General features: G+C 37.5%; 2 protein-coding genes across 2 annotated transcripts; both read right to left on the bottom strand.

Moving 5' to 3' along the window:
• Window positions 1-2,532: 2,532 nt before the first annotated feature.
• LOC115418926 (monocarboxylate transporter 2-like) lies at window positions 2,533-37,446 on the bottom strand. The gene is made up of 5 exons (XM_030133480.1): window positions 37,382-37,446; window positions 35,511-35,731; window positions 25,275-25,418; window positions 17,524-18,336; window positions 2,533-3,846 (listed from the first exon to the last, which is right to left on the bottom strand). The coding sequence occupies exons 2-5, from the start codon at window positions 35,725-35,727 to the stop codon at window positions 3,596-3,598; spliced, it is 1,425 nt and encodes a 474-aa protein (XP_029989340.1). The 5' UTR covers window positions 35,728-35,731; window positions 37,382-37,446; the 3' UTR covers window positions 2,533-3,595.
• A 1,553-nt stretch (window positions 37,447-38,999) lies between these two features.
• On the bottom strand, window positions 39,000-48,000 carry kbtbd8 (kelch repeat and BTB (POZ) domain containing 8). Its single transcript, XM_030134736.1, has 5 exons — window positions 47,985-48,000; window positions 45,867-46,074; window positions 45,098-45,404; window positions 42,923-43,742; window positions 39,000-42,116 (listed from the first exon to the last, which is right to left on the bottom strand). The coding sequence occupies exons 1-5, from the start codon at window positions 47,998-48,000 to the stop codon at window positions 41,653-41,655; spliced, it is 1,815 nt and encodes a 604-aa protein (XP_029990596.1). The 3' UTR covers window positions 39,000-41,652.
• Window positions 48,001-60,429: the final 12,429 nt, after the last annotated feature.

Here is a 60,429-nt window from a genome sequence, read left to right as displayed (position 1 = left end):
TTACTGGCCCAATGATTTGCTGATGTGTGTGAGGCTGCATGCAGCTCGGAGCACTAGCCTGGAACATCCGGGCTTTGCTTCATTAGGTGCTCACGCCCTCAGCTGCTGACATTTCCAAACTTGCTCCCCAGTCTTCTAATTGTCGTGAAAAATTGGACACCGCCACCAACACCGAAAAGCTGCACGGTAAATCTTAAGTCGACCGTGTTTTTCTTGAGCCATTTACCTCACTGCATGAACGTGGAATGCTAAAAACATGTTTTTATTCACCTGTCTAAAATGAGCGATGAAGGAAACGGCATCAATCTATCCGTTCACCTCGTTCACGCAACAAAATAATCACCCCTAACAAATTGTCTGTCTGTAATTGAGCGAGAGAAATTCAGAGATATGAAGCAATATATCAGCACTGAAAAAAAAACAGAATGATGGAGTTTATTAAGTTTCTGAAGTTAACAGTTCAATGTTAGTGCGAATGAAACCTTGTATTACAATCAAATACAGCTAAAACAATTATACTGTCATTTAAAACAAATAAAAAGGCTTTCATCTAAGTCTGTGAACACTTATTTCAAAGAGCTGCCATCACTTGCAAATAAAAACCTTAAAGATTTGTGACAACTATTCTTCTAAACTCACAAAATGAATGCATCAAAGCAATTAGAAGTGATGAAACCCATTCTCGTACAAACAAACCCCCACATTTCACGACTTAATATAATCAGAGAATCGTACGTACATCACAGTTAAAGTTCAATGTAAATGTCACAATAAGCAAATACTGCTAATAACTCGTTATTTACCGGGATTGGAGAATGTGCGTTAATATCACACAGTGAATCGCAGGTCGTTACTGTGTGTTCATTAAAGACTTCAGCACCAAATTTCCAATAAATTAACAGTAACCTTTAAAGCTACATCAGTAATATTCAGATATTTTTACTAGTGTGCGGAACCAGTTGACAGTGATATAATGTAAACACTTATTTCAAATCCCCTGAGGTTAACCGTGTTGTCACAAGAGCAATTAACATTTTCAGTAGCACATCAAATTAAAGGTAAACAAACAAAGAGTAAAAGGAGAGTTAAAAAGAAAAGATGCAGGTTAGGGAGTGGAATTGATTACACAGTGAATGAATGCTATGAGATTCAGCCATAGAGAGATGAGGTCCTGCCCAATAGGACCTAAATATGAACAGGGGTCAATGACGAGAGACACATAATGTTTAGATAACATTGAGATGGTGCCATTATTTATACATATATTTGTTGATTTTAAAAGAGAATTTGACAAGCCAAGAAAGTCGCAGTTTGTGGCAACGACTTTAAAGAAATATCTAGTATTGTGTTAAAGGAGTGATATTTAGCTTTTTTAGATAGAATTATGCATTTTAAATCATTTCCCTGTGGTCTACATAAACTGTAAATGCTATGCTTGGATCTGAATTCTTCTTTAATTCAACTCCACAGGTCCATCTTCAACCCTATTTCTGAGTAATGACACCAGAAAGGTTATTTTGAGCGCTGGCACTTTAAATGCAAATGACCCCATCCCCTCCAGATTGTTTACTGTGCTGCTCTGTCCCGTTCAGCCACTTGTGTTCGCTAATACAACCAACAACTGAACATTTTTGGTAATCGGCTCCAAGTTTGGACATATTTTCAGTATGAACTACAACCTCTGCTGCTGACAAACAATTATGGGGTGAAAAGTATTTTAAAAAATCATTACATTCTGTTCATGTTGAAGCTGTGGAGACATCCTCAGAGATAGTTATGGTGAGTGTGTAGTCTTTACATGTACATATTTTCAGTTTGATAATTCAACAGGGCAGTGCGGTGGTGCAGTGGTTAGCGATTTGTCAAAAAACCAGAGGGGGGGGTGTTTTTTTTTTTTTTGTTTGGTTTTTTTGTCGGAGTGGGGGTGCGGTCCATAACTAATGTAACTAACGCAACAAAACAAAAGTGAAACTTGACATATTTAGAGTAAAAAAAAATTTTGCACAAACATGCTAGATTTCAAAAAATATTTCAAGGCACACTGTAGGATTTGTGTAAAAATAAAATGCCTTTATTACTTCAATGGCAATCTTTAAAATACAGCCAATAGTGAAAAAAGCCCTGATGAAGACCAGAGGTCACAATGCGTTGGCTGTATTTTAAAGATTGCCATTGAAGTAATAAAGGCATTTTATTTTTACACAAATCCTACAGTGTACCTTGGAATATTTTTTGAAATCTAGCATGTTTATGCAGATTTTTTTTTTTTTTACTCTAAATAGCCGGACACACCAAAAGTTTCCAAAGAGCACCTGTGGATAATCACCAAGAAGAAGACCCAGCAGCACTTCCACTCTGTTGGATTAGAGTTCAGTAGGACTGTGTTTGGGTGAAACTTTACATACTTTCAACGTTCAACTCCTGGGTTCTACTCCTCTGTTATACAGCAGATCTTACACAACATTTTCACAACTTCTAGCCTGTATCCACCAGACACACAAATGCTGGGCCCACGAATTTGATCACATCTGGGATAACACCCCCACAACCCTCATGGGGATTGTCAGTTCAGAAAATGAATTGATGGACGATAATTCAACAGTTTGACCAGGAAGTGTGGCTTTGGCTTATAAAATTATCTTTTAAATTAACAAATATCATATCTGTTAAAAAAAAAATGACATACTTAAAACAGGATCAAAAATCTGTTCTCTCTCACCTTTGACTGCAATATAACTTTTTTTCCCAAAATAAGATTTCATGGGATATAACCAAAAGGGGTGGGACTTCTCTGTGTACCAAACAGTGTCATCTTGACATCAATGTAATATCCGTATAGTTAGCCTCATAGTATAAATGTCTAAAAAAAATGTCTTTTTTTTTTTTTTTGGGCCAAATTGTGATATGTGCATAACTTTACTCTCCTAACACTGCTGCTTCATTTTTCATCACTGGCTGGAAAAAATATGACTTGGGCAATCATACTATGAGGCTAATGATATACTGGACAAGCCTCCAATCTGCCTTTAGGGGGCAGCCAAACAAACTTCATGGCTAAATCATTGAATAAATATGAATAATTTTAATGCAATGTTCACATTTTTCTAGCCTTTCTTGAAACCTTACCCATGCCACTACGTGCATAGAAAGAGTTATTTGTTCACTTATTCCATTACTCTTCTAATCGACACTGACTGTAAAAAATCCATTTATAATGTAAATAAGGATTAACCAAAGCTAAGATGACTCAAATTAGCTTTTTAATTTCGAGTCTTTTAATAAAAAATGACATTTTTATTAATGTGCCACTAATAAGAGGTATGAAGAATGAAATAAAATGGAAGTAATTTGGGCAAAAAAAACATACTCAAATGAGATGTTATAGTGTGTATATCATTAGGAAAGACTTGCAAAAATGTGAGCCAATGCTGTAAATGGCTAATTAATGTTTTATTGTCCTAATAGAATATTAATGGATTAAATGAGCTATGCTTTAAGTCGCGCATATAATGCGCTCTTAATATGCATGTGAAAGAGAGGAGTCAGGTAGTGTTCACATGACTTTAAATGGTTCTTAGGTCTCTCTGGACTCACTTTAAGCCTCAGGGTTAGTTCTTTCCATTGCTGCCTCGGGGATCTGTTGCATCTCTTCCTCAGAGATGCTCACCTGCTCCTGGTTATCTATGTTGTTTTGCTTCTGCTCCGTGTCCATCGCGGCCTTCTCTTTTCCCAGCATGTGATAGTTGTAGATGTTCATAACAAAGAGAAACAGGCCACCAGTCACAATAACTGCACCACACATGAAGAACAGATACTTGTAGTCACCGTAGACATCCACCAGTAAACCTGTGGGGAGAAAGATGGGTGAACGGTTAAAGAGAGCCATAAACAGAAGCATCTCCTCACTGTTTATGGTTTTTCCCAACAGGAGAGTAAAATATTGGCTCCATTTGTGCCAGTACAAACACACATGTACACTACGATGAGCAAAACACCATATGTCACTGAATAGTATCTTCATCGAACCACTTTACAAGTTTGAAGGTGAAGGGTAACACCGCTCAGATTTGGCCGGTGTGTGTGACAGAGAGAGTCCGAGAGAGCGCCGGCCAATTTGAGAAGAGCCATGTCGGAAATGACAGAGGGCCATTACACCCTTCCTGGCTCTGTCTGCATCTCTGGGAAGGCAATTTGGATGGCTGCTACCAAAACGAATCAGAGGAGAGGCCTATTCTCAGAGCCATAAATATCAAGGCCAAGTCTGCAGAAAAGTGACAAATGTGGTTTAGATCAGATTTAAGCCCTGCGATTTTCAGAGTCTTAACCACCACCCCGCCCCCACCCCATCCCCCAGATACAGATCGATAGGCAGGTCGCTGTCTCTCGCAGTCTCAGCATGTATGACAGTGCTGCCTATCTCCCTGTATTACATTCACTCTGTTAAACCACTGAGCTTTAGTGAATCAGTGGGTGTCTGCTTCAACATTCTGAGCAGGAATATGTACCTAAGCATCTAAACATCATTAAACTCTTGTGTCCATGTGCTTATATAAAGACTGCAATGTGGTGAAACCTGGCAGTTTGTTAACATGAGCTGTCTCACTTCTAAGCTAACGGTAGCTATTTCTAGCTACTCTGTTTAGGTTGTTGAGGAACAGGCTGTTATAATCGATGTAGGCAACAAACTGTTAGCTTATAAAGGGAGAGAGCCAACACATCAACAAAAGCAGCAGAGGCAGCAGACTTTATTTCTTAACAGACAGTGCATATTAATTAACATTACTGTGAATGTGCCAAATGACTAATTTTTAACTGTTGTCCCTTGGCAAGATGTTGAATTGGCTAATAAAAACCAATAAAACATTTCTTGAGTTGACTTCACATTAGGTTAAATTAAATGAAAAAGTGTACACCAAACGCAAACAGGATATTTTTTTCACTCATGTCCATCTCTAGTGACCACTATTACTCACAACGTCCGACTCCCGACTTCTATACCTCTCTTAAACAATGGATCTTACAAGAAATTTTCACAAATTCTAGCCTGTATCCACTGGACCCCCTCCACTACTCTATGGGCCCCCCACAAATGTTGGGACTCTCTAAACGAGCTGTAAGACAGATGCAGTCCATCCAGAATGCTGCTGCTCAGGTTCCAACTAGAACCAGGAAGTATGACCATATTAGTCCTGTGCTCAGGTCTGTACTGGCTTCCTGTCGCTCAGAGAATAGACTTTAAAATAGCTCTGCTGGTCTACAAGTCTGTCCATGGCCTAGCACCAAAGTGCATCTGTGATATGTTGGTCCCATATGAACCATCTCAGACCCTGCGAACCTTGGGGACTGGTCTTTTGCTGAGGCCCAGAGTCAAGACTAAACACGGTGAAGCTACGTTTCAGTTCCATGCAGCTAAACCCTGGAACAGTTTTGCCTTTTTTCTTTTTTTTTTTTTTGGATACATTTTTAAAATTTATTTTCATTGTGCATTTCCAAAAGTACAATACAGAAAAAAAGAATAAATTCACATTTTATGTTATAAGATTTTGTGACACACAAAGTATAACCCCCCCCAGAACCAATGGCGATCACCATACCAACCCAACCTGGATCTCAAAATGCGAAAACCACTAATAAAAACAAATACACATATATAGATGTAAATGAATATAATTTACAGATATAAACAGATAGGTGATCAGGATAGTTGGACCAGTCTTCCTGATGACATGAGACACGCCTCTACTCTGATAATGTTTAAGTCCAGGCTGAAAACGGCTCTGTTCAACTGTGCATGGAACAACTGAAAGGGTTCTATCTGCAATCTTCTCTTTTACTTTAACTGATTATTATTTATGTTTTATTGATTATGTTTTGATTGTATGTTTTTCACTTGTCTCTTTTCCATTTTTGTAAAGCACTGTGAATTACCCTGTGCATGAATATTGCTATACAAATAAATCTGCCTTGCCTTGCAGTCTGTTTATGAGAGTTCTGTAATCAGACAGGCAGACAGAATCCTGCAGGACCCGTTTCATGTGTTGTTCTCCGAATATGAATTGCTACCTTCGGGTAAACGCTATAGAGCCATCCGTTGCAAAAGTAACCACTTTAAATTATCATTCCTCCCCTTCATCTCTCCTCTTAATAAATCTCGACCGCTTACTTTGTAACTGTGAAAATGGCTGGTTACTATTTATTTATTTTTATCACATTTATCTCTATTTTGATGGTGGTGTCTCATCTTTTATTGATTATATTTTTAATCACTTTGGCTTTCAGTTCTTGCGATGTTACATATTTTGGTATGGATTTATGGTTGTGCAACAGTTTTTATTTATCTATTGGTGCTGTATACTGTCCCATGCTTCAGTATACCATGTCATAGTATGGCTGGTGTTATTTACTGCTGTCATGCATCTGCAGTGTTATTTCTATTGTTATGTGTCTGCACTGAGACGTCTTCTTATTTGTACTGTGTTTTTTGTATGGCATTGCTACCCCTTGCGCTATTGCCCTCAACGAATATCCACCCGGGGACAATAAAGTACATCTTATCTTAGACCTACAATTTAAGCTTTTATGGTTGCTGCTAAATTAATTTTTAAAAACAGATATGGAATGATTAGTTTTGCTGCACAGTGCTTTTCACTCCGTAACTAGCTTGCACTGCAAATCAAAATCTAACCAAGTGTATTTTTCTCATTTCTAGTCAAAATATCTCATCACACTTAAAATCAGACATAATCACCTAAAGAGTAACTTTTCAGTGAGATATAAGAACTTATTTTTAGACAATAGATCTTGAAAGTATTATTTCAAGAAATCTTACCAAGATAATTTTCACTTGTTCCATAGGCAGTTTTTTTTTTTTTTGCTTGAATTAAGCAAAAAAAAAATAAAATCTCAAATTAAGCAAAAAATAAATAAATAAATAAACTAGAAGCACTCGGAGAGCGCAGACCTCCGCCAAGGCTGATCAGTGGCCCCCCCCGTGGGCCCCCCCACGCCAAGGAGGTTATGTTTTTGCCAGGGTTTGTTTGTCTGTCTGTCTGTCTGTCTGTCTGTCTGTCTGTTAGTGTGCAACATAACTCAAAAAGTTATGGACAGATTTTGATGAAATTTTCTGGTCTGCGCCCCCCCCGTGGGCCCCCCCACCCCCGATCACCACCAAAATTTAATCATTTCTTCCTTATCCCATTTCCAACAAACCCTGAAAATTTCATCAAAATCTGTCCGTAACTTTTTGAGTTATGTTGCACACTAACGGACAGACAAACAGACAGACAGACAAACAAACCCTGGCAAAAACATAACCTCCTTGGCGGAGGTAATAAATTAAGCAAAAAAAAAAAAATAAATATTGAATTAAGCAAAAAAATCTGCCAATGGAACAAGTGAAAATGATCTTGGTAAGATTTCTTGAAATAATATTTTCAAGATCTATTGTCTAAAAATAAGTACTTATATCTCACTGAAAAGTTACTCTTTAGCTGATTATGTCTTATTTTAAGTGTGATGAGATATTTTGACTACAAATGAGAAAAATACACTTGGTAAGATTTAGATTTTTGCAGTGTGGCCAGGCCCATATGTAATGTTATCATACTGCACACAACTATCCCCATTCAATGGAGGGAGACGGTGCGATTTTGGGTCAAGGTTAACTCGCTTTATTATCGCCATAGGAATAATCTCTGCATTTGACCCTTCCTAATTTGCACAGCATGCAGCAGTAGTATTAGCAATTAGCATTAGTACAAAGCATATTAGGAGCAGTGAGCTGCCATTGAAGGCACTTGGGGACCAACTCCAGATCTTCATCAGCACCGTGCTCAGGGGCATCAACAGATGAATGAATCTACTGGAAGCTGGAGTACCCAGAGGAAACCCCTACGGCACTGAGAAAACAGCTAAAGTGTTCTCTAAACACTCTGCCACCATACTACCTAGGGTTAGTTCCGTAACTGCACCCAGTTTTATGACTATTCTTGTCATTTCCACCACCCATCATCTTGAACTCATTTACGTTTGAGTCCCACAGTCGCTAATGCCATTGAAAATTGTGTTTATGTGGGTGTGACAAATGTAACTCATTGATTATATTGATGCCAAAATTTGCTAGATTACTGACTGAACAAATATTTGGAAGTAATTAACACTTCCTGCATCTTCTTTTATTACATGTGATGCATCATTTCATTATCAGGTTCCAAATCTATTCAAAACTGAGGTGTTCTTTCAAAAGTGTATTTTTGCAAACACGTACTGATTACAATCAGAGGAAAACATGTTGGTAATGTAGATGTATTATTATTAAATAAATTATGGATAATACTTTACTTATTTTGTAAATGTAACTCCTAAATATATCCTTCTGAAACCTAGCAATGCATCCTCTACAGGGGGACAAAAGTTTCACAGCTTTAATTAAAAAAAAACATCCACTGCAAAGGATATTAGAAAAAAGATATTAATAAAAAAAAAAACATGTATGTAACAATTGTTGCATCTTGCTGTTTTTTTCACCTAGGATAGGTATAACAAGAAATATCTGGTTTTACTGCTATTGTGTAACAGAGTGGGTGGCACTGTCATTACATAGCGTGCTGTTTTCTTTTCATAATCAGCTGAATTAAGTATCCCATTGAGGTCTCCCTAAGTACAACAATTAGCTTCTTTATGGCGAATAATAATGATAATGACATTTGTGTTCATGTAGGAGGGGTCACTTTGCATTTGGATCACTCTTAGCTGTCTGAACGCACGCCGCATCTTCTGATTGATTGCTCTCGTCTGATGCGTGTTCGTCAATGACCATCACCCTCATTAAGACAGCCCTTGATTGGCTGAGCAGTAATTAAGTCCATCTGGCATAGTCGCCTCTTTTTTAATGTATTCACAGCTTAATTATGGCCCAGGTACAGGACTTTAATGATGCAGGTTTCAACTGAGCGTCATTCAACACCCAAAGCAAAAGGCTAATTACACCCACTTACCTCACTTCCTCCTAATTGGATTGACCTGAAGGTTTGGGGGAGCAGTAACAAGCCGACTAGTTAGGGGGGACATAACGATTGTGCCCTCTGGAGGAGAATGTTAGACGTGCAGGGAGGCACTTATTTACCTTATTAAATGAGCGCCTCAGAACAGGGTCGTACCAGACAAACTGGGGGGCCTATAAATTTTCCCCTCATTAAAACTCAGGTTGGGGGCAAAGGAAAAGTTTGTCACTGTGTGCAGATAAGTCCAGATACTAAAGTCATGTGCAGCTACAGTACCTTGCTCTGTGTATTGGTCTAGGACACACCAAACAGGACTCTCTTAATGAACTTTACAGCTGACACATTGATTGGTGCACAGGCTGAGCACATGAATTACTGTAATAGCATTATGCCACAAAGTTACTGTGTCCTATTCATGACATTTTGACTGCATCACAGTGCTGGGAAGGTTACCTTTGAGATAGAATAGGTTGCACACTACCAGTGCCCTGTTAAAAAGGAATAAAGAAAGTAGCCATTTCATCTATTTGATCAAAATAAGCTGTTTTTAACTACGCAATACATCTGAAACAGCCAAAAAAAAAAAAAAAGTCAATTAAATTTTTTTCAAAGTAAAGCTGCTAAAGTTTTATTCATTAAATTAGAGTAATGCTTTGGACTTTTTCTAATTTCACAAGGAAAATAAAGTTGGCCAGCCACCTTCGAATGGTTGGCAATTCACAGCCCAGAATGTTAAATTCAGATCGCTTAGGACTAGATTGGTGCCTTGGTTTAAATGACAGATAAGAAGCAGTGCACATTTATACAAAACAACAAGAAATAAATAAAATCACCAAAAATTAGAGCGTGTACTGCAAAAGGAATGGAGCCTCTCTGTTGTAGAGGCATTAATGGTGTTTCAGTCTTTTTTTTTCTCCCGAAAAGCTGATCTCTGGAAATGTTTAAAAAACAAAAACAACAAACTAGAAAAGCACTCGGAGAGTGCAGACCTCCGCCAAGGCAGATCAGCCCCGCCCCCCCGATCACCACCAAAATTTAATCATTTGTGCCTTGTGCCAGTATCAACATTTCCTGAAAATTTCATCCAAATCCTTCCATAACTATTTGAGTTATTTTGCTAACAGACAGACAAACATAAAAAATCTGTCCCACTCAATCACCACCAAAATTACAGGTATAACGATAAACTGCGGTAAAATTCCCTGAGGTTAATATTACCATTTAAATTCTAATTATCATGAAAACCGTGTTCGATTACCGCAGTTTGAAAACTCATGGTAATATTGCTCATTTCCTGAAAAAGCAGAGATGCTCCAGGTGCACATGCACAGTTTTCAATGTTTAGCCTCTGGAAACATGGCTGAAGGCAGCCACACGGACAGTGCTCCGGAGTTCTGGGCATAGTGGACCCCTGCATGGACCTGGGCCGAGCACACAGACCCAGGCCGTGCGCACCTCCGTCCCATACATCTCTCTCTCTCTCATTGTGACATTGTGAATGATTTGATATGGAAAATGGTCAAACAAGCTCCACTATGACCTGTCCAACTACTTTTTTTCCCACTCAAAAAAAAAACACTCAGAAATCAATCGGAGAATTGATAAGGAATTGTATTGGTATAGCATTGATATTGATAAAATCCTATCAATTCCCACCCCTAGTGCATTTATCTCTTATGGCCATAAGGTGCCATCTTTAATGGACATTTGTATGTTTGATGTTTACATGTTGATATTTTAATGTTTCTGCCAACAGAAAGTGTATTGTGTTATTTTATTTTATTTTTTTCAAAATACAACTTTGTTAAATTATTTCAGTGTGTGTAATAGTACTTTTTGAACATTTTGAGCACATTTCAACAACACTGCGATGAAAATTATAAACATGATAATTTTGGTCAGAATAACCGTGACCTGAAATTTTCATATCATTACATCTCTAATTACACCAATATTTAACCACATCTAGAACAGGTGGTTCCCCACAGGTCAACACGCTAGTTTAAATGATTACTTGTTTCAGTGTGTATAACAATTTACAGTTTGTTCAGAAAATGGAAGGATATGATGCTAAGTTCCAGGCCGTTTTTTGAGCCCGTAAGTCACAACTTCAAAACACGATTCACGACTTTGTAGCATTCCAGGCAAGTCACACCAAACTGCCTGAGCGCAAGGAATTGTGGTAGCCAGATGTAAACAAACCAGCATGTCGGACCGTATGATATGTTCATTTACAATCATTTCTATTGCCAAAGGTGCTTGCTCCTTGGTTATTTGAGGGAAGCAGAGGAGGAAAAACGGCGCGTAAGGCAAGAGAAGCTGTTATACTGTTTATGCTATGTCATTTGTATATTTGGATATGTATTTGGTATTAATTTATTCTTGCAGTCAATGGACTGAAAACTAGCTAATGCTAGAGTAGATGCTGTTTATGCAGAACATTTGCTGATAAATGTCAGAGCAGTACCTTGTTTTAATAAACAATCTGCATAAACACAGCATCCATGGGGACTGTTATTGCTACATGACATCAGAACTTGGAGTACATCGATCTAGTACGAGTTCACGGGTGGGAAGTCACAGGTTTGACTGCCATTCCAGTGCCTTTTCACCGGTAGAAGGTTGGAAAAACACAAGTTAGGGGTTGCCTGGAATGCAGCATGAAATGATCATTTTTACCAGTTGCTCCTTTCTTCAGTAACATAGTTAATACTATTGAAACTAATCATGTTCATCACCAGAGAAGTAAGGATTCTGGGTGTGGTACTGCTTCTTTTGGTGAAGTTTGGTCTGATTTGCAAAAAAAACAACACTTGAACTCTCTACACACTGCTATTACAGTTCTGATGCTGCCGCAGTTTGATGGTGGTTTTGTTGTACTGATGGAAAATTATAATTCAAAACAATTTGTCCCAATGGCCCATTTTTCACACAACTATTGTCAATAGATTTCACTACTGTGGGTGTATTTTTTTCCTCCAAATCACTAAAATCTTTTTTTAGGGGATCTTGCACCAAACCTGAAAATATCAAGGAGGCGGTGAGGATAGACAATATCCCCTCGATTACACAGTTATTTAGACCATGAAGGTACTGTAGCTGTCCAACATTTTGATATAAGAGCACTATCAGAGAAAGAGGTTTGTTGGAGATTTAGGTCATCAGAAGAAAAGGCACATTTTGCTTTTTTTTTTTTGCTGTGCTGCCAGTGAAAGAGTATTTCACCTTGTGGTTGGGATGCGGAACATAAAAAATGAAACATAAAAAAATACTTGACCTATTAATTATTCCCACTGATTATGCTCAGTTGAGATTTATGTAAAGAAAAAACAAATTACACCCTAAAGTGTTGTGAAATAATTGCAAAATATGAGAGGCTGTATGTGTTTCTTTTCTTAGCCTAGTTGCAGCTGTTAAGGTGAAAGAGTGCATTAAAACCCACTGACCCGAATAACTACGAATAACAACAACTGAATGCTAAATGCTCTGCCACGCTCTGAGTATTTTCGAAGTTTTTCTTCAGGCGCTTTGGTGTTTGACAGGTAGCACAGAGGTGGCTTCATTTGCTGTGACGACTTCCTGCTACTTGTAGAAACAAAGACGACAAAAGAAATCGGACTAAATTTATGTACAGAGGGAGAAAACGGTGTCAAAATAAAAACAATGAGCGGAGAATTGTCCAGCAGTACCACCCATAAACATATGAAAACTAATGAATAAAGTTTGGAATAATTTAGTCTTTGATTACAGGGCTGCATTTTACACACACCAAGACTTAGGATGCATCCAGAAAGTCCAAAAAAACACCTCATATATACTTTTCCAAAGCACTTTGCCTTGACTATCATGGATTTAATGAAATACAGAAAGGAGAACTGATGAGAGAATTTGGCAGTACTTATTCCAGATGGATATTATGGTGAAACTACAATATTATCAAGATGGACTACAAAACACGCATCTTGGATACTTCCCCTGATGCAGTCTTACAGTGTTGTTTAATGCAGTATATAAACATGAGCAGATCTGTAAAAATGTGTCTTCATTACTGAGGTTGGGACAGAAATAAGCCTAAATGTGCACTAGTATTCAGTCACATGCATCATCCTGTTCGTCCAGATTTGTCAGAATGGACTCTGAATTAGCATTGTTTCAAAATACTAAAACTATGTAACATGAGCATAAAGGTATACATTATGTCCATAAGAGGGTTCCCACTCTTTCTCTGAAATTATTTTCCAGGACTTTTCAGGGACATTTTCAGCCGCTACAGAGACGTCGTACACTAATATACTTAGCACCATTAAAAATGCATGGGTCAGAATAATATGTACAGGGGTTGGACAAAATAATGGAAACACCTTAAAAAATCAACAAGATATAATTTAATATGGTGTAGGTCCACCTTTTGCGGCAATTACAGCCTCAATTCTCCGAGGTATTGATTCATACAACTTGTGAATTGTTTCTAAAGGAATTTTAAGCCATTCTTCAGTTAGAATACCCTCCAACTCTTTTAGAGACGATGGCGGTGGAAATCGACGTCTTACTTGAATCTCTAAAACTGACCATAAATGCTCAATAATGTTGAGGTCTGGGGACTGTGCCAGCCATACGAGATGCTCAACTTCATTAGAATGTTCCTCATGCCATTCTTTAACAATTCTAGCTGTATGGATTGGGGCATTATCATCTTGAGGTGAAGGTGTTTCCATTATTTTGTCCAACCCCTGTATATTTGGAGATATATTAAATTAATTGGTTTGGGGTTTCCTTCATATTAAAGAGGGAAGCACTGGTCATTAGAGAATGAATTGTGGACGAATTGTGATCAACTTAACACATTTATTCAGGGCACTGAATAGAGGTACTCAGAAATTGAAAGGGCAACGACAATGCATGGAACTGACAAGTCTCATGATCCTGTCCTGAAGGATCCGATCCGATCTGATACTCAGATGACTGATTGTACTGCGATGACAGCGCAGACGGCGAGCGACTTCACCACGGCTCAGACCTGCTCGTAATATGCCAGTGGCACGTTCTGTCTGTTGTTTCGTAAGTTGGGGCATTGTGAGCTGGCAGAAACATTTCAGCGTTTTCTTTGCTGCCTTTATATCGGCTATTGACCACACCTAAAGCTACCAGTCCAGTGTGACTCTGTACAAGAGATTTAACTCAATGTCCGACATTAAAGGATTAGTCCAAATGTTGACGTTGCACATGTCGGGAATGAAAAAAATACACCTGTTAACTGTGTTAGTCATCTCATGAGCAACATATACAAAATAGGCCCCTGAGCAAATCATATTCTGGAAATTACACCACGTTTGGACTGTGTGTTTTTAATGGTGTTAAGTATACGTACCCCTGTTCCCCTCATTCTTTAGAAGTGTTTTTATCTACAGTTGCAACTTGCATTTATCCAGATTGTTTCTGTTTATTATTCAGACTTTGAGTGACAATGTTCAGTTGGGCAGTTCCCAACTCAACTTTCTCTCCTCTTCTACTTTCTCTCCTGCATTTCCTCTAAAAATATTTGTATATTTCCAATACATTTTCACTGAAAAACTATTTCCTTTGTTTCATCTCAGTTTAGGCACACAAGGTCACAAGGCAGGGGGAGGATAAATAATTTTTCAGGATAATTTAACCATTTCCAGGACATCTGACCTTTTTTCTCATTTTCCATATGTTTTCCATGACTGGAAAATTGGTCAATCATTTTCCAGGTTTTCCAGGACACGTGGGAACCCTGCATAAATCTACTAGTCTACATATGGACAAGTTTAATTGTTGAATTAAACATCATCTACCTGCCTGTCTGGTAAAGGTTTATACTGTCTTACAAATACAACTATTTCATTCATTCATTTATCAGATAGGGGTAGTTGTTCGTTTACCTGTTTTATTCGTTTCAGCTACTTCCTGCAGCCTTCATCAGAAGCGTCACATAATGTTGTTGTGACATGTCTTATAGGCTGCTCAGGAGGATTGGTCAAACAGCAGGGAGGGTTTACGCCCCCTGCTGTCTGACCTCTTCTCCAGGACCGCATGTGACGCTTCTGATGAAGGCTACAGGAAGTAGCTGAAACTAGTAAAGCAGGTAAACAAACAACTATCTCTGTCTGATAAATGAATTTCCTACAAAAATGATCATCTACCTGCATGTATGGTAGCATCTTAACCCACAGATGTACCTCCCCCAACCTGATTTGGCTGCATTTCTCCTCCTGTTGAACACCCATTTCAGTTTGCAGTTTAGTTTTATTTGGTTTTACATGATTAAAGGAGACAAACCTTAATGGATAATAAAACCACTGTATTAACTACACAATTCACACTAACAAAAGTTTAAGGTATAAAACATATTATCATGTTGTACAGCTGTGGCAGAAGATGAAAATGTGCATCCTGTTACGTTGATTGTTTGTTTCCATGAATAGCCCATGTTGCCGCTGCAATGAATTGTGGGACGACACTCTGCCTTTAACTTATGGTAAAGGATGGTCTTTAGCAGAGGAGTGTAGGCTTTGCTAAAGGAGACACTATAGGAAGCATTAAAGCTCCTTTTCTTTGGATTTAGAGAATTCAGACAGCCCTTATCATGGCTGACCGATACTTCTGGGTCATTTCACTCTGTTAAGAACCTTCCTAAGCAAAAAAGTACTGCTCAGATGCAATACACCCTTAGTGACTTACTAAAATCCCTTTGCTGATATTCAACTTTATATGAACTTGCAGTCAGAGGAAATGTGATTGTGCAGCTCTTTTGGAATAAAGGTATATGGCTGTTGTAAATGTAAAGGATGTGCACAATCCTCAGCTTCTAAGTTGTGCATATTTGTATGAAGGCATAAATACTGCAGCAGCCATGCAAGCATCGAGTGCCCCCAGCTTCTTTGTAACACTAAACAACCGTGACCAATTATTCCCTTTTGTGGGGCCAGATATGCCCTCGACAAGACCCCTACTCACCAGTGATAATCTAGTTCTGAAGGAATAACTTAAAGCAGCCAAGCTTTCCCATAACATAATGTAGAGTGGAAGCAGGCAGGAGATAAAGAAAGAAAAAAAAAATCTGAGATAAATAGATTTTCTCTTTGTATAATTCAGTTTGCTGCATTGTTTGCAGAATGACCTGCTCTAAACTGGCTATTTATTTCTGCTGTTTGTTTATTATTCACTTCTCTAGTACTGCAGAAGGAGCAAGAAAAGGCAAACTAGACTGAGCTCAAAGTAAATACTTGTGCAAGAGACAAAGAAATCAGTTCATATGATGTGATTTCTTTCAGATAAGATTAGATAAACTAGAACAGTGTTTAGTGAGTCAGGTCTTTGTCAAAAACTCAAAAATTAAAGTGTCACAAAACTGCGAACAAACTTTGTAGACATTGTCCCAAAGAAGCTAAAATTTCGAAAGAATCTGACCAGTCCTTTCATGAGGCAAGATATTTGAAGAAAGTACTAACGAAAATGACAAAAAGGGGACAGCAACAAAGATGACAACAGACACAGCGAACTCACAACAGCTCATGGCCAATTGGCTGGTGAGCAAGCTAGTAGTGAAAAAAATAAAAACAAATAAAACTAGCATAGCATGTGCAAGAGTAAAATGGCTTTATACAATATGAGATGTTTAGTAAATAATCATTTTGATGTCATGCATTCTTCCATCTTCCCTTTTTCAGCTTCAGTAAATCAAGGCTTTCCATATAAATAAATTAATAAATGAATAATAATAATTAAAATAATAATAATAAATAAAAAACTAAAAGAAAACGCTAAAACTAAATGAAACCTGAGCTAAAATGAGTCACTTCTTCAAAGTAAGACTAAGAGTATAAAGATTAATTCAAGTGGTAGTTCTTGAATGTTCCTTGGGCTTGGACAGACCTTGACAAAATAGCTTTTTCCCACCATGTACCAAAGTCTTGCAGTAATCTCCAAAGAAGTTCTTACACTTGACTCTTATACACTCATATCATTAATGATTTTAAGAGAATCATAAAAAATGCAGTGAGAGAAGAACGTCTAGGTTTTTTTTCATGAATAGTTGTTATTACTTTGTTTTGCATGTTTGTTTGCTTGTTTGTTTGTTAGCAAGATAACTAAAAAAATTATGGACAGATTTACATGAAATTTTCAGGAAAAGTTGATACTGGCACAAGGAAGAAATATATATATATTTTTTTTTGGGGGGGGGGGGGCAGAGACAGATCTATCTTGGCGGAGGTCTGCAAGCTCTCCTCAGCTGTGTATCTTGTGTTGATTTTGTATGGCTGCTACCTTGGCTAGGTCGTCCTTGCAAAAGAGAATTCTGATCTCAATGGGACTTCCAGGTTAAATAAAGGTTACTACTACTACTACTACTACTACTACTACTACTAATAATAATACTAATACTACTAATAATAATAATAATAATAGTGTAAAACTAACTAAAACAAAATTCAACATTAAAACAGAAAAAGATAAAGACAAATAGAAACTCTTGAAAATGTCAACTCATGTCATTTACCTGCAGCGGGCGGTCCCAGCAGCATGGGGAAGCACTCTATGATGGTGACCAGTCCGACCGCACTGGGGAAGCGTTGATTTCCCATCAGGTCCATCAGGCACTCGAAGATCAGGGCGAACACCATACCGAAGCCCACGCCAAAAAATATGGCATAAACCACCAGCAAGGCGTAGCTTGTGGTGAGTGGACACAGTAAGTGACATGTGCCGTTGAAAACCATGGCAAAGCTGAAGAAGTACTGGACTCTGGGCCTGATCCACTTACTGTTGGCTATGAGGCCGGTACCGGGCCGAACAAACATGTCCACAAAGCCCATAATGGAGAGCAGGTAGGCCGCGGAGTACTCCTCTACACCTCGACTCACAGCGTAGGCTGACAGGAACACGATAGGAGCATAGGCGCCAAAGATGAACATTATGTTCCCTATGAGGTAGATGACGAACCCTCGATCCTTAAAGAAGGTCAAATCCAAGAACTTCTTAGCATTCTCCATACACGTTCCTTTAATCCTGGTGATGTGTTTATCAGGCTGCTCCTCTAATTTCTTCTGTGGTGGATAAGACTGTTTTAAAGTCATCCTAACAGGTCTCATCAGGGCCCCAGCTACACAACAGTTAAGCATCAAAGCCCCAAGGATGAGCAGACTTCCCCTCCAGCCGTACTTATCCTGTAGATACTGGTTCAGAGGCGCGAGGAAGCACAGGAACACTGGGCTCCCAGCCATGGCCAGCCCATTGGCCAGAGGACGCCTGGCCAGAAAATATTTACTGATGATAGTCAGAGATGCGTTGAGGTTAAAGGAGAGGCCGAACCCTGCATGTAAGACACATCGAGAGAAATCAGTCACATTCCAGAAACAGCAGATTAAAAAGTCGAAGCATACTTACTAAATTAAATTAAGAACTGGTTCTGCTTGGTGCCCATTAAGATATCACCCCATTTCACTTTTGCCAGTTAAAATCTCATTACAGAAAGCTGAAACCATTTCAAAAATAATTTGTCCGTTTAAGTAGAAACAGATTAGAGAGCCTGAGACATTCACATTCCTGCCTTTCACCCCAAAATTCAATTTCATAGCTTTTTTGTCAGAAAATGAGCACTTTATTTTTCATGAAGCTGAATAGCTACATATAGATGCATACTCTGCTGTAGTAGCACTTTCCATTGTCAGCTTCATTGCATTTTCTCCTCTTATCAGTTTATAGAACCAAAGCCAAAGGGGAATTACCATATGCAATTCATGAAAACAGAACTGCTTGCTAGGAGGATTAATTTAACAGTTATAATTTAATATAAATATACATTTTAAATTTACATGTGGAAATGCGTCAGTCACCCAAAAAAATAACAAAAATAAAATCTGTATTTAGACAAAGACAATAGGTGATTCTAAAATACAGTAGGTGCACTTTTGTAACTTTAAGTACATTTTGTTTTCAGGGATTATTCAAGCCTGATCTCATCGTTTTCCCTGTTTTGGGATAACAGTCAATACACGGTGTACTGACATCCATAAAATATCTTCAAATATAAATCATTTAAAGCCCTTTTATTCAAGAAATGATGGAGAGACAGGAGATGACCTGGGTTGAGAATTGAACCCATGGTGCTACACAACTGATTTATACCCTCAGTCATTCGATGAATATTTAACATCCCTCTATTTACACATAATCGTTGGTCAGAGGAGCATTTCTGTTTTAGGCAAATCAGTGCTGGCATAACATTAAATGCTTCAATTATGTATTCAGCTGTTTGGTAACATTTGTCACCCTTTTATTCCCATTTTCCCACAAATTGAAATGCTCGTGACTGATAGACACCATTAGTAAGCAATACAAGCAGCTCGTCAGAGGATTCTGGACATTAATCCGCGTGGATGTAAGATACAGATGAAGACAAAGGTCAGCAAAGGGTCAGTGATCTCCACATTGCCAGCAAGGGTTAAGAACACCAATAAAACTTGTACAAGGTATGTGTATGTTCTTGTCTTGTTCGTCTAACACACACACAGTTCATACGTATTTGGGACTAAGATAAATCAGGGTGCTTGCTCTTTATCCAAATAAAAATTCCAGACTTTTTCTAGACATTTTCAAAAGTCCTACCTACCCCCACCCCAGACCTTGACTTTCTGTACTGTTATAGTTGCGTGGCTACTTTTTTGGTTGAGATTGCACCTGTTGTGTGTAGTAGAAAAGTTCATTTTAATAAATGAATGAATCATAATTCACAGTAAATTATGTTTTACTAACAGAAACATTTTCCAAACATATGAAAATCACAAAAGTGCATGGATATAACACAAACAAGTTTCACTAGAAAGTTTTTCATGTTTTCTTGCAATCTTTTTTATTTCTAAAGAATGAAGTAGGATTACTTTGTTTTGTTGTATATTTGAAATAAACTGAAACTAAGTAACTAATATGCTTTCCTTGTGTATTTTTATTTACCTTACAAGACTGTGTGCCTTTGAGCACACTCTAAAATTTGACTGAGAGAAACTGTTTTCCATACTTTATTAAGACTTTCATACAAAATTCCAGACTTTTCAAGGTCTAGAAAACAGCGTTTCAAAATTCCATACTTTTTAAGAGTTTTAAGACCTGTGCATGCACCCTGTAAATAGTGCTGAGTCGGAAATTTTTAACTGACGGTTAAAAAGTGTACATAAGAGTTGATCAAGTCAAACACTGTCTTGTATCTTGTTTTTATTAAAATAAATCTTACACACCATCTCCAGAGTATTCATCAACCTCTTATTTTACAAAAATCTATATAAAACTCATCACTTCTTCATTGTATCTGGGGATAGTGCTAATCTGTTGATCTTAAATTTGCCATGCGCAACCCTCACTTCACTGGAGGCGCTTGAGTGAGTAAGAAACTGAATGGTCTGTTAGAGGTGATAGGCTGAAGTGTGTATAGGTGTGTGCTTTTGCCCTGAGATTTGTCTGTCAGATAGAACAGAGCAATAAATGAGAAGAGAAGAGAGAGAGACAGATACGACCAGCTGGAGGTACAAAGGCAATGTCTGAATGTCCACAACTACCTCAAACACAGCAATGGAAAAAAAGAAAAAAAGAAAATAGCGGCAGGTTAAATACCACCATCACCACACTGACAGAGTTAGAAGTAACGATGAACAAGGACTTTTAATGTGAAGATTCTATAAAGTGTTTTCTGAGGAATATCGTGCATACTTGGTCTTTAAAATAAGTGGATATTGATTATGATTCATGACTGATCTGATTCACATTTTTATCAGTCTCTAACTGATTTTATTTGATCAGATATCAGATTAAATAAAATAAACTTAAAACATTTTAATTTGGCTCTGATCAAAACTCCCCGTTTACTTTCCCACACATGCACACAGCAATGATACACACTCAACACTGTCTGACTGACAACACATTAGAGAGTAAAAGAGAAGTAAATGCATACTTACAAGCTAGTATTTTTTATTTATAAACCCTCCATTTTAATTTACTGAGTGGTTCTGTATTTAATTGAGATTCAGCTTAAATGCATTCCTACAGCCTTTTGTGTTGAAGTTCTGACAATTTGACACCAAAATTGTAGTTATTTTACTGCAAATGCATATTGGTTATTAGTCTGTTTGATTAGTATGGGAAAATTATACATTTAACAATCTCTGACAGGTCCTTTTCAAACAAAATGCAGGGAGAACCATCTGATAAAAGCCATTTATGATGACTTTTCAGCAGAGTGGTTACATGTTTTTATGTGAGTGTACCAGTCTGTGTGGATGCATGCAGCGTATTGTATATGTGTCTGCTAAGTGAAACTGCCTGATGCCTACGTGTCAGCATGCCAGGGCACAGGGGAGCAGAGCAGGGCGCTCACATGCCCCCGAGCATCACACATGGCCCAGCCACTTCACTGGGCTTATTAATCCTTCACAGCAGTCCTTGGCCGGGTAATGAGCCTCGCAGGGTGGCGATGAGCCCCCATGTGACGACCATGATGGAAGCCTACGGGAGAGAACAGAGGGCCACGGGAAGACTATGCACTCTGGGATCCATGACAGCTCTGTCTTAATTACTGTCCTGGTTCTGCTCCCCTTGGTGGTCTAACTGCACCCCAGGAGCCGGGGCCGATGCCCTGGGCCCCGACAAACAGAGCAAACCCTGGTGAAGAGAATCAGATCTGGCAACCCAAAGATCCTGTAAGGATGTAAAAAGACTCCGACTGTCAACCTCCTGGTCTCAGAGGGGCTTAACCAAGGCCACTGGGAATGATGAGCAAAGAGGTAAACAAGCCTGGAATCTATAACATGAAACCAAGTGGCTCATTCACTTAATTGCAAATAAAAAAGGTACTTTGTCTTTGTATTAGACTCTGTTGTTTCAGACAAGTACCTGTTTAGAGACAGAAGCAGGGGTTCTTGTTGATGACCTGGAGCTAACCTAAGGTTTTCAGCCACTGGTAATATGGATGGATGATGGGACTGAACCCTGAGAGATAAAACTGCAACAGTCATTGGTCATTACAAGTCATCTCAGGATTCCTACAGGTTTCTAAAAGTTAAATTGAAGACTTTTAAGACCTTTTTAACACTACTTAGAACAGAATTTAATGCCTATTTCATTACCATACTAGCAAAGATTCATGACTCCTAGAATTTAGTCACATGTATTATTTACTCCAACACCTTGATTCTCACCAGGGGCTGCAAAGTTACTGATAACTGGTTCCTAATTTTGATATAAATTGTTGGGTTGAAACGGGTAGAACTGAGACCACTAACAGTACTTTCTTTGCAGCTTGGACACATTTAAAGACAATACAGACAACAAGTTTGTGGCAACAGAACTTAAGACATGCCATATCAAAGTTAAAGACTTTTTTTAAGATATTAAATGCAGATTTGTAAATTCAAGACTTCTAAGACTATTTAAGATCCCTCAGGAACCCTGCATCTAGTCGCGAAAAAAAATATTCGACTGTCCTTGTTTTCTTCAATTTCTTGTTCATTTTAATGCCTGCTTCAACTAAAGGTACATTTGTTTGGACAAATATAATGGTAACAATAAAAATAGCTCATACCAGTTTAATTCAAGAGCTGATATCTAGACATTTTCCATGTTTTCTTGATAATAACCAAAATCACTTCAGTTCTTAACATCCATAGCTATGGCACTGTACTGACAAAAACAGTGCTTTTAGACATTCCATGTTTTCTTTTCTGTCTGTTTTAGTCACAGGATACACACAGGAGTTAGTACTTGATTGCCTAACCATTGTTTTGATGACTTTTGATGGTCTAATTTTTTTCATGACTGTATTTTTATCATCATCGAACAACTTATTACAAATAAAGTGATATAAAGACAAATAAGTAGAGACCTGGGGCCTCATGTATAAAGCGTGCGTACGCACAAAAACCTGGCGTACGCCCTTTTCCACGCTCACGTTCAGATGTATAAAGACTGAAATGATCGTGGAAATGTGCGGTCCTTCACGCCAAGTCCACAGCTGGCGTACGCACGTTTCTAGTGCTTTGGAACCTTTGGCGACACTTAGAGGTGACACTGAAAAACTGTTAATAATGTGAAAAAGATCATTCCTCCGATTGATGGGCACATCGGAGATACACAGAAGAACAATGAACACACCGGCACGTCATCCTGTTGTCAGAGCAGCACATCCACCACCAGAACCAGAACCAATTAGACCCTGTATCCAACAATGCCAATCCTGCCTGGGAGGACATTAAGCAACAACCATATAAAGAGACAAGGACCCCAAATTCATTGGTTGATAAATGCATTTAATGTTGTCTTCGTGTCTGTGAGAACATTTATTAGTCGGTCCAGTCGCTCATTGACTCCACCGATTGTCCTCACGATGTCCAAATGTGACTCGGGTCAGCACGGACCCATGCCAGTGTTCTGGACACCGGTCAGACGGGCATCAGCAGTGGGCTGTGGCGGATCGGAGGACCAGCTAACGCCAGGGAGTCAACAGAAGCCTCTGTGACAGGAGGATGATACTGCGTCTGACTGTCTTCTGCGTCATTGTTGGAAATTAATAATTTGAGTGATTAAACATGAGTCAAAGTCTTTGATTTCCTCTTTGATATCCTGACATAATTACGCATGAACCTTTTTCTTGTTTGGCTGTGATCAGACTATTGGATGACCCATAGATTAAACTAATGTGTGACTTACACTAATACTAAATATATATTTACCTTGGGGGTAATCCATGTCAGACCTGTGAGAAAAGTGTCACCCACAATATCGTCAACTTTCTGCTAAGTCTCAGTTCGTCTCTTTTCTCCTTCCGCCTGTTTTGGCCTCCGCTTCGCGTCCACCTTGACGTCATCGTCTGATCCTGCAGACAGGGGAATCCCAGAGGGAATCCCACCTGCAGACCCCGTTTATACTAATTTGCATATTTAAATGTGGGCGTGGAGAGGGAGGAGTCAGGTATTCCAACATATGCGCTCAATTCCACGCTGATTGGGATGAATAAAGGAAGTGTACTTGGATTCGGGCGTACGCTCAGTTTCATACATCTGGATTTTTTTGTGCGTTCGGACTTTTCTGGATTTGGGCGTACACCAGGTTTCAGTATGAAATCCACGCAAGTCTTTATACATGAGGCCCCAGGTGATATACTGTTGATGCTTCCATCCAGCAGTTTTTAAATCAGTATTTTAAATGTGTGCATCAAAAAAAAAAAAAAAACACATGGAAACACTGGAAATTTTTCAAAAGTTTGTACACTTGGGAGAGATGGAAAGTCAGGCAGTCCATAAACGGTAAATACAAATACATGCAGTGGCAACAGATTTAGTGTGAAATTGTATGTGTGGAACTACAACAATGGCTTGAATTTATAAAAGTATAGAAATAGTTTATTAGATGGAAAACAAGAAAGAAACTAGCATTGATGAAGAGCTTCAAAAAGAAACGTTAGACGATGGCTTTGACAAACTGAAAGAGTTTGATACACTGTGTGATTCACACCAGGCAACAGCTGTCATGTCTGAAAGTACACAGACCTTATCAGCACTTCGATCAACTTCTCAGATGGCGTGTATGCAACACTACCCATAATACTTTCTATATAATTAATGAGCAAACTTTTAAACTATGATGATGAGGAAAAAACGGGAATAAAAATATTTGCATATGAGTAGTAAATAGATGGAAATGCATGCAAATTAGATTTGTTTCTGGAAATTCAGTTAAAATTTGTCAAATATTTGCATGAAAACGGGTGAGCGGGTGAGGTTTATGACACCAGGGGGCGATAAAAAATTTTTTGGCTTTATTGTCACTATTTCCATCTTTATACAGTCACGGAAAAAATTATTGGACCATCAAAAGTCACCAAAAACAATGGTTATGCAATCAAGTACTAACTCCTGTGTGTATCCTGTGACTAAAACAGACAGAAAAGAAAACATGGAATGCCAAAAAGCACTGTTTTTGGAAGTATAGTGCCACAGCTATTGATGTAAGAACTGAAGTGATTTTGGTTATTATCAAGAAAACCATGAAAAATGTCTAGATATCAGCTCTTAAATTAAACTCTTATGAGCTATTTTTGTTGTTATTATGATGTTTGTCCAAAAAAGTTTACCTTTAGTTATTCCAGGCGTTAAAATGAACAAGAAATTGAAGAAAACAAGTGTGGTCTAATAATTTTTTTCCGCAACGGTATACAGTCTCATTGCGAAAATGCAGAAAAAAATTCACATCCAAGTACTATACCTCCAATGACACCAATGCAGAAGTACAGGTAAATGATGGAGTCCCCAAAAGAAGCGGTTACCATGGAAACACCACACATCAGTCCACCCAACATGACGACGGGGCGACTTCCAAAGCGGTTGACCAACGCACTGCTCACAGGTCCTGCAGAGGGCAAGATGGACAACAAGCAGAGACAAATAAAGAACTGTTAAAAATAAATCACCATATGTCACTGTTTGTCTCAGTGAAAACAGTTTTGGCTATTTAACTGAACGACTACTAACAACAGCTGCACCACTTCTACATTTAGGTCTAATCCAAAGGCAAAAGGACACCACAGCAGGTGATGGAACACCTCCACACTACTGCTTCTACTGTGAAACAACTTGGTGACTCATTATACTTTGCCCTGATAATGTAAAATACTACACTCAGTAATCAATCAGCAATTAAACAGCCTTTTATATGCTGTCACTCCACCCATCATTCATAACCTTGCCTGAAAGACTGACAGTGTGACATTGTGCTACTGGTCCTTCAGCAGCACACTGTAATAGATTCTTTGTTTGGTTTCTGTAAAGACTAGTTGCTTGGATATATGTTAATTTCACTCATTTTATTCAGAAAAAGGGAATACGGGAAAGCACTGACATGATTACAATAGTACAGCTTCAAAGGCCTGTCATGGATGGACAGGGTGTAAGGTGGTATTAGACACTTAGTGGTGATAAATATAACATGATAAGCTAATTAATTCAAATACACTTCCCACTCCTTTTTAAGCAATACTTATTGAATTTATTTTATTACTAGTGTACTTGACAATTGCAAGCCCATATGGGGGCTTCTATGAAACTGGTCCCTAAAAACAGGACAGAGGGGGTAAAAATTCAAACAAGATGTAGACTAAGTTTATGCAGCAAGTTTGGAAGCACTTTGGGTCTATTTTAAAGATAAATATTTACTAAGAAAAAAGAGGGACTATTTTTCTGATAAAACACATTTTTTGTATTATTTTTATGTTATTTTTATACAAAAATCTGTATGTAACATGGTAAAAAGGTACAACGGCGTATTAGGGCCACATAAGAAAAACAAACGCTTGTCACTATGAGAATAAAGTTGTTATTAACGAGAATAAAATCATAGTTTTTAAAAAACTCATTATTTAACGAGAAAGTCATTATTTAACAAGAATAAAGTTGTAGTTTTTAAAAAGCTCTATTTAACGAGAATAAAGTCGTTATTTAACGAGAATAAAGTCGTAGTTTTTAAAAAACTCATTTAACGAGAATAAAGACATTAATTAACGAGAATAAAGTCGTTGATTAACGAGAATAAAGTCATAATTTAACAAGAATAAAGTCGTACTTTTATGAGATTAAACTCATAATATTTTGAAAATTTGACAGAGTTTCCAGTTTTACAGCGAAGGCAACAAGCGAAGCAGCAACTTCCCTTCTGTTGGACTCCAAAACTCACAGTAGCATCCCCACAGTTTGATCAGAAACAACAGACCCTCTCTGTATAGTTCTCTGGTATTTCCACTGATAGCCCTGCAGATGAACACTTCAGCAGTTTCTCCTCCACAAAAGAGGAAATTTACTACAAATCAGTTCGGTTCTTACAACAAACCTAAATGTGTGCAAAATGTCTTCAAAGTCCTTAGACTAATGTGTTGATGGGGGATAGACTCAGTATTTGGCCTTTGTGTCTAACCCCCAAATGAAGTATAATTTCACAAATGTTCCAAGTTCTACATCGATGAGTAGGTACAACTTCTCATTATGTTATGGCTTAATTCTCGAAATATAACAACTTTATTCTCGTTAAATAATGACTTTATTCTCGTTAAATAATGAGTTTTTTCTCGATAAATAACTTTATTCTCATTAAATAACGACTTTATTCTCGTTAAATAACGACTTTATTCTCGTAGTGACAAGTGGGTTTTTTTTCTTATGTGGCCCTAATACGCTGTCGTAAAAAGGACACAAAAATTACTTTTTTTTTTTTTTTTTTATACATCTTTTTATTCTTTCACAGGTGCATTTTGGGAATCAAACTCATTATGAAAGGCACAGTGTTTCACAAAAATGACCGCTGTTGCAAAATCACTAGCAATTTATTTATGTTTAAATGGGCAGTATTCGCATGTAACGCAAGTGGACATGATGGGTTACAAGCGAAACCTGGAATGAGACTGCCAATTCATGAAAAATCTGTATGTCTGGATTAGAAAAACCACTAGGACTGACAAATTTAAAACAGTGTCTTTATTTATAATGGTATATAAGACAATTTCAAGAAATGTTTTCCAGATCTAACGCACTGACACCTAGGTAGCTTTTCCTGTCCTAATTTTGGTCCTATTTTTAGCCACAATGTTTTATTAAAAATTCATTAATTTTGGGATGGCTCAGAGTAAGAGTATGATTTTTTTTTTTTTTGCATTTATCTGAGGTCATCATTAGGTACATCCTGGGGGGAAATATGTCTAAATTTCTCTTTTATTATTGGGTCTAAAAAGCTGTTGAAGTGCCAGGTACAAAAATAAACCCAGTTTCATAGACACACTCATGTTGTCTTGATCACCTCTATTAATGCATTTGCTCTGATATTAGTTCCTTGTACACATAAAAGTTTTGTTTTTCTTCTGCTCAAAACAAATAAATGAATGAATCAATGAATGAAAATACTTCTAACTCACCTTGGACAGTATTCTAACCTTTGACCATCACTTAACAGACATGCATAAACGCTCACAGCAGAGGGTACGTGTTACACTGGTCTACAAGGAAAATGCTTCCAGAATAAAAGTAATGAAATTTTACCACATGAGAGTCACTGATAAAGAAAAATCAAGTAAAAAATGCTGGTTGGCTAAACTTTCCAAGATACAGCCTTGGGTTAAAATGTGAAATTCAAGAATTAACGAGAGAATGGGTTTGACTCAAAAGGAATATTTGTCTCAGAGCTACAAGATCTACTTCAAAACACTGCACATTAGAATACATTCACTTTACAGGTTATATTTAGTGGAAGATTTATAAAACTATTATATAAATGTACATAAACCAATATATATGTGTAATAACACTGAATCATACCTTGAAAACATCAGCAAACCAGCACTTTTGTCATTTATTTTCCAGTTACTCTTATTAAAATACGTAACATTTAGCACATTTAATCTCTGAAGTAAATCATTTCTAAAAAATTGTAGACCAGTGTTATCTGTTCACTCAGTGCCCCCCGCCTTCTGTTACTACTGTACAGGAGCATAATCCAACCCATTCTGTTGGACTGTTCCTCCAGGTTTTACACCATGCTGTCACACTCAAACAAAATCACACACATAGCCTCAAAAATAATCCACTCCCTCACACTCAGCATCTCAACATCATGTACTCAATGACAGAGCAACAGCCCACTTTACTGAAACAATAGCCATGGACACTGAACCCCCCCTTCAACACATACTTCAAACTCCTGGACACTGAAATGGAGAAGGGCACGTTTTCACAGAAGCGCCATGTGCCACCTTTATCAAAATAACTGTCACCTCACCCATTATTGTCTGACACATAAATATTTTCTGTGTTTTCTCTTATGTGCATGAATATTTATGGCAGGGCTGTCAAACTTATTTCAGTTCCAGGGCCACATGCAGCCCAATATGGTCTCAAGTTGGATCAGTAAAATACATTCAACAAAAATATAAACGCACCACTTTTGTTTTTGCTCCCATTTTTCATGAGCTGAACTCAAAGATCTAAAACTTTTTCTATGTACACAAAAGGCCTATTTCTCTCAAATATTGTTCATAAATTTGTCTAAATCTGTGTTAGTGAGCACTTCTCCTTTGTCCTTTGCTGAGATAATCCATCCACCTCACAGGTGTGGCATATCAAGATGTTGATTAGACAGCAGGATTATTGCACAGGTGTGATTTAGGCTGGCCACAATAAAAGGCCACTCTAAAATGTGCAGTTTTACTGTATTGGGTGGTCCAGGGGGGTCAGAAAACCAGTCAGTATTTGGTGTGACCACCATTTTCCTCGCACAGTCTTCTTCATGAATTCTCTGAAACAGCTTTGGAGATGGCTTATGGTAGAGAAATGAACATTCAATTCACAGGCAAAAGCTCTGGTGGAGATTCCTGAAGTCAGCATGCCAATTGCATGTTCCCTCAAAACTTGTGACATCTGTGGTATTGTGCTGTGTGATAAAACTGCACATTTTGGAGTGGCCTTTTATTATGGCCAGCCTAAGGCACACCTGTGCAAAAATCATGCTGTCTAATCAGCATCTTGATATGCCACACCTGTGAGGTGGATGGATTATCTCAGCAAAGAAGAAGTGTTCACTAACACATATTTAGACAGATTTGTGAACAATATTTGAGAGAAATAAACCTTGTGTGTACACAGAAAAAGTTTTAGATCTTTGAGTTCAGCTCATGAAAAATGGGAGCAAAAACAAAAGTGGTGCGTTTATATTTTTGTTGAGTGTAATAACATAATAACCCATAAATAGTGTAAACTTTTCTTTATCCTTCAGTGTGACAAAAGTTAAATTACATTCTGAAAATGCTTACATTTATAAATTATACTTTAAAAAATGTGAGTAATATGAACAAACTGATTCTTAAGAAAAATAAGTGCAATTTTTAACAATATTAAGCCTGAGCTTGTAATTTACCTTTGTGCATTACAACTTAGGGTGTATTCACACCTGCCTTGTTTGGTCCGTTTAAAACAGACCAGAGTTCGTTTGCTCCCTTGGTTCGGACCTTTTGGGCTGGTGTGAATAAAAACCACCGAACTCTGTTCCGACCAAACAAGCGAACCGAGACCCAGTTGAAGAGGTGGTCTCGGTGCGGTTCCATACGAACCCTGGTGCGGTTCGTTTGAGGTGTGAAAGCAGACCGGACCCGATCCGACACAGTTGGGTTTTTTGTACCTAACGAGCTCCTGTCGTGCGTCAAGCATTATGGACAACAGAGTTTTACCAGAGAAGCGCTCAGAGTGAGGATAGACTACGTAGCTGAAAATGAACCCTGGTCAAACTTGGAGCTTGGAAGGGACACGCTGCCTTTTGGACATCTGGGCAGATGTGCATATAACACAGCTGCTAGAAAGGACACAGAAAAACTCCGACGTTTTCAGCTTGTTCAGCGAGAGAACGATTAGGATGACGGTTAGATTTGTCTGTTGTGCTTGAAATAAAAAATAATAAACGACTTCATCATCCCCAGCAAACTTTACCTGCGTTAAGGAATTCTGTCCCTGGCTAAACTGAACGGTGATATAGGAGAGATACGCATAGGTAAGCAGTACGGAGCACTAATGCTTTTGGAGAACAGTCTTTTCACATACTAGCAGAATTCACACTTCAGACCTGTTCTGTCTTGCGTGAATCAGACCAACAGTCACAACATGATGTGCACACATGAGCGCTGTCCTCCGTAGCCGTCTTGCCCTGTGTCTTCGTCATTGAGAAATTAATTCTAAAATACTGTAAACCTGACGTTGCATCAAACGCTCTTGCTGCTCAAACACTTGTGCAGACGTCTGCATCTGTAAAAACCGCTATGACGATAACAAAAACAGCAGCAAAATGTCCATGATTCTGTCCTTTCACTTTGGACTGAGCGCTTTAATGGACACTGCTCATTTCTGTCCAATGGATGAACGACCTCAGCACACGTGGTTTTGTTTACAGATTTTGGTCCACTTACAAAAATGTACAGTGTGAATACGAACCGCACCAAATTTTAAAAAAATAATAATGATCTGGTCCGGACCAAAGCAAGTGAACTATCGGACTTTCCTGGTGTGAATACACCCTTAGACTCACATTAGGCCTACAAAGGCACAAAACATTTAGTAACAAGCATAATATTGTTAAAACTGCACTTCCTTGTCTTATGGTATTTCAGGTTGTTCATATTTGTTCAGGTTATTCACATTTTTTGAGAAAGGATAGTTTGTACATGTAAACATTTTCATGCAATTTTTTTAAACTAAAAAAGAAAAATCTTCAGTTTTCATTATTTAGGCCTATTAGAATTTTGTGGTTATTTACATATTTTATTGGTCTGACCCACTTCAGATTAAATTGGACTGAATGTGGCCCCTAAATTTAAGTGATTGTGACACCCTTGATTGTTAATCTATCATCCACCCTAACTAGCCTATACCTCAGCATTGTAAATACTGAAGAAACACACATTATTCATTACAAAAAATATGCGCACACACACATTTGCATGATTTCATGTTGACCACAGGCTGTATATAATAAGTCCAAGTTGCAGTTTTAATGTCAATAGTTTGCAATTTGACATCACCATATTTGTTTATTGGAGCCACTAGAGCAGGGGTGTCAAACTCATTTTAGTTCAGGGGCCACATTCAGCTAAATTTGATCTGAAGTGGGCCGGACTAGTAAAATAATAACATAATAATGTAGAAATAATGTTAACTCCAAACTTTTCTCTATGTTTTAGAGTGAAAAAAGTTAATTTACACTACGAAAAGGTTTACATCTGCAAACTATCCTTTCAAACAATGTGAATAACATGAAAGAACTGAAAAAAATTAGTGTAATTTTAAAAATATTCTGCCTTACTTTATCATTTACACATTTACATTATAATATTAAAAAATACACCAAACATTTAATATCAGGCAGAATCTTGTTAAAATTGTACTTACTTCTCTTTTGACATTTCAGGTTGTTCGTATTTGTTCAGGTTATTCACATTTTTTGCAAAATTATACTTTGTTTTAGTGCAAATACATGAAAATATTTACATTTACAAAGAGCAAAATTTGGAGTTGTCATTATTTATATGTTATTATGATAGTATTTTACAAGTCCCGCCCACTTGAGATTGAATTGGTCTGAATGTGGAACCTGAACTAAAAGGATTGTTAACATCTTAGTGTAATTTTTGCATTTCACAAATTCATCCCAAGGGCCGGACTGGACCCTTTGGCGTGCCAGATTTGGTCCCTGGGCTGTATGTTTGACACCTGTGCACTAGAGCATTTGGACAAAAGGGGCGGAGCTTCGGGGACCCAAGGGTTCAGAACCATCCTGCCCAACTACACCGGCAGTAAGCTAGCCAGATAATTAGCTCAGGTAGCAAAAATTAGTGTATTTAAAGACTTCAGGACTTTGACGGTACTGTTATAAAACACAACATTTAACATTTATTTAGTAGCTGAAGTTATTTCATGGCATTTAATATAATATTTCAGTAAATTTCACCACCCTCTTACTCCAATATGTGCACTTGTTCAATCACAGGTCTGTTTAGATACAGATAATTTTAGATAATACAAAAGCAAATATACATAGTACGATTATCAGTTTTAATACCATAGAATTCTTTGGTATACCATTGTAACCCTAGTCACAGATAAAGAAGATATCATCACATTTCACCTGATACTGTCTTAAACATCATCAGTTCAGTCATTCTATGAGATCACACCTGTACTAGTGTGCTCTGTAGTCTACAGCAGGTTTATATAACATTTCTCTAAAAAAATGAGAACAAAGTTGCCTGCTGTTAACTGCAGCTTTAAAAAGAAAATAACCCAAACTACTTAGACCCACCGCTGTTCGATTTTGACTTATTCAAGTTTTTGATCACGACTCAATGCCTTTTGGTTTGCATTAATATGAAATGCAAAACAGCTTAGTGTTCTTAGCACTCTGAAATACTGGAAAAGCTATGAAATCAATTGAGTTTCACCTTCCTGATAAAGGCCAAAGAAGAAGCAGTTTGGCTGCAACAAAAGTTTGACCATGGACATCTGATCATCACAGCGCAAATAAAAAGTAGTTCTAATACTTTGCTTTCCCCCTCAGGCTTCTGAAAATGTTGACGCTTCTGCAGAACTCCAGTGTATTACAGATCACGGCAGTTCATACCGTCTATGAGCCATGCTAAGCAGTTTGGAAATGCTCTCATCTGCAGTACTACTGTACATGAAATAAAAATATCCATCCTGCTGTTTATACATTTAACCAGGTGCATGCAGGGGTCAAACATAGATCATCTTTCCCACTACAGCTGTGTCACAATAGGGCATCTCCCACACTGCCACCATTTCCACTTCCATTATAACTTTATCATTCGGACTCCTTGAGTCAGAGGTTTCTGAAAAGGCTGTCATGTCTCTCCCATGGGGACCCACAGTGTCAGACCCCAGTGTGCTGAGCCTTCCTCTGATATATTCCCCCTGTCTCTCTCTTCCACTGGGTGACATTGCTGAAGCCTTGCCAAGGACAATATGATAAAGCCGTGTGCCTGAGCCACAGTGGAGGGGAATATTTCACCAGTTAGGCCTTTCCAGCTCCAGTGCAGGTGAATCGCACACACTGTTGTCCTGCAACCTTGAAAGCAGCCGCTGATAAATTCACGTAAAACCTCAACAGGGCTTTTACTCTGTCATATTCTGTGTCATTTTAATTAAAATAAATTCACTCGAAATTCAGCCCGTGCTCCATAGCAGGGCAGTGTCAAGGCCTCGTGTGGATCCAAAAATGTGGCTGCTTTTGTGAGTTATTCTGGTTTGATTTTCTGCAATCAGTCATTACACACAGACCCACTGCAAGAGGGAGAATATAGAAGCAGAGACGGCTGCAACAGTTGTATTCTTATTAAAAATACCAAAGTTCAGAAATATCAACCATCTTATATACTTTGTAATGACATACTGTATATTCTGAGGAAAAACAACACATATTGAAAACCAGTACATGCCATTTAATTTAAGTCAGGTGAATATGGAAGCAAGAATGTGCCTTTTATTGAAGAGGTTAATACTATTTTGGTGGCTGCAGTCCCTCATGTGAAGTCACTTTATCAATTATCTACAACACGCCCATGCACATAGGTTTCTTTCTTTGCCCAAAAGACAGACACGAGTTGAACATTTTTAAAGGAATTTCCGCATTACTAATTTTGGTCACCGCTAAGAATGACGCTTATGTTGTTACATGCAGCGCAGGTAAACATATGTGTGTGATTGGTTCACCATCGACCACCGTGTTTACACCGAGGTCAGTTTTTACAAGAAGGTATGAGGCAATCAAATCAGCAGACCAATGTCATACGAACTGTTTGATTTGTGCTTGTGCAACAAAGTCAACATAGACAAATAAGACAACAAGGAGGGAAAAACAGCCTGTGTGGTTACCTTACAGTGTATATTTGTGTAGAAAGTATTATTTTACTGATAGTGTAAATGACAGCCTAAGGGTTATGTGGTTTCAGCTGCATTAAATTTCCAATTATTTGTTAATATACATCTTATTGAGAGTAGGCGGATCAGCTGGGTGTCATGAAAGATAAATATGCTCATATATATATCTATATCAAGCAATAAATTACTGCAAATTTCAGTACAGCGCTGGCAAAGATGTGCTGAAGGAATGATGGGTAAAAATGATAACCCTGAACCGTACTAATACTGTTGTGGAAATTACAGCATTGACCTGACTGTGCCACAGCAGCTAGAGTTAATGCTAAAATGATGATATAACATAATGTCTATAATATTATGTATGATATTTCTGTATGCATATAGCAACACTAGGTAGAGCCTTTAGCATATGGGAGCTAAAGTCAGTGTGGGTCTCCTTCCCCTGTGTGTGTGTCTCTCTCTCTCTCTCTCTTTGCTGATCTGCATTGCCATTTAAAGGTTTTTTGTCGAATTTTATTTTAACCCCAGCTGTCACCCATGTTCCCCTCTCCAGCTATTTGAATAAATAAACATTTTCTTCACATATGGCTGCAGTTTCCAACCTAATTTATGCAGTGAGGAGGCTGTTTAGCGTTAACTTGAATGGTTATGTGTTCAAACTGGAGTGCATCGTCTGCAGCTCGATCTATTTACATATGGTATATGTGAATGATCAAGATGAAGGAAAACACATGGATCTGTATACGAGTCTTAATGGACCGTGTCAATGAAAAGAGCTAATTATGTAAAAATAAAATGTGATTTCTCATGTAAATGATTAATAGAATGTCAATACAACTGAGTCATCCATTCATTCTGAGTGTGAGATCAGGCTACAGTTCCAGAAGAAACAGATTTTTTTCCTAATAATATAACCTAAATTATCAGTTTATTATCTGATTTTGCGAATCTGGAACAATGTATTCTACTAAAAACAGCTCCCACATGGTTAAATCCACTTCAGTAAACACTGATTAAATCAACTCACCGCCTGCATACATTGCAGCGAGCATGATAGAGGAAATCCATGCTATGTCGCTGTAGCTGACCAATAAGTCCTTTTGGATCTCCTTGAAGAAGATGGACAGGGCTTTGGGTGTAGAGTAAGCAAATCCTATGGAAATATGGGCCCCAAATACCACCATCCAGCCCCAGCCTCCATCTGGAGGTTTGTTGCCCAGCTGCTGTACCGGTGTAGGGGACATCCTCCTGTCGAAACAAAAAGAAAACAATAACTTCAGCACTGAAAGGATAAAAAACAAAATCTGAAATAAAGTAACTTGGTCATTCATGATATATGGAAACAATCGGCTGCATAATTGTTACAAAAAAATCTACTTCTTATCATGTGTTTGCCATTTGATAAGAATAAATGCATGTTAAAGTTTCAGAAATACATATAAGGTAAGCACTGGGACTCTAAAATTATTAATAAGTATAAAGCAAATCAAATAAAGAGAAGAAAGCAACATTTATTAAGTGTGTGAAGATATAAGGATGTCCAACCTGTTGGTTCCATTATTGAGTGTAGATTTTAATCCTTATCTTAGATAAATCTTCAAATGATCAATATTTACTGAGTGACCCTTCTAAAGATAAACAGAACATCTAGGAAGATGTTAGATGTGTTTCAGAAGCTTCTTTACCAGAAAAACATTTGATAACAAAGTCTAACAGGGTGGAATTTGGAAGAAAAATCAGACAGACATGAAAAGGCAAAAAAATATAATAAAATAAAACAGTTGTAGTTTACTTCAATTTGCACAGCTGAATCCCTGTAGAAAAAAACATTTTGTCCTTGAAAGTGGTCTCAGTGGAATTTATGTCTTATTTCAATGGAGATAAAGTACTGAAGGGGGGGGGGGGGTTGACTTCCAGGGCACACATTAAAGAAAGAGAGAAAAAAAAAAGACAGAAATAACTATGGAGATAACCTTGGTTAAACATATGATTCAACACAGTTTACCCTTGTCTACATCAGAATGAAAGAATATCTGTTTTGATATAACCTTTGAATTAACTGAGCTTTTATGAACATCTACATCAATATATGAAAATACCACATTTTGACTGGATAATACAAAATGCAGAGAATAGTATTATAATAAATGGCAATAAGTCCCTTAGCAATAGTTAAATTAAGAGGAAAATTCATTTGGAAATCACCAAAAAATGGTTCAAATTCTTTAAAGGTTAACAAGCTGATCACTTACACTGATCACTTAGTAAAAGGTTTTTTGTTTTTTTTTTTGTTTTTTTTTTTACATCTTGATTTGAAACACCATGATGCAACAGGGTTTGTTTTTTTTTCTTAAGCATTTTGTAATCTAATTTTTTATGTAATGTCCTTTGCAGTGTTTTTATTTGATTATTTCTATATTTTTTAAACAAATGTTGTGAAACTCTTGTCCCCTACAGAGGACAAAAATAACTGCTGGGTCTCAAGAGGATATATTTGATCAGTAATGGAGATCACAGTGTTAAAGACACTGATATCTATTAACCAAACATGTCTTCATCTGCAGTACAAAGCGGGTTTAGTGAATTGAGTTTTAGTATTCAATAAAACACAACATTCGTAGGTAACTCACAACACACACAGTCACTTCACAGAACCCAAGTCACCTTTAACCACATGCGCAAAACATATGAAGTCAAACTAAAACTCAGATTTTCATTGAGTGGAAACGGGTCTGTTTTTTTTTTTTTTTTTCTTCTCTAACGTTACTGCCGGAGTCTCGAGGACGGAATGACGCTACGATGGTCGCACGCGGTGACACAAAAAAGCAGTTACATGTGTCGGTTTTTAATATTTTCGTCTCTTAAACCACCGTCCAGAAGAGCTTCGGTTTGTCTTACCTTTCACTGAGCTCCTCCGCAGCCTGTTTGTTTAACTTTGTAACTGAAACTTTTACGCCGCTGTCGTTGACGTCTGGTCACGTGTTACGCACATGGTTTAAGGAGGTTTGGGGTTTTGCTTAATGATGACGTCACTGGTATAAGGATGAGTCTGTTCTGCTTGTTGCTCAGCCCATAGACTCAGTTTAGTTCAGGGGCCTCATTCATCCCAATATAATCTGAAGTGGGCTAGTGGACTAGTAAAATTATATCAGTGAAAAAAAGTACAGTTACAGTCTGGAAATGTTTATGTTTGCAGTTTCATTAAAATGTGAATAACATGAGCAACCTAAAATGTCTTAAGAAAATAATTGCAATTTTAATGACATTAGGCCTCAGTTGATCATTTACACATGGGCATTACAACTTACAGATCACAGTGGATCTACAAATACACTAAATATTCTGTTACACGCAGAATATTCTTAAAATAGGAATGACTTCCCTTAAGACATTTCAGGTTGTTCACATTTGTTCAGGTTATTCACATGTTTTGTGAAAGGATAGTCTGCAAATGTAATTTGTTCCACTAAAACAAAGGGGAAAAATTGGAGTTCTTATATATATATATATGTATATACATATATATATATATATATATATATATATATAGGTTATTACCCCTTGCCCCCCAGAGGGGAGGCAAAGGGGTATTGTTTTTGGATCGGTTTGTTTCTTTGTTTGTTAACACTCTACCAGCAAAACTATTGGTTGAATTCATACCAAATTGGGTTTATAGATTGCCAGTGACCCAGAATAGATGTGGTTATATTTTGGGAAAAGTAGGTAAAAGTTCAAATTTTTTATTTTTTAAATTATTTTTTTCCCCATTTACTTATAATGGGCGAAATTTCACATCTATAAAAACATCAATTTTGTTTCAATTTAGTTCAAACTTCGCACACATATAGAGGCAAATGATATGCCGACATCAGTGCATACATAGACATGACATCAGCTGGATTGATGCCAAAGTAAGCTACAATACGTGCGAGGGGCGGGGTTTGTTGTGCCTGACACCAACCTAATTAATATCTTCAATGTAATTTTTTAAATGCATTTTACAAATTCATCCCTGCTACAGATAATTCTTCATATCACAGAATGATCGAATGAATGAATGAATGATCTTTGGTTCTGATGTCAAAGGCGTGTTTATAGACAGACATATGCTCCTTACTGTATGTGATGCTGTCATGCTTGTCGTTCATTTGTCTTTTCAGAAGTTCTGAAAATTTCAGTTTGTTCTGTCAGTGAAAATCTGTTTTGAATCATAAGCCTCATGAATTTCCTCCCAAAACAGTTTTATAAGTATGATTTATCATCACCAATACTGCCTCCATCATCTTAAACCTTTAAGTGGGCTGAATACATACTGGGAAAAAACAAAAAGATGTTACATCTCCCACCAAATTAGAGCTGTTAATTCAAAAAGGACTAATATTGTCACAGCACATCTGTATTTACTAAAATAGGCTAGGTCATTCACAGTGAAATTTTTACTTTACAAATTAGACATGTCTGATTCACATGGGATTAAGACCACAGATAAACTGAAAAAAAGTATAACTCTAAAATGTCACTTTCAATAGTTTTATTTTGAAATTATGTGCAATGTGAATTTCACAGTTGAGCTCAACCACCACTATAACCCCAAACCCCAAACAGACAAACCAGCAAAGTAAAAGTGAGGAAAGAAATGCATGAACAACACAATGGAATAGCACCCTTAAACGATGCAAACAGATGACCGGAAATTAGCTATGTACTGCAGCCCGAGGCTACCAATTCTTGAACACGGAAAGCGTTTTCTTAGCTTGTTGCATTATGTGACTGGTGTTTGAAAGTTGCCGTAACAATGTAGTTACTTCATCTGTAATGCTTAGTTTTAGTGAGATGTTAAATAAAAGGCATACTACTACACTACTGAGGGAAAACAAAAATCAAAATGTATCACTCCTGTGTGTTATCATTGTTTCTCAACAGAGCAGGATTCCTCTACCATAACTAAATAGGTAATTACATTTAAAAAAAAAAAACAAAAAAACAAAAAAAAAAACAGCCACTGAAGACAACATAAAGAAATCACATCTATTTTTCAAGTTATAAAAGAAACTGAAGATAAGTTTATAAAACTGTGCAAGTACAGCAAACCTATAGTACAGTATATTACACATAACAAAACATTTAAATACAGTACTGTGTATCAGTAGAAATCCTGAGAGTTCTCTGTTCCTGGTTCTCCAATGGCCGTCTGTAGACATGTGGATGAAGCTCAAACCTTCTCTCACCCTTAATGAGGGTTGTTTCGAGGGCACCGTTCAAGCCAGGTCAATTAAAAAATATCTCAAAGTCAGTCATTGGTGGATCTTCTCTTGGAGAAGTTATATTCTGTCCTCAAGTCTTTACTGAATGTGACTCTTCTGGTATGTATTTCCATGTAAATCCCTTAAATGATTGCTATATGGTTACTAAAACCTTTCCGTGATAGAGGGGCACTCTTCATTGAGATAAAATACGAGGGAAATGTGTAGTGCAAAGATGACACAGGAACTTGCATGAGGAAATAGACGGCACTGAAAAATGTCACACTCTTGACAAGGAACGCCACTCGGTGGTGGGATTACTTCTATACAAGATTGTCAAAAAAAAAAAAAAAATTGAAAAAAAAAAAGCAGCACCAACAGTTTGTGTCCTCTGTGTAATGGCGTGAAAAAGACGGATTCATGGCCGTTGGATGAATTCGCACACAACCTGGGTCACCCTCACGTGTGTATAGTCTGCTTTGACAGGAGGGTGCTTCGTAAAGTTTGCAGTTAAGGACCGTTGAAGTGGAGAGTGATTCAGTGCAACGCTGAGTAAGACTTTTCTTCATCAGGAGAAACAGCTATTGATTCTGATGCCCCTTTTCCAGCCACAGGCACACTGGCATCCCAAATGGTCTGCACTAAATTACGCATCACTTCCAGCCTGCACCCATGCAACAGCCAAATAAACACTATAGGAACCTATGTGATTTTCACTAGCAGAGACGAGCACACAAAACAATTAATGCACTTTTACTAAGGTAATATAATGCAAGAACGCCTAATCACAGTTCCATTAATTATTGCTACCACAAAATTTTTGTCCAGATCAATTATAACAAGAAAACCCCTAATGCTTGTTTTGGCATTTGAGAGGAAGGCTCATTCAACCTTTTTTAAATCATTATAATAATCTAACATTAAAAAACAACCTCACACGGTTGCTTCATCAACACGATAGCCTGAAATGTCCCTTTTCTCCTAGTCAAATATCTCTGAGGTTTCTGAGGTAAACCTGTTAGTTGGTCTGTACTGTCCACTTAGTGTTGCCACAAATTTGACTCCATCCTTATTTCTCCAATGTGGAGAGCGAGTATCCTAACGTTTCACTTAAGTTGTCTTTGCATGTGGTACAAAATGGATGTCAACTTAAAGACTGAGAGGTATGAGCCCCCGTGCGACTAAAACCTCAAACTAAACTTAAAAAATAGTTTGGAAGCCACACACAAGTGTATTGTTTGACACGCTGACGTTTGTGAAGGAAGAGAGGACCATAAAAATATCATGTAAGCTTCAAGCATCAAAACACTAAGGTAATGTAAATGACAAGCACACTTCAAATTAAAAATCATCTAAAAAATAGGCTGCAGAAAGACTTGAGCACAAAAAAGAGAAAAAAAAAAAAAAATACACACAAACCTCAGAGCCAGCAACCAACTAATGAGCTACGGTACTCATCTTACCCGTATGAATATATAGTTTATATAGTTATTTATATTATATAGATTTTCACTTATGCTTTCATGTAGCATCCACATCTCCAGGGGGCACTTTTAACTCACCTACATCCTAATTCGCATGCTTATCGTTTGTAAAAATCCTTACCTATATATGTATCTAAAACAAAAATAGAACATGGCTCAACAACAAGCAAAAAAATAGTATAATTGCACTTATGATTCATTGTATGGTTTTGTTATAGAAGCATCAGTGTGGGTAGTTGGTGCTGTTGACAAAAAAAATAAAATACTGCAATCTTTAAAAGCACCCCCGTTTTGATCATATTAAACCAAAAACTGAACAACTTAAGACTGAACAAAAAAAATGGTCCTTGTGGTGCAAACCCAAGGTAACACCAGGCACAGGGGCAGGCAGGACCACTCAACTCCCTCTGCCTCATAGATTGGGTTCGCAGAACACGCTACCTCAAAGCACTTTCTGTAGACATTGTGGGTAAAGTTTGGCCACCACACATTCAAAATGGCGACCCAAATCCCAGAGGCGGTCTGGGGTTTCGTAGATTTTGGTCCATATATCTGCCTCATCGTCGTACTGGTAAAGGGAGTTCTTACGGCTGGTGCGAAATACATGCTCCTCCACCATGACCTGTGTCGCTCGTACAAAAAGGTGTAGCTTGCCTTGCAGCAGCATTGCCTTAATGTATGGGCTAGTGGCTTGGTCAAAGGGCAGATCTCTCTTGCGACTCCACGTGTTCTTCTCAATGTCATAGACCTCCACAGTAAAGGTACGCTGGTGGTTCCTGCAGATGCCGGCAATGTAGTAGATGCAGTTTTTATACAAGGCAGCCAGACCCTGACTCCGAGGGACGCTCATTGGGGCGAGATGACTCCAATAGTCTTTTCGAGGATCAAAGCAGAAGAAGTATTCGCCTGTGGAAAACAAGCACAAGTGACATTTTTAAAAGCTGTTGAAAGGAATTATCTAAAATACAGAGTATGCTACTCTTTAAGCCCAGGGACATTTGATTCCAGTGGGAATCTTTTCAACCTAACACAAAACAATGGATTAGCTGATGGCAGAAGCTTCATTGACTTAAACCAAGTTATGATCAGAAAACAGCAAAGGTAAGACAAAATTCACCATCACTTCATAATGTCACCTTTAGTGTTGCTCTTTGTCTCATTCAATAAGTTTCTGTTGTAGAGAAACACTTGTAGTGATGTAGCTGTTTAGTGTTAGCTTAGCAGTGCACAGTTTATCTCACTGGTTTGTTTTATGACATTATAGCATTTGTGCATTTTCGTTTTGTCAAATTTCTGCAATTTCATTGCACAACTGGTGTAATGACAATAAAGTCTATTCTATTCTATTCTATTCTATTCTAACATGCTGATCTTGGACTGTTAGCTCGTTTTAGTTATTTTCCCACTTAGGTAATTGTTTAGATTGTGTTCTGTTCTCTGACCATTGGTTTCATTGAGTTTTCAAAGCTGACATTCTCCTAGTGACGTGGATGTATAGTATGTGTATATTGCTACAGGTGTCACGTAGCATTACCATGGTAACACAGAACTGTGGTTGCCCCAGGCACAGTGGGCAACTAGGATTAATAGGGTATGAGTGTAATTATCTACATTTGAGCTTCAGAAAATGTACAACAGAAAGTGTTATTACATTATTACAGGTAAATTCAGTCACTGTGCAGCCTGTAAAGCAGCACAGAAATAAAACTCACCTTGGAGGACATAAATGCGGTCTTTGTACTCAATAGCACTATGAAACTCCATGGCCACTGGCATCGGACTGACTGCTGTCCAGCAGTTGTCCCTAGCATCGTAGCACTCCACTGATTTTAATGCATTCCGTCCATCACCTTCATATACACGGCCTCCCAGTGCATAGAGTTTACCACAGCAGTGCACAAGTCTACAGCCGATCCTTGCTCTCAGCAGAGGTGCACGTGGAAGCCATCTGTTGCCCGCATGTTCGTACTGCCAGAAGTCACTCTCTGCTCGATGGTCTATGGAAACCTCACTGTTGCTTGGTCTGTAACCTCCAGCGATGTAGATGTCATTTTCTGAGGACACCAGGATACCAACCTCTCTGAGATCGTTTGGTGGTTTGCAGAGCTTGAACACCCTCCCTGTAACCGTGTCCAGGCAAGGCACCGTCTGCTTCTTCCCTGAGTGTTTGTGAGCGGCGTCAAAGCAGATGACCATCTCAGAAGCAGTCATTCCCAGGCGCTGTGGGCAACCATTGGTGCCAGTAAGGCGGGCTTTTGCCTCAGCGGGGTCCTTAGAAAGGGACAGGGCACAAGCGAAAGGGGCAGGTATCCGACTGAGAAAGGCCTCATCGAGCAACGGCAGACGGATGCATTTGGAAAAGACTTCCGCTAAGTGGGCTTCACGGCTAGACAGATCATGTTCCAGCCAGCGGACGATGCTATCATAGACATGCTCTTCTTTCTCCACGTTCAGGTCATCATTGTTCAAAATGCTGACCAGTTGCTCCTTGGTCATCTGGAGGAACTCCTGTTCTCGTGACACACATAAGAACTACCACAAAAATAAGGAAAGGAGAAAAAAAGAGAATCTTAGCAACTAAAATACAGAAATACAGTGTCTAGTAACGAATCTAAGAACTGTGACACAAAGCACTTTGTTTAATTACAGAGGGAAAATTAAACAACAAGCTTTTACATTCTTCAGTGGCTGGTTATTTTCATAATCACTTCAAAGTCATTCCAGTCACACTGTCCTTCACAGAAATTGCTTTACAGGCACTGAGGATAGAACAGGGTTTCAGCATATTTCAACAAGTTAAAGACTTTTTAAGCTCAATATTGATGCAATTTAATACCATTTAATATTTTTATTTGCCAGTTCATTCTGCAAAGAACAACTGACAATGACATTACAAACATACAAGTACAGACATTTTTATTTGCACTATTTGGTCTCTGCATAAATTGGTACTGATGTGTGTGTGACGTACTGCTGTGTGATAAATGAATGAATGTAGATGTGTGATCAAATGTATGGATGCTGATATGTGAGTGATGCATATTTTTGTTTTTATTACATTTTATAGTTATTATTACTATTTATGAGTCTGCATCCTGACAGTGCACCTAAATTTCATTGTACATTCTGTATAATGACAAAGTATCTTTATCTTTTTACATATAAAGTACATTAATGTATTCACATTTTTGTCATTTTTTTCACACACATTTAATGTTGGTCATGCACTTTGCATTTGGTTTTTAGTTTCATGTTGGCTTTTGTTGTTTTGTCAGTGTGAGCAAATTTGACGGTTTTTACTCCAAAAGCATGTTTAAGAGAGGCTAATGTAAAAGAAAGGTTCTAAAAAGTGTTAACGCCATGATCGAAACAATGTTTAAAATGTAAAAAAAAAGTGACAGTCTGGCAGTGACTTTTAAACATCAAGGAAAACTGGCATTATATTATGCAAACTGCATTACCAACTCAAATAAGAGCTACAGCAGGAATACTCCTTAGTCCTTGGTGTGATATAACTGCTAATACAGTGTATTTTATGAACTAAGATGGTTTTCCTCTAATGTTATTATCAGGTGTATGGCAAGACAAGGTTGTGCCCACTACATGCACAAATTTAAAAAAGAGAAAGAGTGGGGCAGTTACAGACATGCACCAGTGTGATACACTAAACAAACACTGAACCATTATAGTTTGTGTCAGTTGTTTCTCTCTAATGTTTTCAATTTCATTGCAAAGGAAACTCGGTGATATGAGACTGTTTTACTAAACCTCATGACTCTCAGGTAATGAAAATGAGATTTAATAATTCTTCAACTTCTCTCGACAATGGGAACAACATACATCATAAAATTACAATGTGAATAACTGAACATTAATGTTAAACAAACCTTCTTGCGGATGTAGTCCTGTGAGCGTTCCCTCAGCTCCTGGTGTCCATAGGCATCAGCAAACATGTAGACCCCAATACAGTTCTGAGGGTCAAGTCTGCTGATCATGAACTGGGCACACTGATCCTGCAGGGCAGGGATCTGGAAAATGCTGGCTGCAGTGAACAGGGCCTGCACATTGGACTCAGAAAGTGTGACCCTGGAAGTGTAGGCATAGTCTAGTACGAGGTGCATGGATTCAGAATCTACACCAACAATTCGGACTTCACGCTGGCTGCTTTCTGTAAGGCCACTGGTGAACATGGACCTGGTGGTTGGAGAGAAAACACACGCTTTGACTTCAGTAATCACTTCTCATGCAACAACAACCTGAATGTGTTCTAATTTCATCAGGATTGTTTATCCTAACATTATTATTACTTAGTATTATTTCACTTATTGCTCAAAAGATACATTTAGGTGTTTACTGCAGCATCTGAACTACAGAAACAACAGATGCCATTGCACTTAAAGAGTGAAAACAATGTGAATATCACCCAGATATATCTGCAAAACAGATACTGTTTACTTTCTTACTTGTGAAGGAAAATTTGAGAATCTGTTCTCTTAAGAAAAAAATAAATAATTATGATTTTTTAAATTCAGTATAACTACTTCAATGTCTGAAGAGCATCCTACTTTTCAGAAGAAAAAGGACTTTTCCTCTGCGACAAATGTAAAACAGAACCAGACAATCTTTCACTAACTATTCTATACATAAATGTCTTACCTAAAGTATGGGCTGATTGCTGCAAGAACATTTCGATGGCATGAAAACGTCTTGCCATGGTCCACTTCTACAACGATATCTGTGAGCTGTGCTTCATCATACAAGGCTTTGAGCTGCTGAAGGATGTTACAGGCATGGACAGCATCTACCCCGTTGTAGTTGGTGCTCGGAGGTGTCCCATTTTGTACTTGTAACAGCTTCCCAACCTCTGAAAATGGACAGCATAAGGTCAAGACAGAGATGAGTTAGAAGGACAGACACAGAGTTGAGAAAGTAAGATTTCTAACTTTGGTCTCAAGATGTTCTTCATCATCTTGTCGCCTCTATAAACATACTCCCTTGACACAGATTCACATTTTTAGTGTACATTTCTACAAATTTTTGTTGACACTATGCCTACTGCACTGTGTCCAGGAGCTTTTCATTACTCCAGGGTGTTGTACATTGTATAGACTGTAAAGCACATGGAGGGGAATTTGTGATTTGTGTTATTAGGCTATATAAATGGAGTTGATGTAACTTTTTCCACAGCAACTGTTGATACAGTTAATGCATTCAAAACTGGACAACACTGAATGAATATTGGGATATTCTGTCTAATGTATACTCTGTTATCCAAATATTCAAATAGTTACTGTATCTCCTCTTTAAGTGTGTTCAATGAAACAGCTACTGTCACTTTCTGTCACCGAGTGCCTTTATATTCACAAAATACAACAACTTTTATCTTTATTCACGAACTGACAAAATTTCTCGTAAGCCGTTTATGTGGCTAATGAAGATTAATTTTCTGCAAGTAAACATGGAATTTAATAATCAGTGAATTTAATGTGTTTAAAACAAAGATAAATAAGACTTTTTCAATGTGGGAACTAAGCCTCCTTCCTACATTCCGATGTGTTTTTTTTTTTTTTCTCTCTATCTAATATCTCAATCATGGGAAATACCACCTTCAAGACACACAACTGTGGAAATAAATCAATAGACTGACTTTTTGTTATCACCAATCTCATGTACTGTCTGATACTTTCAACACAAGATGAGACAGATGGTATTGCCAGAGCTGACATGACTACAGCAATAAAATAAAATACTGACAGTAGTGTACCCAGTTCTACCCCACCCTATTTTCTGTAATTTTTGGCCATGTTGTCATAGACTGACTTAAGATATACAGGTAACACTTGTGCCTAAAACAACAAACTCCTAGATTAACTCTTCAAGTAGTGTCTAAGTGAATATGCTGCTTGTCACACGTGTGCTTTAGAAGCATCATCACGTTTTTAAGTTTCTTTAATGTTTAGTTATAGTTTATGTATTAGCAGATGATACATAATAAGTGAACTTCACCAACAAATACCTCGTGTTGTGCAATGCTAACTCGTTGACAGGACAAAGACTCGCGAGGAGTGAATAGAAAACTACTGCCTCGCCAGGTGGTAGCTAGCTTGCTAACATTAAATATCCCTGGCCGGTCTCGACAGTTTCCGTGCATGTAGCTAATTAGCTTGAAAGTTAACTTGAAGATTAAAAACTGCTCAATAGACAAGCTTTATAATGATTCGTCTGAGTCTGTGTTTAGCTAGAAAAACAGCAGGTCTTGTGGTTACCTTAGCTGGTCGACATGAGAGCTTAACTTTTAGCAGACAGCTAAGCACCAGGCTAATGTTAGCAAGCTCTCCCTAATACAACACTAACGAGATAAAACGATACAAAATCATATATGTCTCGAGTCCAAACGTTCATATGTGAAAAAAACACAATAGTCTAGTGCGATATTCAGTTCATGGGTATTAGTGACACTACCCACAACTTAAACTTATCCAACATTTGGCTCTTGTCATAAACAAGTGTTTATACAATCAGCTGTGGATAGCAGGCTAACCGGCCGAAAGTTAGCCAGACAGCTAACATTAGCTGCTTAGAAAGGCTAGCGATTACCAACACTTTTGAGGAGTCGTTTAGAGCTTGAACCCTTTTAAAGAGAAAGGAACATGGCACGACACTTTCTATTAGTCTATGAGACTATGCTAAACGAACATATAAACACATAATTTACAACTTTAGATGCGTTATTTAAGTCAGACTAGTGCACAAAACAATGATTTTTTTGCTAACCTCCACTGGCAGCCATTCTCTCCAGTCTGTCTTAGGGCAGACCGAGAAACGTCAGTGAGTGCAGAGGAGCCCCGGAAACAAGGATCAGCCAATCAGCAGACGAGCTCCGATCTCTCAGCCAATCAGATCTCTCTTATCTGAAATAGGAAAAAAAAAGTTGACGGATGGATTGGCATCACTATGTACACTAATGGAATTAAAAATGAAATGAAATACCTGAATGAAAACAGTCAAAGCTGCCCTTCTAAAAATACAGATACATAGCAGCCAAAGCAGTTCTAATCTATCAATCACAGACTAAACTGTGGACTGCTATATTGTCATTATTATTATTATTAGGAGGTAACAGTGCTGTTTCTTTGCATATCTGCAGCCAAGAAGGAAATTTACTCCAAGTGAAAACATAAAGAAGAGCAACATTTGGTTGTAAAAATAGGTATTCTTTTGGATTAGTTGCCAATCAAAATACAAATCCTTGGTATCCTTTGTCTTTTGATTTGGAGAAGAGAAAACTGCAGAAAATCGGTGTGTCATTTCAAATTCTGCCTTTTTTCCTGATTTCGGCTCCTGCAGCTTTAAGTTGACATGTAGATCTGATGAAAACGAATTTACACTCATGAATAGTATAAACTAAATGCCTTCTTTTGCAAATGCATTTGAAAAAGAATAACTGCATGAAGGCTAAAGAACAACATCTAATATTGACAACCTGTCAGTTGTATTGTGATTACTGTAAACCTTAAAGTGTCTGTTCATACCATATGTAAACATGGGTACTATGACACCATGATAACCCTCCAAAAGGAAGATAAAACATCTTGATGGCTGAAAAAATTTAAAAAAAACAAAAAACAAAGCACATATCCAATCTATTGTTCCTTAAGGTAGTTTAGGTCTTTTTAATTTTAATATCTGTTCAAAGTGTCATGTTTCTGATCCGTTTGGTTATAATAAGTTATTTGGTGTTATTTGGACTGTCAGCTGTTCTTTATAAGTCAAATAAAACTGATAACAGGATAACAGATGTCAGAACATTTACAGCTAAGATCAAGAACTGACTGAAAACAAAACAAGAATGTACCCACTTCTAAAATGTTTAATATTTGGTGAATTTGGACTGGTTTCTTTTCTTTTCTTTTTTTTTTTTTTCTTTTTGTGTGTGTGAATGTGTGTGAATGTGTAGGCTTTTATATTGTTGGTTTATCCATCCACCTTCTCCTATCCAGGGCGCAGGAGAAGATGGATGGATGGACAGATTATACTCCTGTTTCTACTGCTTTTATACTATTGTTATTAATACTGTTGTTATAATATATTCCTCTGTTGAAAAGCCCAACCAGGTGACAGGAGTTGCAAACTAACTAAATACTATAATACTCTTTGTGCAGAACATCAGATGTTCTTTATCTCTGCTGTGTTCACTGTCTTGTCCCTGATAAAAATGTGAATTCAGTCATTCATCATCTGAACCCACTTTATCCTCACTACAGTCACGGTGGTCACTGGAGCCTATCCCAGCTACTTATGGGTGCAGGCGGGGTACACCCTGGACATGTCACCAGTTCATCACAGGGCTGACATATAGAGACAAACAATCACTCTCACATTCGCACCTATGGGTAATTTAGATTAGCCAATTAACCTATCAGTGCATGTCTTTGGATAAATACGTGATTTAATCAAATTAAATAAAAATGAACAACTGACAGCTGTCATGACCGGTCCTCAATCTGTTACACCAAAACAACCTCAAAATAATCTGATAAACTGGCTGATTCTAATGTAAGCGAAACACTACTTGTATTTTCAGGTGAGTACACACATTATATATACTTTAAATTGCATTTCTTCATCTAATTTCTCTTAAATCTTGAACAATGGACCTTTTACATCACCTTTGCTGATATAAACAAGGTTTTTACCCTGTTCAAAATCATATCACTGAAAAGTTCTACTAAGTCTTGATTCCAAACAGGAATACTATGCAGCCTAAAGTCAATGTTCAATAAAATGTAGGTTAACACCAACATCCTCAAGATAAATAGATATTTTACAATAAAACAAATACTTGTTGCAGGAAGGATATATAGTCCTACTGTGCATTTAATTTGTGGATTAGGACTCTAGAGTATTTCAAGTCCCCTTCCATGGTTTGGTAAAGTTATCTTAGTTATCATATTGTATTTTAAGAACAGACACAATAAAAAGCCCTTTTGTCCTTATAAACATATAGAGTTTTTTTTTTTATTTGTGTTTTGCCATAATATGTGTTCATGGGGAAATGTTTGCAGTATTTTGCTTGTATACAGCCTCATTACTGTTCTTCTATTTAGGCCTTGGGTACATTTAATCTGTCTGGCAGAGTACATGGTTAGTCAAGTCCAGAGTCTAATATAGTCAGTTAAATATGTCACATTCTGTAAATAAAGTGTGCTCAGTTGCAAACGGTTATTACTGTTACTGATTTATCTTGTTTGTATGGAATAACATGGAATACCCCAAAGCAGTAAAAAAAATTTAACCTATAAAGACCCAAACAGCCACTACTGATCAGAAGTATCCACTGATCTAAACTGTTTAATACCTGCTGATCCACTAATCCTATCAATCCATGTAAATAATTGGTAAAAAATATAGTTTGTTGTCTTTTCATGGTCATCAGATATGACCCATTTGGACGTTCAGAGACTCCATAGTGAACGTGGAAACACTGTCCTCTTTTACAACATTGATTCACCAGTAAAACCCATGGAGTTGGATCAGTGACAGTGGATGGAAACTCTGGGTTTATGTTCAGTAAATTATATGTTTTACTGAAAAATTATCTTTTTCTTCAGTTTTTTTGTTTTGATACAATAACCTTTGAATTTACTTTGAGTTTTCATGAGCATCTAAATCAAATATAGAAAATTAACCCTGTAAAGCCTGAACCATTAAATCATTGACAGAAAATTGTAGTTCTTTGAAACTGGAGCCTTTATTGGTCCTTCTGAACAACCAAAAAAAAAAAAAGGTTTCAAATATCAATTTCCATGTGTGAGTTTCAATTTTGTATCATATTTGATACATCTGGTCTCAATGCTCAAATATTATTTTTGAACAAACAAAAACATGATATGACACAAACATGTCTAACAAATTGGTAATTCCTTTTCAAAATTCACCAAGTTCTGCCTCATTCCTCAATGCTGATCTTGTGGTGTCACTGGAAAGGCCTCTGATGAGCAAATGCCTCCCCCCTGGTGGATTATCCATGTATTGCATGTATCTAATTGTATACATCAGGTTTTTAAAAAAAAATAAAATAAATAAAAATCACACTGATCATGTAGAGGGCTTCAAAACTCATGTATCAAATATGATACATTTGGCGTTATAGGGTTAAATATAGGAAAATTTAGATTTACAGTGAAAATTGGAAAAATACATTGGATGATATTCTAATAAATGGTAATAAATCCCTTAAGAAAGGTTAAATAGAGAGAAAAAAAAAATCATTTGGGAAATGACTCAAAATTGGCACTGGGTCTTTCTAGGTTAATATAAGCCTACATTTGTGCATATATTATTACATTTTAATTCAACTTGTTAAAGAAACATCTCTTATCATATGCACAATATAGGGTTTCTTATTAGCCATTTTTGTTATATCAGTGTCATGAAAATGTCTCTGTTTACTGGTAATTAAACGTTTTACAAGGCTGCTCTCAATATAATCATAGATAAGTATTAATCTCATCACTCTATCTCTGTCTGTTTAAATGCCGCTCTTCAATAAAATAGAACTGCACCATATGACCCCTGACCTCCATCTATATGAGCCATCGTGATCTGTTTTCAAATAATGGCTCAATGACAGTAGAAAATACCATCCAGTCTTACACAAACTAATACAACATAACCAAGAAAGTCCGACTTAGAATTAATTATCATGTAAGTCAGTTTCATGCCAATGTGCACAGTCAAAAGGTTAGAAATGTACAATAATGTGACTTATATCAGGGGACAGTTTGTTTTTGTAAATCTTGTCAATCTCTCTCATTTTTTCAATCTAAACGAGAAAATGAATATTAATCATTGCTATAGGAAACATGCATTTTTCATCCTCCAATTAAGCCCAACTTCCATATTTCATGTAAATTGAAATACATATTTTAAACTTGTCACACAAACTGTCAACAATAATGAGTCAGTGCCATTTGTGGCAGTAATTTATTGCAGTTTGAGCTCTCCATTGGAGTGTGCTGCAGTAAGTCTTTTGACATTCACAACACGTGGCAGCACCTGCAACCTCATGCTGTCAAGAGAAATAGACTAATTGCTGTTTATTGAACACTGTGATTGCAATATAATTCCCATGTATTAACGTGCTGTCATTTAATCCATATTGCTTTAATTGCAACTCATTGATTAATGGATTTGTAAGAATAATTACAACAGCATGTCGTATGTTGTCTCTTGAAATGTGAGGAGCACTAAGCTGCTGTTGATCTTTTCACATTTTATTACAGTTTTTCTGATGATCTTACTCTTTTTGCACATTTCCATATAAAAGCCTTAAGAGAAAGCATTATGAAACTGCTTAAAAAACATTACTACTTATTTGTTTTTTTCATTTGCTTGATTCCGTTTTGTATCTGATTGTGGGAGTCTGTCATCTTTCGTCTGACACCCGACACCAGATTTATTGAAGCGGCACAAATTTGCAAGGCTGCATTCCAGAAAAGCACTGAAGGGAGTTTCCAGTTTTAGAAGGAGATCTACTAACAATAAGCAAATTTATACAGAGAATTATGAAAACAGTGTAAATACACGCAACAGACTGAGTTTTTCTGCAGTAAAACTTGAGGTATTGGTAGATAAATGCGACCTGGTCTAAAATAGTGACCTAAAATACTTTAAAATCCCTATGTCTGGTGTTCAGAAAGGCATATCTGGATCACCAATGTGAGTGAGATAAATACAAGAGGGGGAAACTGCATTCCACGGAGGAAATTAAAGAGGATGGCTCTGTTCCTGACACAAAGAGGATGATGTAAAGTGACATTTGTAGGCTGCCATAACACACTGAATTCTGACTTCCAGAATTCACAACAGTATGTGGTCAAACCTGAGCAGCAGTTATATTGTATGTGGTGGAATGAAAGATTTACCTACCGGCGCCTTTGCTTGGCTTTACTTACCGAGCAATCCATCCTCATGTACTTCAAAGCACAAATAGAAGATACTACCAAAGCCCTCCTATCTCTTGTATTGGGGGGGGGGGGGGGGTCTATCTACTGTGCACACACCAATTATGATGAGAGTCTATTTGGTAAAAGGAGTTAAATCTAAACTAAAGTCTAATCATCAAGAAACAACTGTCTACTCAAGCAGCATTTGGGTCTGCATGCGGGAAAAACAAACGGGCAGCCACAGAAGGTATGGAATCTATTATTATTACCTCCACCAAGGAGGTTATGTTTTTGCCAGGGTTTGTTTGTTTGTTTGTCTGTTTGTTTGTTTGTTTGTTTGTTTGTCTGTCCGTTAGTGTGCAACATAACTCAAAAAGTTATGGACAGATTTGGATGAAATTTTCAGGGTTTGTTGGAAATGGGATAAGGAAGAAATGATTAAATTTTGGTGGTGATCGGGGGTGGGGGGGCCCACGGGGGGCGCCACTGATCAGCCTTGGCGGAGGTCTGTGCTCTCCGAGTGCTTCTAGTTATACAATGCGAACTATACAGGCTAACTGCATGGACTGAATATTAAATATCTTTGAACACAGCTGGGGACTGAGTGAATCATGCAAAGTTGTCAAACATAGATCTCTACTGTATCCTGTTGTTTCTCATTTGTAATTTAAAATGAGAAACAACAGGATACAGTAGAGGTATAGGCCTGCGTTTGACAACTTTGTGTGATTCACTCAATCATTGGCTGTGTAATAGAGTTCAATGCCATGACTGAGGCCAACCTTATTAAAGCAAAGTCTTTGCTTTGGTTCCAAAAGTAGTCACATTAGTGTAGTTTAATTCTATTCATTTTCTATTAATTTTATTAGCGTATGGTAATGGGGTGTAGTGATGGACTCAGACCTAAATTTTGAAAAACACATCAAGGCAGTCACAAAATCAGCCTACTGTCACCATAAGAACATCTCAAGGATAAAAGATCTGATGTCTCAGCAGGACCTGGAAAAACTAGTCCATGCATTCATCTTCAGTCGGCTTGATTATTGTAACAGTGTCTTCACAGGTCTTCCCAAAAAATCCATTAGACAACTGCAGCTCATTCAGAACTCTGCTGCTAGAGTCCTCACTAAGACCAGAAAAATGGACCACATTAGTCCAACTCTGAGATCCTTACACTGGCTGCCTGTCCGTCAGAGGATAGACTTTAAAGTTTTGTTGCTGGTCTCTAAAGCTCTGAATGGTTTAGGTCCGAAATGCATCAGTGACCTCCTAACCCAGTATGAACCCACCAGACTCCTCAGGTCATCTGGATCTGGTCTGTTGTCAGTTCCCAGAGTCAGAACCAGACATGGAGAAGCTGCGTTCAGCTTCTATGCTCCACATGTCTGGAACAAACTCCCAGAAAACTTCAGATCAGCTGAAACACTCAGTTTATTTAAATCCAGGTTAAAGACCCACTTGTTCTCAGCTGCATTTGAATCGAGTTTTTATTCATCAGTTCAGATCTGCACTGTTCCTTTTAAGCTAAAAGTTTTTATCTTTTTTATCTGCTTGTCTGTTTTACCTATTTATCTGATTTTTGTTTGTCTTTTTGTTTGTTTTTCTCATGCCTTCTGCTGTAATGCTTTTAATGTTTTATGTAAAGCACTTTGAATTGTCTTGTACATGAAATGTGCTATAGAAATAAACCTGCCTTGCCTAATTAAAAATAGACAGTTTTATGTTATATGAAGCATTTATAATGTTAATCTTGCTTTGCTTTGCCCCTTGAACCCCCACCGGGGCTCCAATCCTGGACCCCACCATTCTCCTGTGCCCCCCCCTCCATTTTTTCTGGATCCGCCACTGTATTGTGTTTAATATCAGTAATGTAATCTGAAACATCTGTATCATAGTCTATAGTCTGTATCGACTATAGAACCATGTCAAACACAAAGCTTGTTGAGAGAGAGAGTTATCTCCTTTACTTTTGTTGTACTTATGTATAATGACAAAAAAAGGCATTCTATTCTATTCTATTGAGCTGAAGATTTCATGAAATTGTTAAAGTCAAAACTTTTACTCGACCACTTATTGAGTGTCCTTGAAATTTGATAACTTTACAACAGGGGTGTCAAATATACAGCCCACAGGCCAAAACTGGCTCCAAAGGTTTTGATCTGGAATGAATTTGGGAAGTACTAAAATTATACTGAACATATTTACAGTCAAGGGGGTCAAACTCATTTAAGCTCCAAACCCCAAAATGTTTACAATATTCTGCCTGTTACTAAATGTTTTGTGCTTTTGTAAACCCGCTGTGATCTGTACGTTTTAATGCACATGTATAAATGATAAGTTGAGATATTGTTAAAATTACATTTATTTTTCTTTAGAAATTTCAGGTTTTTCAGGTTATTCACATTTTTTGTGAAAGAGTACTTTGCAAAGATAAATGTTTTCATAATATAATTTTCTTTTTTTGCGCTAAAACAAAAAGAAAAATTTCAAGTTGTCTTCATCTATAGGTTATTGTGCAATTATTTTGAAGGTCCAGCCCATTATGATCAAATTTGGCTGTATGTGGCCCCTGAACTAAAGGGACTTTGACACCCCCTCATTACATGTCAGTGCTGTTACTTCAGTCCCTTTTTCCAAATAATGATCTCTGGAGTAGAAACAACACAGGTGAAAGTGTGAACTGTTGTGCCGCCGCTCTGCTCTGATAACTCCTGCTTCTGTCACTCCAAGCAAATTAGTTGGAGCGGAGAAAACTCTCTCTCTTCTACCACCTGCTCTCAGCAGCATTTCCTCTGTGTGGAACTGTCACAGTGATGCTAGGCACAAATGGGTTAAGACAGACTTTTTACAGCGTTTAATAATGGTGCAATTGGCAGTAAAACAGCAATCTAACAAAGTCACATTTTGTGACTTATTTAACCCTTTATCGGGTAAGTGACTATTTTTGGTAATTTACCACATACATTACAAGACAATTAAAGTGAAAGTGAGGACAGCGAGGCAACAATGTCAGGTCCGATGTGGTCTACAGGGTCTGTAAGGTCCACCTCTGCATGAACAGTGAGTGTACCTGCTTTGTTAGGTACCATGAAGTAATGGTACTAATGTAATGTGTTCCTTACATGTGTTTTTCTTGGTTGTTTTTTTTTGGTCACTTGCAGGTAAGGAATCAAAAGTGGTAATTTCATTGACCTTAATTTTCAACAAAGCAATAAAATATTTGGAAAAAATTATTAAAAATAAATTATTATTATTATTATTATTATTATTATTATTATTATTATTATTATTATTGTTAATAATAATAATAATAATAATAATAATAAAATTAGGAAAGCAGATGATTTTCACTGAAAAAAAAACAAAATGCAGAGGATCATACTATAATAAATGGTGATAAATCACTTAGGAAAGGTTAAATAGAGAGAAAAATCCATTTGGTAACTGGAACAAATATCAGACTGGGTCTTTATGGGTTGACTGAGACACCCAGAGTGATTTAACACAGATTTAACTGAGATTTCACATCCCTTTTAATATAAACAAATCTTAAACTCAAACACTGAAGCCTCTGTCACTCATTCTAAAAGTTCCACATTTCTGTCACTGTCACATTATAATGTACACTGAAATTTTTTATTTAATATAGAAAATGTGCATTCCATCCTACACTCTATGGAAGTGAGAAAAAATCTTAATGTCAGCACTAATTATGCTGTTGATGTTTGTGGTATTATTGATTTTGGTGTTTTTTTTCTATAATGATATTTCTATGCATAACAAAATGTTAATGAATGCAGAGGGTGATTATTGCAAACTTAAGGCTAGCACCTTAGCTGCCGTGTCATCATTTGTGTTTTAGGCATTCCTACACTGCATAACACCATAAATTGACAGAAAGGGAGACAAATAAAGTACAACTGCAATCTAAGCAATCGATTTCTCTTTTTTTTCCCAATTTCTTCCCATTCAGCCACAGTGCGGCCTGTGAAATTGGGCCCAGCTACTGTTAAATGAGAGAAAAAGGCTTCCTGGGGTTGCCGTTATTTGATGATAGCGTTGGTTTCTGTTTACCTCTCCACAGTTATCACTTTCTGATGCATTGAAAGTGATCACCTCATAACTTCGCCGTCTACTTTTTCGTCATCTCGCTCAGAAATATCTGGTCGCAGCATTATAAAGGACATGAGTTATTACAGTTAGTTCCAAACATAATACCGCTTCCATCCAAAAAAAAAAAAAAAAAGAAAGAAAGAATTGTTGCATCCAATGAAATTAAAAAAGGGTGTCTATATAGATGGAATGATTTGCTCCTGTTTATGCCTTAGATCTGTTATACACTGGAAAAAATCAGAAACTAACCAAATGTATTTTTCTCATTTCTAGTCAAAATATTTCATCACACTTAAAATAAGACATAATCACCTAAAGAGGAACTTTCCAGTGAGATATAAGGATTTATTTTTAGACAATAGATCTTGAAAATCTTATTTCAAGAAATCTTACCAAGATAATTTTCACTTGTTCCATTGGCAGATTTTTTTTTTTTGTTGTTGCTTGAATTAAGCCAAAAAAAATCTTGAATTAAGAAAAAAAAAAAATAAAAAATCTGCCAATCAGAATCAGATTTATTGCCAAGTAATTTTTACATTACAAGGAATTTGTCTTGGTTCTGTTGGTGCAAACAGTTAAAAGAAGCAGATATCAAAAATAAAAATAAGAATATAGAAAAACAGAAGTGTTTGCCTTCAGAAGTGAATTATATACATATATACACTAACATATGTGCTGGAAACTGTGGTTTCCTTTAAGTGACAGGATGGAACAAGTGAAAATTATCTTGGTAAGATTTCTTGACATAAGATTTTCTAGATTTATCGTCTAAAAATAAGTTCTTATATCTTACTGAAACGTTACTCTTTAGGTCAGTGGTTCCCAACCTTTTTTGGCTTTAGACCCCATTTTAACATCCGAAATTTCTGGTGACCCCAGACATTCAAAACACAGACATTTTTTTTTGTTTTTGATCATGTAATAGTTTGCTATACTATGTTGCAAATAAATGTTAATTTTAGATGACATTTAGTCTATATAATGTATATTATTATGAATGGAGGCAGAAAAGCCAGGTGTAGATTACTGCACAAAGTGAGAATTTTTTTTACTTGGTCAGGATATGTACAGTCAGTCCAGCTTGGATTTACAAGGCTGACAATTAATACTGAACAAACAAGAACTCAAACTATGAATTATGAAAGAGCTGCAGCATCTGAAACTGACCACAATGAACATTTGAAAGATAAACAGTACCACAGTGCTTCAGTTTCAGCTTCTCATTTTGTCTGTTATGGATTGGGATTATCTCTCTCAACTCACCATATATTTTTATTAGTAATTTTTTTTTTTTTTAATGAATTACTAGAAATTTCAGGCGACCCCATTTGAATTCCAGGTGACCCCACATAGGGTCCCGACCCCAAGGTTGAAAAACACTGCTTTAGGTGATTATGTCTTATTTTAAGTGTGATGAGATATTTTGACTAGAAATGAGAAAAATATACTCGGTAAGGTTTAGATTTTTCCAGTGTTATATCTGTGTGATATTTCGAAGCAGTTTTCTGTTTAATACAGTATATCTATAGTACATTTCATCATCAAAGACCCCCAGACTCTTGCAGCATCGAGTACTCTGCATGTGCCTAAATGGTCTCAGGATTGCAGAATAGAATTGCAGAACAGAAGAAGAAGAGGAGATTAGATGGGATGCATGAGGGAGAGGACGCAGGGGGTGTAATTGTAGTTTAAATGTGTGTTTTTGTCAGAGATGGAGGTAATTATATGGCTCTGGGGACCTGTGGAAGAATGCCTGCAGATGTTGTGAAGAGCCATGGGCTACCCCACCCCGCCACTCAGGAGGAGACAAATAGGAACACTATGGGAGGCTGCTGTAAATACAGACATGCAGTTCTTCTCCGTCTTGAAAAAGTCCCATCTTTTCCTTCTCATCTGACTTTATTTCTTGCCCATATCACCTGAGGAGCTGATGAGCAGATGGTGGGAGCTTTCCCCAAAGTACTCTAATTTCCAAACAATCCTGCCATAGCAACTCAAACTGCTGACATAGCTATTAGCGAATGTTATTTAGCAAGAGATTTGGATGTTTTTCAAGTTTGCAGAGGGCCTTTTATTGCGTGTAGATCATAAAATAAGGATGTTTTAAATGCTCAGTGTATGATTTCTGCTGTTAGGATTTTAACAATATGAAAATACAAACAAACTACAGTTGCAGCTAATTATAACAGGGTCCAAGAAATGCCACTCAGACTCAGAGCTACACTGACCCAAGTTTATCACCCCCATTAAAGTAAGAGTTTGTCTTCCATCCATCTATTTTCCACATCGCTTAGTCCTTGTGAGGGTTACCGGGGTGCCTATTCCAGCTACAAAGGGGCAAAGTCAAATATGTGGGATATACCCTGAACATGTCACCGCTTCATCACAGAGCTGACATATACAAAGTAAGGCAGGTTTATTTCTATAGCACATTTCATGTACAAGACAATTCAAAGTGCTTTACATAAAACATTAAAAGCATTACAGCAGAAGTAATAAAAAGTATAGGCACGAGAAAAACAAACAAGCAAAAAAATCAGATAAATAGATAAAACAGACAAGCAGATAAAACAGATAAAAACTTTTAGCTTAAGATGAACACTGCAGATCTGAACTGATAAATACAAACTCGATTCAAATGCAGCTGAGAACAGGTGAGTCTTTAACCTGGATTTAAATAAACTGAGTGTTTCAGCTGATCTGAGGTTTTCTGGGAGTTTGTTCCAGACATGTGGAGCATAGAAGCCGAACGCAGCTTCTCCGTGTCTGGTTCTGACTCTGGGAACTGACAACAGATCAGATCCAGATGACCTGAGTGGTCTGGTGGGTTCATACTGAGTCAGGAGGTCACTGATGTATTTTGGTCCTAAACCATTCATAGCTTTAGAGACCAGCAACACTCTAGCAGCAGAGTTCTGAATGAGCTGCAGTTGTCTAATGGATTTTTTAGGTAGACCTGTGAAGACACTGTTGCAATAATCAAGCCGACTGAAGATGAATGCATGGACTAGTTTTTCCAGGTCCTGCTGAGACATCAGATCTTTTATCCTTGAGATGTTCTTAAGGTGATAGTAGGCTGATTTTGTGACTGCCTTGATGTGTTTTTCAAAATTTAGGTCTGAGTCCATCACTACACCCAGATTTCTGTCGTGGTTGGT

Source organism: Sphaeramia orbicularis, chromosome 5, assembly GCF_902148855.1.
Source record: "Sphaeramia orbicularis chromosome 5, fSphaOr1.1, whole genome shotgun sequence".
Classification (NCBI taxonomy): Eukaryota; Metazoa; Chordata; class Actinopteri; order Kurtiformes; family Apogonidae; genus Sphaeramia; species Sphaeramia orbicularis.
Note: the sequence above shows the minus strand (reverse complement) of the source record. Positions and strands in the feature narration are given on the sequence as shown.

Coding starts and splice junctions, on each gene's coding strand:
- LOC115418926 (XM_030133480.1), bottom strand. CDS start 35,727: ATGTCCCCTACACCGGTACAGCAGCTGGGCAACAAACCTCCAGATGGA. Junction 25,419..35,510: donor CGCTGCAATGTATGCAGGCG/GTGAGTTGATTT, acceptor TGCCCTCTGCAG/GACCTGTGAGCAGTGCGTTG. Junction 3,847..17,523: donor GCTGGGACCGCCCGCTGCAG/GTAAATGACATG, acceptor TTCTCCCCACAG/GTTTACTGGTGGATGTCTAC.
- kbtbd8 (XM_030134736.1), bottom strand. Junction 45,405..45,866: donor GCAATCAGCCCATACTTTAG/GTAAGACATTTA, acceptor TCCAACCACCAG/GTCCATGTTCACCAGTGGCC. Junction 42,117..42,922: donor CCGCATTTATGTCCTCCAAG/GTGAGTTTTATT, acceptor TGTTTTCCACAG/GCGAATACTTCTTCTGCTTT.